Consider the following 72,089-nt stretch of genomic DNA (forward strand, 5'->3'; position numbering starts at 1 on the left):
TTGATCCGGGGATGATGGAGAGCAAGTCGTCTCTGCGAGCCTCCCCTCCTATTGCCACGGACGACGCCAAAGTGTTGTCTCGAAGGGCCTCTTCGGGTACCGGAGCGGTACGGGAGGCCGCCAAAACGGCACCAGAGGGTAACGCCTTGGCTGCTGAAAATACGGGGGAAGCAATCCCCGTGGAGACTGACGGTGGGGACCTTGACCAATCCGGCCCCCTGCCGAACACCGTTCCGGAAACCCGAGTGGCTCCAGAACCGAATAAGCTATCCCATTCAATGGAGGGGGAGCGCCAACTCCAGCGGCGACCTCCACTAATTCGGAGGCGCTGAACACACTGATGGAGGCACTGCAACGTGCTTCCATCATGGAGGAGCATCGCACCCTGACGGGTGTGGTGATTGAAAAGGTTCAGTCCGCCCAGAGCGGGTTCAACGAGGCCTTCACTAGCCTGCTAATAGGCTTTGAGGTATGCGATGTAATATTCCTGACTGCTTTTCATATGAAAAATACTCCTGTATATATAGTAGCCCCTGAGACTATGTTCGTCTTTTGAAAAAGGGCGAACAGAGGATCGATAATATTCGCAGGAGATAATGTACTTTTCTATTTTGAAAAGCAGGCTTCACTGTTGCGGCAACCGCCCAGGCCGCCGAAGTATCCGAGCTTAAGCGTAAGCTCGGGCTGGCCGATGAGGATCTCGTCCGCATCAACAAGAGGTTTGATGAAGCGCAAGGTATATTTTAGAATATCTCGTTCATGCCTGTATTAATATGCAGATTCTGAGTCAAAGCTCATGCTCTGCTATGTGTATGATTGCAGGCAATCCTGCTGCGGTCGAGACCCTTAGGGGTGAACTTGCCCAGGCCAAGGAGCAGGCAAGAGTGAACAAAGTGGCCGCTGATAAAGAGGCCGGGGACTTGAAGTCCGAGGAGGTCATCCGGAGCCAATACGAGGAGCGGGTGACCAAAGTGGAGCAAGCGCTCAAGGAAGCCGCCAGCAAGTGTGAATCCCTAGAGGAAAAGAATAAAGCCCAGGCGACCAACCTTGCCAAGGCCCTTCAAGAGGCCGAGGTGGCGTGGGTCGAATCCCGAGCGGCGTGCGAGGAGATCAAGCAGGTCGGACAGATAGCAGCTGGTAAGCCCTTTCTCTTACAGAGTAAATTCGGCAATCAGAAGTATCTCTTGCTCACTCGACTGCGGAGTGCTTCGGATGCCTTTGCGGATCTTCCGAAGAGTGCCGCTGACGCCGTGCAGTTTTTTCGGGCCTAGGAGGGGCACACGACGGAGAAGTTGTTCTGGTCTCAGTTCGCGGCGCGGGAGCGCCCAGCGTTGTTGAATGACCAGATGGCACAGTGGGCCGAGCTGCATAGGATGTCCGGATTGGCCATGAGGTACGTCATAGTCCGGTTGTGGCCAGTCGAACCCGTCCCAAGCAGCTATTTTGGCCTGGTGCAGCGACTCGTTGACGCGCTGCCCCGAATTGACGCGGTCAAGTGGTCGTCATGTATAGAAGGTGCGCGGCTGGCCTTTGCCCGTGTCAAGATGCTCTGGGCGAAGATGAAGGCCGTCGTCGTGGTAGTTGACGGTCCGCCCGGAGGCAAGGACCACCGCAGACCGGAGCGCTATTTTGAGGACGTCCTAGAGGGTGCCCGCTTGATAGAGGGCCAATGCTCGAAGGACATAATGTTCGAGTGAATGTATCCAAACTGCCCAGACGTTGTTTAAACCAAGGCTTTGTAATATATTTTATGTTGTTTATCTTTACAGTGTTTTTCCTCCTGTGCGGCCGTTTTTATCCCTGAGAGTTTGCCAGACGTCGGCTTCAGCCCCCACGTAGATACTACGGGGGTGTTCGGGATAGCACATAACCACACTTGACCCAACGTCTTGGTCCATGAAGGAGGTGTTAGTGCGGCGAACCAGGCAATCGGACTATGTGGCTTTATTAATCTCACTTAGCCATAGGAGTTTGACAATGGGACTGTAAGATAGCCCCTGGTGCGTATGCGGCTATCCGAACTTGGATGCCTTGAGAGCATGACTGGAAAGAGCCAGTCCTTCGTGTAATACGGAAGAAATCGCTAGAGATTTAGTAGGTCGCCGAATTGCTGACCAGCTCTCACCGCATCATGATAGTCAGTTTTTGGCTTTCTCTACTGAGGTGCTTGACTGGACGAACCAGAAACACAATCGTAGTAGTTCTCCCTTTACTACCTTAGCCGAACAAGCGAAACGTAAGGTGGCAGAAGCTGGGCAACCCAACTATTGACCAAAGACATGATCGGAGCCGATGCATATAATGCCATATTCGGGACGCCGAAGCATACTATAGAAGTGTTCGGACTTCTTTTGTCTGAAAAATATACGTGACCGGATAAAGCCCCTGGCGATTTAAATCATGCCGAGGTGTACGTGCCCATCTGACGTAAAGGAAGAACACATATTAAGAAATAAGCCAATACTGAACAAGGTTAGGCGAAAGCTGCTTCCATTATAGTCTGATTGGTGCGTCAAAACGCATTTTTACAGAAGATGCCCTAAGTATCGAGGCTATTTTACATGCCGAGAACAAGGGAAAGCTTTATATAGGTCCTAAAAAGGAAAAGATGATCTTTAAGATCCTTTGGACATTCTACCACACGTCTGCGCCGCTTTTCACCTTGGTGTATGATCCTTTCAAAGGATCAATGATCGAGTATACATAAGGGGCCTGGAAAAGGGTCCTTGGTACCATCGAAAAGTGATGTGGATTGTAAAGAGCCTGAAAAATAAAAAGAAGAAGAAAAAGAAGAATATTAGGGTCCGGATAGGGTCAAACCGTATTGTGGACCTTATGTTTAGTAGGTCTCTGTCCTTGCCCATGGTACCTTCAGTGTGTAGTTATGTACGCGCGGTACGTATGCCGCTATCAGGTTGGGGCTTTGACGGAGGCTGAATTGCTAATCTAGCTCTCGACGAGCCGGACTGCCATTCTGCAGGGTAGACCAGACTCATTTGACAGTGTCCGGAGGCTTTACTGCCGATGTAGTATTCGGCTTAATGAGGCCACCCTGTACTTCGGCTGCGAGGGCCGCGGTATGCTCCTCGGTACGGAGGGAGCGCTCCATGTTTCCATTGACTGTTATAACGCCATGTGGTCCAGGCATCTTGAGCTTTAGGTAAGCGTAGTGCGGGACTGCATTGAAACGGGCGAAAGCGGTTCGTCCGAGAAGTGCATGATAGCCACTGCGGAAGGGGACGATGTCAAAGATCAAGTCTTCGCTTCGGAAGTTATCTGGTGAGCCGAAGACGACTTCCAGTGTTATGGATCCTGTGCAACAGGCCTCTACGCCAGGTATCACTCCTTTGAAGGTGGTTTTGGTGGGCTTGATTCTTGACGGATCGATGCCCATTTTGCGAACAGTGTCCTGATAAAGCAGATTAAGGCTGCTGCCGCCATCCATAAGGACTCGCGTGAGATGGAATCCGTCGATAATTGGATCGAAGACCAATGCTGCCGAACCTCCATGACGGATACTAGTCGGATGATCTCTGCGATCAAAAGTGATCGGACAAGATGACCATGGGTTAAATTTTGGGGCGACTGCCTCTATGGCATAGACGTCCCTTAATGTGCGCTTGCGCTCCCGCTTGCGCCCCCGCTTGGGGATATAAGTGGCATAGATCATGTTCACTGTTTTCACCTCGGGAGAAATTTCTTTTGCCCCCCTGTGTTTGTTGGGCGAGGCTCTTCATCATCGTCCTCACTGGGTGGCCCTTTCCCCTTGTGTTTGGTGTTTAGCTTACCGGCCTGTTTAAAGACCCAACAATTCCTGTTGGTATGATTGGCAGGCTTGTCAGGGGTGCCATGGATCTGGCAAGGCCGATCAAGTATTCTGTCCAAACTAGATGGACCATCTTTATTTGTTTTGAATGGCTTCTTCCGCTGACCGGGTTTAGAGCCACTGAATCCGGCATTGACCGTCGTGTCTTTGGTATCTTCATTGTTGTTTCAACACTTGTGTTTGTTGCGTCGTGGTTTGCCGTTGCCATCTCTGGCTTCGGAGGTGCCAGGTTCACTAGTGTTGTTGCTTCTATGAGTTAACCAGCTATCTTCTCCCGCGCAAAAGCGGGTCATGAGTGCGGTGAGGGCTACCATAGACTTCGGTTTTTCTTGGCCGAGGTGTCGGGCGAGCCACTTGTCACGGACGCTGTGTTTAAAGGCCGCAAGGGCTTCGGCGTCCGGACAATTGACAATTTGGTTCTTTTTAATTAAGAACCTGGTCCAGAGTTTCCGGGATGACTCTCTGGGTTGTTGGACTATGTGACTGAGGTCATTGGCATCTGGGGGCCAAACATAGGTACCTTGGAAGTTGTCTCTAAAAGCATCTTCCAAATCTTTCCGGCTACCAATGGAGTTTTCTAGGAGGCTATTTATCCAGTGCCGAGCTGGTCCATTTAATTTTATCTGGAGGTACTTGATGGGATGGAGATCATCACCGCGAGCCATGTGGATATGGAGAAGAAAATCTTCAATCCATACTGCGGGATCTGTCGTTCCATCATATGATTCAACGTTCACGGGTTTAAACCCTTCTGGAAACTGGTGCTCCATTACCTCATCAGTGAAGCATAAGGGGTGTGCGGCTTCTCAGTATCGGGCGATGTCATGACGCAGTTCGGATGAAGTCTGTATGCGGTTTTCGGCCCGGGTGAGGTTGTGCTTGTCACGCCAGGCCTGGTGACCATCTTCTCGCGTTGGGGCATGCCCCCTTGATCCATAGATTGATCTGGTCTGGCCGGCTCTATTGTCCAGGTCCTTATGTAGGTCATAGGTGTAGCCCATAGCTGCTACCTCCTTGCCTCTACAGCGGGGAGGTGCGGGCTGATGTTCGGCGTGAGTAGCCGCTCTGTCCCGCCCACGTGGTGCTCGGTCAGGTTCGTCAGTAGCTTTATACTTTGGCGGTATTGGCTCAAGAGCCTCGTCGTCACATTGTGGTACTAGCTTGCGCTTCGGGTAGCTCTTTGTTGGGCATTCGAGGTCGTATTCTTCGGCTTCCAAGACTTTAGTCCATCTGTCGTTGAGTGTGTCATGTTCGGCTTGGAGCTGTTGTTGCTTATTTTTTATGCTTCTCGCAGTGGCGATTAGCTGGCACTTAAAGCGCTCCTGCTCGAGGGGTTCCTCTGGCATGATGAAATCTTCGTCGCCGAGGCTCATGTCCTCCTCGAAGATCGGTAGATAGTTACTATCCTCCGAGTCCTCGTTCCCGACCGGATCGTCGGGGTTAACTTGCCCCTCCTCCCAATCATCATGTTCGGATGTTGGTTCGACGGGGGCTTCGGTGTCTTCGGCGTTCTCTAGAGTGTCATTGTCTCCGGTGCTGGTATTGATGTCTTTTCCGCGACGCAATTTTGAGCGGCGCCGCTGACGTCGACGCTTTGGAGGTGCCTCAACAGGCTTGTCCTCAACCGGATCCTTCTTGTCGTCACCGTCATCCTCTTTGGGTGTGTCCACCATATACACGTCATATGTGGAGGCGGCCGTCCATCGTCCGGTAAATAGCGGGTCTTGGCCTTGTTCGTCTCCGGCATCGTCGTCCATGCCGTCGATGTCTTCGGAGGCATAGTCCAGCATGTCGGTTAAATCTTCGACAGTGGCTATGAAGTGGGTGGTGGGTGGGACGTAAAATTCCCCTCTTTCAGCCCCTAGTCCGGGCTGAGCGAAGTTCGGAGGCAATTCCTCTATAATGGCGAGGGATCGCATTAGGTCCAGAGCCTCGTTTAAAAGCGAGGTTTGGACCGGGGAGCGAGAGTCCATGGAGCTAGGCGAGGCAGGGGCCTCCTGGCTATGCTTACTTGACGTGGACCTCAAGAGTTCAGAGCTAGAGTCCGGGGAGGGTCCGGCTTTTCAATGACAAGGGGAGCTCGGTTCGACTCCGAGTTCACCAACGACGCAATCCCCTCCAGATATCCGGTAGTGAGCTCGATAGTTGCAGATAGTCCGGCGGGCTCTAAACTCCCATCTTCGGACCTGGTAGTCTGCTCTGGATCTAGGGCCAGAGCGGTGGTTGGGGTCGCGAACCCTTCGAAGATCAAGTCTGCTCGATATCAGCGACATAGTTCAGATTTCCAAAACAGATCTGATGACCAGGGGCGTAGTTGTCGATCCGCTCAAGGTGGCCAATCGAGTTGGCGCGCAGTGCGAAGCCGCCGAATACGAAAATTTGGCCGGGGAGGAAAGTCTCCCCCGAAATGGCATCAATGTAGATGATCGATCGAGCCATCGAACCTTCTATCGACGGCACAGTGGAACTCTCAATGAAAGCACCAATGTCGGTGTCAAAACCGGCCGATCTCGGGTAGGGGGTCCCAAACTGTGCGTCTGAGGATCGAAGGTAACAGGAGGCAGGGGACACAATGTTTACCCAAGTTCGGGCCCTCTTAATGGAGGTAATACCATACTTCCTGCTTGATTGACTTTGATGAGTATAGGGGTTACAAGAGTTGCTCTACCTCGAGATCGTAATGGCTAAACCCTAGATGTCTAGCCTGTATGATTTGGCTTAGCGTCTACGTACTAAACCCTCCGGTTTATCTAGACACTTGAGGGGCCTAGGGTTGTACAGAGTCGGTTTACATAGAAAGGAAACTATGCATCCGAATGCCAAACTTGCCATCCACGCAAAGGAGAGTCCCATCCAGACATGGGGGAAGGCCTTCTATCTTGTATCTTCACGGCCCACCAGTCCGGCCCATGTCCCATAGCCCGGACGCCCGGGGACCCCCTAATCCAGGACTCCCTCAATGATAACTGGCCACAAACGGAAATGATTGAATAGCTGAGAAGAACGAAGAAATGCAAAACTCCACTTCAAAAGAATACGGAGAATTAGATGCACTTCGAGATGCAAGAAGAAAAGATACTTGCGCTCCTCCAACAAGAATCTTGATGAACACTTGGAGAATGGATTACATCCTGATGAACCACCATGACGAACTCCGGTGAGGAAAGGATGATGAGATGGAATTCAAGGATGAAAATAATAATATTAAAGCCTTGCGATGATTTAGATGGAGTTTCGGACGAGATGGTCGAGGAAACTTTGAACTCCAGAAAAGAGAAGATGAAAACACTTCGAACCAAGAATTTGATATGATGAATAAACTCTGAAAAGAAGAGATTACTCAACTTGATCAAAGAAGAATAAGAATTATGTTATGCTTATCCTTCACCAATTAAATTGATGAGAAGCAATGGATTTGCATACTACTTATTCGCATTGGAAAAGATTAAGGGAAGATATAGCGCAAAACTTGGGAAGGTTTTCAACGAACCACCGGTAGGATTTGGGAAAGAATGAATGAATTGATATGATAGCAAAGGAGGAGGAATCTCGAACGAACCACCGTGAGAATTTGAAAATGAATAAAGAAAGAGAATTCCTTGCCGGGAAGAATTGTGATGCCCCCGATTTGACCGTACACTAATCATGCACGCAAATGTGTACGATCAAGATCAGGGACTCACGGGAAGATATCACAACACAACTCTAAAACATAAATAAGTCATACAAGCATTATAATACAAGCCAGGGGCCTCGAGGGCTCGAATACAAGTGCTCGATCATAGACGAGTCAGCGGAAGCAGCAATATCTGAGTACAGACATAAGTTAAACAAGTTTGCCTTAAGAAGGCTAGCACAAACTGGGATACAGATCGAACGAGGCGCAGGCCTCCTGCCTGGGATCCTCCTAACTACTCCTCGAAGCCGAACTCCATGTAGAATCATCCTCGGGATCTCTAGCTCCTGGACTCCAGCATCTGGTTGCGACAATCAGGTATACAAAGGGGAAAAGAGGGAGAAAAGCAACCGTGAGTACTCATCCAAAGTACTCGCAAGCAAGGAGCTATACTACATATGCATGGGTATATGTGTAAAGGGGCATATCAGTGGACTGAACTGCAGAATGCCAGAATAAAAGGGGGATAGCTAGTCCTGTCGAAGACTACGCTTCTGGCCATCTCCATCTTGCAGCATGTAGAAGAGAGTAGATTGAAGTCCTCCAAGTAGTATCGTATAGCATAATCCTACCCGGCGATCCCCTCCTCGTCGCCCTGTTAGAGAGCGATCACCGGGTTGTATCTGGCACTTGGAAGGGTGTATTTTATTCAGTATCCAGTTCTAGTTGTCATAAGGTCAAGGTACAACTCCAGGTCGTCCTTTTACCGAGGGACACGGCTATTCGAATAGATAAACTTCCCTGCAGGGGTGCACCACATAACCCAACACGCTCGATCCCATTTGGCCGGACACACTTTTCTGGGTCATGCCCGGCCTCGTAAGATCAACACGTCGCAGCCCCACCTAGGCTCAACAGAGAGGTCAGCACGCCGGTCTAAACCTATGCGCGCAGGGGTCTGGGCCCATCGCCCTATGCACACCTGCACGTTGCGTACGCGGCCGGAAGCAGACCTAGCCCCCTTAATACAAGCGCGAGCTTACGGTCCAATGCGGCGCGCGCCACTCAGTTGCTGACGTCAAAAGAGCTTCGGCTGATACCATGACGTCGGGATACCCATAACTACTCCCACGTAGATGGTTAGTGCGTATAGACCAAATGGCCAGACTTAGATCAAGTACCAAGATCTCGTTAAGCGTGTTAAGTAACCGCGAACGCCGACCAGGGCCAGGCCCACCTCTCTCCTAGGTGGTCTCAACCTGCCCTGTCGCTCCGCCATAAAGTAACAGTCGGGGGCCGTCAGGAACCCAGGCCCACCTCTACTGGGGTGGAGCCACCTGTCCTTTCAGCCCCCTCATCAGAATCACTTGCGGGTACTCCTCGAGCCGACCCGACTTTAGTCACCACATGTGCCATGTATATAATGTATATAGTATATACCCGTGATCACCTCCCGAAGTGATCACGGCCCAGTAGTATAGCATGGCAGACGGACAAGAGTGTAGGGCCACTGATGGAACACTAGCATCCTATACTAAGCAGTAGGATAGCAGGTAAGGGAAACAGCTGTAGCAACAATGAAAGGCTATGCAACAGAATAGGATTAACGAAAAGCAGTAACATGCTACACTATTCTAATGCAAGCGGTAGAGAGTAGAGTAGGCGATATCTGGTGATCAAGGGGAGGGCTTGCCTGGTTGCTCTGGCAAGAAGGAGGGGTCGTCAACTCCGTAGTCGAACTGGGTACCAGCAGCGTCGGTCTCGTAGTCTACCGGAGAAGGAGAGGGGGAAGAAACAGTAAATACGGAGCAAACAAAGCATCACAAAACATAAGGAGGCAAAACGCGGTGCTAGGTATGCCCTAACGCGGTAGTAAGTGATACCGGCGAAGGGGGGAACATCCGGGGAAGTATTCCCGATGTTTCGCATTTTCGGACAGATGAAACGGAGGGGGAAAGTTGCGTGTTCGATAGGTTAGGGAGGTGTGGTGGACGAATGGGCTACGTATTCAGATTCGCCTCGTCGTTCTGAGCAACTTTCATGTACAAAGTTTTTCCATCCGAGCTACGGTTTATCTTATATTAAATTTTAAAGATTTTATTAATTTCTGGAATTTATTTAATTATTTAATATATACATTATCCGAAACAGTGTTGCGATGACATCAGCATGACATCATGCTGACGTCAGCAGTCATCTGACACGTGGGTCCCACCTGTCATAGACTGATTAGGGTAATTAGAGTTAACTAATTAATTAACTAATAATTAAACTAATTAATTAAATTAGATTAATCTAAACAGGGTTAATTAACTAATTAATTAATTAGTTTTATTTTTATTTTTATCTTCTTTATTTATTCATTTATTAATTTTTATTAATTAATTAATTATTTTTATTATTATTATTATTATTTTCTATATATTAATTATTATTTTATTTTTATTTATTTATTTTATTTTATTATTATTATTTTTTAATCATTTTTCGTTCTGAGAGGTGGGGCCCCCTAGTCAGTGGCACACAGGGCCACCGCGGGGCGGTTGCTAGCGTGCGCTGGGGCGCCGGGTGCGGGCGCACCCGAGCGGGCACTCGCCCAGGTCAGCCGCGGTGCGGGACTGGCGAGGCACTGGTGGGGCGCCGGCGACGCAGGGAGGCAGGGGCCGTGCGCTCACGGGGCCGGGCAAGGACGGCGACGTGCGGGCACGATGGAGGCGGGGCCGCGGTGAGCGCGGACGCGCGTGCGCGGGCGAGAGCGATAGGAGGCGAGGCCACAGCGGTGAGGCCACGGCGGGGGGGGCGCCAGGGCGCGGCGGAGGGGAACGGCGCCGGCGACAGTGGCGAACGAGCTAGGGGAGGGGAGGCCGGAGCACAGGGGAAAGAGGAGGGCGCGGGGCTCACAGTGAGCCAGGAGGGGATGGCAGCGGCTCGTGGTGGTGCTTGAGGCAGCGAGGTCGGGGGCGCGCGACGAGGTGGTGGTGACGACGGGCGACGACGCAGTCGTGGCGGCGCGGGGCTCCGGCGATGTGGTCCTCCAGGCGGCGTCAGGGGCGATGGGCGACGGCGTCAAGTCGCGGGGGGGGGAACGGGCGTGCGGGAGGAGTCGGAGAGGCGGGCGGTGGCTTCGGGCGGCGCGGCTGGGGCCGCGCAGGCGAGGAGGCGCCTGGCGCCGGCGCTGACGACGGGCGGCGTCGGGCTTGGCGAGGCGCCGGCGGGGGATTGGTGGAGCGAGGCGGCGGCGATGGCGTTCCGGCGACGGAGTGGTGGGGCGGGGCAGCCCGGCGACGGCGGGGCGGCGTCGGGCCCCGGCGTCGGGCTCTGGGGCAACGGGATCGGGGCGGCGATGCGTTGGGGCGCCCCTGATCCAGATCGCGCGGGGGGGGAAGGACAGTGGGGATCGTGGGGAATGGGGGTTAGGGTTTCGGGTGTGAGGCCATATAGGCCAGGGGGTTAGGTGGGCCAGTTGGCCTGGGTGCCAGATGGGCCGGTTGGCCCAGTGCGGGGGGGGTGTCCCCTTTATTTAGTTTTTCTTCTCTCTTTTTTTTATTTATTTTTCTTTTACTGTTTTACTTTTGGTTTTCTTTTATTTTAGTTTAATAAAAATTATCACTAGCACTTAAAATAATACTTTTAAATATACTATTGCCACATTAATTCTCAACCCAAATTAAAATAGTTTAAAATTTTATAAAATTTAAAAGGCATTTATTTTAGTATTTAAACCTCTAATTTTAATTATTTTGAACACTTAAACATTTTATTAAAGTTAGGTTTCTCCACCATTATTATCTATGCAATATTTGGTTCACTCCGGACATTTTAGTTTTAATATTTGAAAACTTTTATTGTTTGCTTGATTTTGAACTTTGAATTTTGGACCGGTTTTGATCTAACGATAGATTAGCAACAGTAACGGAGGTAACGTGGCACCATTAGCGTGGGATTACTGTAGCTTAATTACCCGGGCGTCACAATTCTCCTCCACTACAAGAAATCTCGTCCCGAGATTTAAGAGGGGAAGTGACGGGAAAGGGATTTGGTCACGAAATTCTAACGAGCGTTCTCGATCTTGGTTGCTCTTCTCGAAGCGGTTGATCCATTACGTTGATGTCTTTATTTCCTTGCTTCAGGTCATCATGATGAAGCTGGCATCCTTTCTTCGGAAACTCCATCATACTTACGAAGGACAAGGGGTAACTTCGGAATAACAGACCTCTGAACGGTTGACTATCTGGTTGATAACCTCGGGGAAGGTGGCGGAAAGTAACTCTCGAATGGAAATTTAAGACAATATCGAGAGCAAAGTAAGGAGGTATCGTGGGGAAGTTTCGAGCGGGCAAGCAATCGTTCGATGCCTGAAGGGTTCTGAGCAACGGGAATAAGTATTGTATCTGATACCAAAATAGATCACTAGGAAGGTGGCCCGCGACTTAAATACGGAGCCAAGTGTGAGGAATAACCATTAGAAACAAGGTTGTATAGAAGAGTCAGGTTTCGATCCTGTGGAACTGTGGGTTATGGGCCCACCATGTGGTTTTTTTTATAGGAGCAGTGACATCTTGCACGGTCATGATAGCAAGGCATGTCAGAGAGTACCCTGTCAGTTATGTCGGCAACACGTTGGTACCAAGGGCGAGGGACGAAGAGAACTATTTTCCTGCTCGTTGAAACGAGGCGGACCAATAGGCAAGTTCTCATCCATCGGTGGCTACCGAAATGTCCTCAACAAAAGTAACATGGTCTACTGAGAGAGTGGTACAACGAGGTGCTCAACTAAGCAGGGAATTATCTCTGCTCAGCTAAGTCAGATTACAAGAAAGGTTAAACAAAACAATGGAAAGGAAAATATGATTATCAGATTAAACAGAACAATGGAAAGGAAAATGTGTTTAAACACATATTTCAAGGGTATAACCTTCCCAAGGTCAAGCAGAGCATGATATCCATGACAGGATATAATGTAGAAAACTCTTTAGGTAGGGGAGAGAAATTTCATGACATTACCCATACAACGGTGTTTGGATAATTGAGCAGGAAACATTTAGCATTGGGCTTCAAATGTTCCTGTTGAAAATCGGAGTACCATAGACATGCTTCGAGATAGCATTGACATGGTCAACAGGTGAAGATCAGACTTTGGAAACAAAAAGGATCCATCAGGAACAACTTATAAAATAAGTCTTACAATTTTCTCATGGAAGAAAGGATAAACTTGCTAATAAGGAAACTATAACCATAGGTCCTCCGGCCAGGTGTGTTAGGCATGACATCACCTTACCGGGTCATATAGAGACCAATGTTATAACTCTTGGAATTAGGTTTCAACCATCATATCTGAACGAGATTCAGATCTGATTGGGGTCTAGATACTTCAGACTCGGAATGCCTAAGAAGAAAAAGGTGCAACACCAATTGACGAGATGACATTGTAAGATTCTCGGGAAACGAACTATGGAAGCAAGTTCTGAGACAAGGGTTCGTCATTAAATCAAGGAGAGGTGAGGAGGTGACTGATTGACTCAGCGACAATTCCATTGAGATTTCCAAAAGATGGATTTCCACAACTATGTGAACAAGGAGATAACATTAGCTAGATCGAATGACATAGTGAGGTATGCTCGAGGAAAACATACTCAATTAAACATTGGTTGAAAGGTGCACCCGAAATATGGGCTTAGGTAGAATGATCAATGTTAGAACGGTGATTCGATAACCAACGGTCTAAGAATGAAATATCGACCATTAACTTCAAAGCAATAGGGTTGCTAGAAGTTTTGAAGTCGCACATCATAGTTCAATTGTCGGTTTTCCGGTTAGGAACAACATGGGGATCCGAAAACAAATGGAGATGGCGAGAAGTATTACTATATCAAGAATTCTCAAGAGGTGGAGAAATTCTCACAATATCCTTGACATAAAGGATGGTAATACTCCAAGGTAGAACATATCATAAGCTAGATAGCAAGGAAATCAAGGTACAACACAAAACACGAACAAGTTTGTGTTGAATGGAAGGCAATAAAATGGTCGATGATAAAACAAATCATCGAGGGCAAGGATGGTATTTCTCATCCAGAATTCGATAGATATCTTGGAAGATCTCAGAATGTTGATGATGTTCACGACACATTTGTAGCGAGAATTTATGAAGAGGTAATCTATCGGCGATGACATCAAGTCAAAGGAATGATGAAGCGAAAAGTTATTGGAACCAGGGGTACGACACAAACTCGAAAACAAGCTTGCTGTTCAAGGCGAAATGATATGACGAGGAAAATCGACGTAAGCTTAGCTCAGCGTCGAAAGTGGTGCTCCAGGAATAAAGACCAGGTAGCACAGTTAAAATCGGCACGATAATAACATAGCCGAGCAGGCTAGGGATGACGTGATCGAGTACGAACTCGTTAACAAAGGAGATTATTAAGAGTTGTATAATCGTGATGCGGACTCGATTCAGTTATCAATGTCCTTGAGTGTTTAATAACTCGGAGCCCGTGAAAAATTGGAATCCATGAGAATATAATACTTGATGGAGAACTCATAAGAAGTTATGCAGTTCCGTGATAATCTCTAGATACCAGGGGGTAATACTCGACATCAAACCAAAGTAGAGGTTGGACTGGGGTATTGCTCTTACAGAAGACAAGTGCTTAAACTTGTACGAGAAATGGTATTTAAAGGAGAACATGGTCAGAACCACGTCCACGGATACCAGATGAACTTATTACAAGGGGACAATTATTTTAAGAGAAGCTTCCATGATAAGGTATACATCATGTCCATGGGCATGAACACAAAGTTCAAGGTCGACTCCCACTTCTTCAATGCATAACCTTTCATTCACTTCTCGCGTTTGATGAAGTTGCAGTGTGGAAAATTTTTATCTGGCAAAATACCAGAAGAGTATGACTCATGAAAACTTTCAAGTTCACACGTATTATGAAAGGCATAGGTTCAACCCATCAAGGCATCTTAGGAACATATACCACAAACTTCGGAGTAAATATTACAAGCTCGAAAGAAGAGCATTGTTCAAAATCAGATGATACAATTTACCAAAGGCATTATATACCCATGGAAAGGCTCACAAGGTTATTCAATATGAAGGGCACTGTCGGATAAAATCCAACAAAGGAACCGATGGTCCACAAGGGATCTGATGTGAGCATCGATACTCAACCAGAGGAAGAAGAATGCAAGGAGATCTGATTATAGAAACAACTGACTAACTCAAAGTTCAAATGCAAAAGAATTATGATTTCCAAATCATGGGGTCAGAAGCAACGCTCTGATCAAGGATGGATAAGTTGAGTAGGCTTAGGGGTACAATCGATGGCAATTTGATAGGTCGAGATCCAGCTCACGTTTAAAATGACGTCTGAGCCGGAAGAATGAATTCTAGGATATGATTGAGGATTACGAGCATTCGCAACAAATTGAATCAACGGACTCAAAATGATAATGACAAGAGATGCCAATAAGATTACGAGACTTATGGGATTAACCATAATGCAAGCAAACAAGAATTTCAAGAGCAATAGGCTCTTGAGGATTTTCGGAAGATCGAATAGTATTTTGAAGACTATTGTGAAATACTTGAATCAACTGGGGATGACCGGATACTCGGTAAGTGCGAGAATTATCCGTAGGGGTATTCAGGTGACAAAGAACGGCAAGGCAGTAAGCTCAAAGGATTCTCGGAACAACAGAGAGAATTTTGGGGTATCTTGTAATAACAAGATCAACTGGGAAACATTGTATGAGTGGCGAGTATACGTGGTTATCCATAGGAGTTTATCGATGAAAGGGAATTGCAAAAGCGATGAACACAAGTTCTCGGGTTATCAGCGGAGAGTATCTTCAGGGTCTTCACGGGCAGCAGACGATCATCAGTAATAAGGGGCTCTCCGGGTGAAAGTGATAACGAGATCCTAATGTTAGATTTAGCAAAATTCACTTAATCCGAATAGAAGAGAGATCAGAGTCCCAGAGTATAGACAAGGAGTATAAGATCCTAATACCACCCAATGGCGACGTAGGCCCGTAAGCCACACAGCCATGTTAGTAAAAGTTTTTAAACGACTAGACTCGACTTCGGCCAAGGAGTTGGAAAGGGGGATTCCTACAGGCAGTTGGCTCTGATACCAACTTGTGACGCCCCCGATTTGACCGTACACTAATCATGCACGCAAATGTGTACGATCAAGATCAGGGACTCACGGGAAGATATCACAACACAACTCTAAAACATAAATAAGTCATACAAACATTATAATACAAGCCAGGGGCCTCGAGGGCTCGAATACAAGTGCTCGATCATAGACGAGTCAGCGGAAGCAGCAATATCTGAGTACAGACATAAGTTAAACAAGTTTGCCTTAAGAAGGCTAGCACAAACTGGGATACAGATCGAACGAGGCGCAGGCCTCCTGCCTGGGATCCTCCTAACTACTCCTCGAAGTCGAACTCCATGTAGAATCATCCTCGGGATCTCTAGCTCCTGGACTCCAGCATCTGGTTGCGACAATCAGGTATACAAAGGGGAAAAGAGGGAGAAAAGCAACCGTGAGTACTCATCCAAAGTACTCGCAAGCAAGGAGCTATACTACATATGCATGGGTATATGTGTAAAGGGGCATATCAGTGGACTGAACTGCAGAATGCCAGAATAAAAGGGGGATAGCTAGTCCTGTCGAAGACTACGCTTCTGGCCATCTCCATCTTGCAGCATGTAGAAGAGAGTAGATTGAAGTCCTCCAAGTAGTATCGTATAGCATAATCCTACCCGGCGATCCCCTCCTCGTCGCCCTGTTAGAGAGCGATCACCGGGTTGTATCTGGCACTTGGAAGGGTGTATTTTATTCAGTATCCAATTCTAGTTGTCATAAGGTCAAGGTACAACTCCGGGTCGTCCTTTTACCGAGGGACACGGCTATTCGAATAGATAAACTTCCCTGCAGGGGTGCACCACATAACCCAACACGCTCGATCCCATTTGGCCGGACACACTTTTCTGGGTCATGCCCGGCCTCTTAAGATCAACACGTCGCAGCCCCACCTAGGCTCAACAGAGAGGTCAGCACGCCGGTCTAAACCTATGCGCGCAGGGGTCTGGGCCCATCGCCCTATGCACACCTGCACGTTGCGTACGCGGCCGGAAGCAGACCTAGCCCCCTTAATACAAGCGCGAGCTTACGGTCCAATGCGGCGCGCGCCACTCAGTTGCTGACGTCAAAAGAGCTTCGGCTGATACCACGACGTCGGGATACCCATAACTACTCCCACGTAGATGGTTAGTGCGTATAGACCAAATGGCCAGACTCAGATCAAGTACCAAGATCTCGTTAAGCGTGTTAAGTAACCGCGAACGCCGACCAGGGCCAGGCCCACCTCTCTCCTAGGTGGTCTCAACCTGCCCTGTCGCTCCGCCATAAAGTAACAGTCGGGGGCCGTCAGGAACCCAGGCCCACCTCTACCGGGGTGGAGTCACCTGTCCTTTCAGCCCCCTCATCAGAATCACTTGCGGGTACTCCTCGAGCCGACCCGACTTTAGTCACCACATGTGCCATGTATATAATGTATATAGTATATACCCGTGATCACCTCCCGAAGTGATCACGGCCCAGTAGTATAGCATGGCAGACGGACAAGAGTGTAGGGCCACTGATGGAACACTAGCATCCTATACTAAGCAGTAGGATAGCAGGTAAGGGAAACAGCTGTAGCAACAATGAAAGGCTATGCAACAGAATAGGATTAACGAAAAGCAGTAACATGCTACACTATTCTAATGCAAGCGGTAGAGAGTAGAGTAGGCGATATCTGGTGATCAAGGGGAGGGCTTGCCTGATTGCTCTGGCAAGAAGGAGGGGTCGTCAACTCCGTAGTCGAACTGGGTACCAGCAGCGTCGGTCTCGTAGTCTACCGGAGAAGGAGAGGGGGAAGAAACAGTAAATACGGAGCAAACAAAGCATCACAAAACATAAGGAGGCAAAATGCTGCTAGGTATGCCCTAACGCGGTAGTAAGCGATACCGGCGAAGGGGGGAACATCCGGGAAAGTATTCCCGATGTTTCGCATTTTTGGACAGATGAAACGGAGGGGGAAAGTTGCGTGTTCGATAGGTTAGGGAGGTGTGGTGGACGAACGGGCTACGTATTCGGATTCGCCTCGTCGTTCTGAGCAACTTTCATGTACAAAGTTTTTCCATCCGAGCTACGGTTTATCTTATATTAAATTTTAAAGATTTTATTAATTTCTGGAATTTATTTAATTATTTAATATATACATTATCCGAAACAGTGTCGCGATGACATCAGCATGACATCATGCTGACGTCAGCAGTCATCTAACACGTGGGTCCCACCTGTCATAGACTGATTAGGGTAATTAGAGTTAACTAATTAATTAACTAATTAATTAAATTAGATTAATCTAAACAGGGTTAATTAACTAATTAATTAATTAGTTTTATTTTTATTTTTATCTTCTTTATTTATTCATTTATTAATTTTTATTAATTAATTAATTATTTTTATTATTATTATTATTATTATTATTTTCTATATATTAATTATTATTTTATTTTTATTTATTTATTTTATTTTATTATTATTATTTTTTAATCATTTTTCGTTCTGAGAGGTGGGGCCCCCTAGTCAGTGGCACACAGGGCCACCGCGGGGCGGTTGCTAGCGGGCGCTGGGGCGCCGGGTGCGGGCGCACCCGAGCGGGCACTCGCCCAGGTCAGCCGCGGCGCGGGACTGGCGAGGCACTGGTGGGGCGCCGGCGACGCAGGGAGGCAGGGGCCGTGCGCTCACGGGGCCGGCCAAGGACGGCGACGTGCGGGCACGATGGAGGCGGGGCCGCGGTGAGCGCGGCCGAGGAGCGGACGCGCGTGCGCGGGCGAGAGCGATAGGAGGCGAGGCCACAGCGCTGAGGCCACGGCGGGGGGCGCCAGGGCGCGGCGGAGGGGAACAGTGCCGGCGACAGTGGCGAACGAGCTAGGGGAGGGGAGGCCGGAGCACAGGGGAAAGAGGAGGGCGCGGGGCTCACAGTGAGCCAGGAGGGGATGGCAGCGGTCGTGGTGGTGCTTGAGGCAGCGAGGTCGGGGGCGCGCGACGAGGTGGTGGTGACGACGGGCGACGACGCAGTCGTGGCGGCGCGGGGCTCCGGCGATGTGGTCCTCCAGGCGGCGTCAGGGGCGATGGGCGACGGCGTCAAGTCGCGGGGGGGAACGGGCGTGCGGGAGGAGTCGGAGAGGCGGGCGGTGGCTTCGGGCGGCGCGGCTGGGGCCGCGCAGGCGAGGAGGCGCCTGGCGCCGGCGCTGACGACGGGCGGCGTCGGGCTTGGTGAGGCGCCGGCGGGGGATTGGTGGAGCGAGGCGGCGGCGATGGCGTTCCGGCGACGGAGTGGTGGGGCGGGGCAGCCCGGCGACGGCGGGGCGGCGTCGGGCCCCGGCGTCAGGCTCGGGGGCAACGGGATCGGGGCGGCGATGCGTTGGGGCGCCCCTGATCCAGATCGCGCGGGGGGGGAAGGAGAGTGGGGATCGTGGGGAATGGGGGTTAGGGTTTCGGGTGTGAGGCCATATAGGCCAGGGGGTTAGGTGGGCCAGTTGGCCTGGGTGCCAGATGGGCCGGTTGGCCCAGTGCGGGGGGGGGGGTGTCCCCTTTATTTAGTTTTGCTTCTCTCTTTTCTTTTTATTTAGTTTTCTTTTACTGTTTTACTTTTGGTTTTCTTTTATTTTAGTTTAATAAAAATTATCACTAGCACTTAAATTAATACTTTTAAATATACTATTGCCACATTAATTCTCAACCCAAATTAAAATAGTTTAAAATTTTATAAAATTTAAAAGGCATTTATTTTAATATTTAAAACTCTAATTTTAATTATTTTGAACACTTAAACATTTTATTAAAGTTAGGTTTCTCCACCATTATTATCTATGCAATATTTGGTTCACTCCGAACATTTTAGTTTTAATATTTGAAAACTTTATTGTTTGCTTGATTTTGAACTTTGAATTTTGGACCGGTTTTGATCTAACGATATATTAGCAACAGTAACGGAGGTAACGTGGCACCATTAGCGTGGGATTACTGTAGCTTAATTACCCGGGCGTCACAAGAATTAAAAGAACAAATATACTTGAGGGGATTTAGATGCAAAAGAACGAAGAGATCACGACCTGGCTAAAGACTACTTGAACGAAGCACCGGAGAATATGGAGACGAACAAAGAGACGTCAATTCCCAATAATTGGAGACAAAGCTGGAAACATAGAACGAGTAAGTCTTCTTAAATGATGGCCTCCGTAAGAAACGAAATGGAAAACAACTCTTGACATACTCCGGATGTGTAAGAAAAGGAATGCTCACAATCGTTAAGAATTTTTGATAATATCTTGAAGTTGAACCATGAATCTTCAAAAGGACGGAGCAAGATTTAGAGGAAAATTCTTCTTCGGTCTTCAAATGACGACGAGGAACACGACCAAAACTGTTGAGACACTCCGGGAGAATGAAAAGCGAAGAGGTTGAGCCAACAATGAAAATAACTTGAAATCGATCTTGGAAAAGCATCTCACTGATGAAATTTATTCTTACGTCAAACTTCGAAAACAATTTAAGAATAACTCCGGAAAATTTGAAGAGTCGGGCAAGATCCTGGGAAAAGACCTGTGGGTTAGGGCCCACTGAAAAGAAACACCGTTGGAAAGGATTGTTTGAATGAGAAATGATGCACCGGAACGATTGAAAGACTCGAATGAGGTGACAACCTCGAATTAATTTTGAACACAAACACGAATCTTCTGAGATGTCTTCAACACTTCGGGACGATAGAATGGCGAGAGTAGAAACGAGCAAGGGGAAACACTTGAGCTAAGGAAAAGGAAAAGAATGTGATCAACCCAAAAATTGGAACTGAATCCACCGGAAAAGAAAACAAGATGAACCATGATGAAGTCGACGATAATTCACCGGTTGAGACAATTGAGAAAGACTGAAGAGGCTCCGCACGAATGAAATTGATGCTCGAATAGAGGCTCAGACTCCGGGAAGAAAAGGGGTGGGAGGGCGGGAAAAACAAAGGCAACTTGGAACGGGGAACCGACGAATAACTTGAAGAGGAAAGCACTGGTTGAAATAATTGAGGAAAGAATGCAAAGGCTTCGCACGAGTAGGATGGATACTCGATTACGGACTCCGGCTCCGAGAAGAAAAGGGCGGGCGGGTGGGAAAAAGAAAGACAATTTCATATGGGGGAACAACGTCATTGAGAATGAACTGAGGAGTGATCTTGCAAAAGAGGGTCGAATCACTTGAAGAGAAGTGCGCCGGATGAAAAGAGCTGACATCGCAATGAACAAAAACTAACTACGTGATCCTAAAAAATTAAGGGGGAGAGGAGTATATCAAAACACCTATGTCAAGAATTCTCACCAGAGCGACGAAGGGGCTGAGGAGTAAAAAGAAGTGCTACTCTCTGATATAACTAGACTCCGAAAAAAATTCTTCTAGACTGGACAACGGCCAACTACGAACAATCAAGGGGGCTCCTATGGTCGGTCGAGGCTCTGATACCAACTTGTCACGCCCAATATGCAACTCTATCGTAATGAAACTTGAAGGTCCCACCAAGGATAGAAGCGCATATTGGAGACGCTTTTGCAAGGTGGATATCATTACATTGTACCAGTACATAATAGCTGGGGATACATACAAAGGGCATACAAATGCCACATGAATACATCAAACGTCATACATGAGAACAACATCCAACTACGGATGAAACACAAACAGAAACTCAAACGACATCCACCCTGCTAGCCCAGGCTGCCGACCAGGAACCTAACCCAAGATCGACAAAGAAGAAGAAGAATTCCAAACAAGCAACAATCGCTCTCACATCATGATCATCGCATTACCTGTACCTGCAACTGTTGTTGTAGTAATCTATGAGCCACGAGGACTCAGCAATCCCATTACCATGGGTATCAAGACTAGCAAAGCTTAATGGGTATGGAAAGAGTAAGTGGTGAGGTTGTAGCAAGCATCTAAGCAATGTATGGTGGCTAACTTACGAGTACAAGAGTAAGATGAGAATCTACGCAAACGGTCGCAAACTAATAATGATCAATAAGTGATCCTGAACTACTTACATTCAAAGATAACCCAACCATGTTCTCCTCTCGAACTTCCCCGAAAAGAGACAGTCATGGTTACGCACGCGGTTGGTGTATTTTAAATGAGTTTACTTCAAGTTCACTACAACCGGATATTAACAAATACCCATCTGCCACATAACCGCGGGCACGGCTCTCGAAAGTTTTAACCCTGTAGGGGTGTCCCAACTTAGCCCATGACAAGCTCACGATCCGCGGAGACAATCCTCCATCTCGGGACCCTCCGATCAGACTCGGAATCCCGGTGCACAAGACATTTCGACAATGGTAAAACAAGTCCAGCAAGACCTCCCTGCGTGCCGACACCCTGATAGTAGCCGCGCGTATCTCGTCTCAGGCCACGTCCGGATGGGTCAAGCTACCAGTAAAACCAGCCTTCGAGTTTCCCCGAGGTGGCCCCGCAGGCTGCCCGTTTGGGACCAACACCATCGGCACTGGCCCCCCTGTTTATGTAGAAAGAATCCTCGGGTTCATGACGCCCTATGCCAATTAATTATTGAGTTCAATATTATTATGGCAAATGTTAAAACCAACGTTGGGCCTTGCTGGAAGTGTTTTATTCAAAGTGAACTGTCAAGAGGGGCCCATAAACCCTCACCGTGTTAGGGACGCAAAAATCAGGGAACATAACACCGGTATGACAGAAAGTAGGGCGGCAAGAGTGGAACAAAACACCATGCATAAGGCCGAGCCTTCCACCCTTTACCAAGTGTATAGATGCATTAATTAAATAAGAGATATTGTGATATCCCATGATATCCATGTCCCAACATGGAACAACCTACAACTGCACCAGCAACTAGCAACGCTATAAGAGGGACTGAGCAAAGCGGTAACATAGCCAAACAACGGTTTGCTAGGAAGGGTAAAAAGGTTAGAGGCTGTCATGGCAATTTGGAAGGCTTGATAAACAAGTGGAGGGTAGGGCGACATAGTGATAGCATCGAGACAACTAGCATAGCAAAGATAGTAGTGGGATCCAAGGTGATGGTCATCTTGCCTGAAATCCCTCTAGGAAGAAGATCGAGTCCATGAAGAAGACGAATGGGCGTAGTCGAACGAATCCTCACAATCGCAACGAAACAGGAACTATCGAGAAGGAGCGCAACTGGAAAGAAGCAAACAACATGGTAAACACACAACACTTAAACATGACATGATGCTCAACCAAGTATGATGCATCACAAGTCTAAATGATGCTACTCATGGCAAGAGATGATGCATACAAGAACAACACATCAAAGCAAGTTTAAATGAGGCCGGAAACAACATATAACAATTCCGGTAAGCCCTCATATGCAAATTTCGAAATTGGTTCAGATCTGAACAAAACATTAAGTTAAAGTTTTTAAACAGCAAGTTAAAGTGCACCAAGATGATGTACGTGTCTTTCTAGTCAAGTTACATATAAAGTTCATTTAATTCGGAGCTACGGCCTAGAAGATATGGGCAAAACAAGTTAAACATGGCATTGATGCAAATGCAAGCAAAACAACATCACAAACACTTCAAAACAAGGGTGCAACATGGCATAATGACTCTACATGCAAAACCAAGCAAGTTTCATATAGAGCATGCTCAAAACGGAGCAACGGTTACACACATACACTCAATACAAGTTTCAAACACAATCTGCCCAAAACAGCAACTAAGAACTTTGCAATCAAGGAAACAACGTGCTACAGGAAACATATGTTGGGCAATAAGCCGCGGCGAGCCCGGGGCGCGGTGTGCGCGTGCGTGCGTGCGGTGGCCGTGTCGGGCTCGGCCCGTGGGAGGGCTCGGGTGCGTGCGTGCGTGCCTGAGCGTAGGTGTGTGTGTGTGTGTGTGTGTGTGAGCTAGCGCGAGTGTGCATGGGGCCACGCGGGTTGTTAGCGAGGGACCAGGGGAGGCGACCGCGTCAGGCGCGCGGGCAGGCCGCGGCGATCGTGTACGTGCATGATGCGCGGGCGCGAGGCCGGAGCGCGCGGGGCGTGGGAAGTGGGGGGAGCGAGTGCGTGTGGGCGAGGCCTGGCATGTCAGTGCTCGCGGGTATAAAAACCCCTCACCTCTGTGTAGCTCGTTGACACGTCGAGTTCGTGCTCGAGGGAAAAAGAAAGGCGTACGTGCGCCGAAAAAAACCACCGTGTCCACCGTGTTCTTCCTCCTTCTTCTTCCTCCTGTTTCTGTCATTCGAGCGCAGAGGGCAAGCGAGGTGCAGCGAGAGAGAGAGGTAGAGCTAGGGTTTAGGGTGGTGGTTCCAACAATTGGCATCAGAGCTTCAGGTTCAGGAGATCGCCGGCGTCGATGGCTCTGGTTCCACACGGCGGAGGCAGCACGGGCGGATCGGTGTCCATGGGGATGCCGGTGCTCGCACCAGACGGCTAGACCATGTGGGCGATCAAGGCACAGGCGATCCTCGATGCCCACACGCTGTGGGAGGCGGTGGCGCTAGTGGGCGTCGCGGCGGTGAATGGCAAGAAGTGCAAGACCACGCGGGCGATGATCCTGTCGGGGCTGCCGGAGGACGTGCTGCTCTCGGTGGCGACGAAGCCCACCGCCAGGGAGTTATGGGACTACCTGAAGGTGAGATTCGTCGGCGTCGAGCGGGTACGCGCGGCGAGGAGGGCGACGCTGCGCGGCGAGCTGGACCGGCTGAAGATGGAGGACGGCGAGTCTCTGGACGCGTAGGCCGGAAGGCTTGCAGGCATGGCGGCACGGTTCGCGGGCCTAGGCGAGACGATGGGCGACACGGAGCTGGTGAAGAAGCTCCTACACACGGTGCTGGACCGGCTTTTCCCCGTCGTCGCCGGCATCGAGCAGTTCTGCGTCCTCGAGGAGCTGACGTACGACGAGGCGCTTGGCGGTTGCGTGCATTCGACGAGTGGGTGCGGCGCCGCGGGCAGAGCAGCGGCGAGCGGGCGGACGGGTAGCTTCTATACACGGCGGTGCAGTGGCGAGCGCGGGAGCGGCAGCAAGGCAGATCACGGGACGACAACGACGCACGAAATGTGGCATCGGGTAGCGGCGGCAACAAGCGTGGCCGCTGCTACAAATGCGGCGAGCGCGGCCACTTCAAGCGGGATTGCGCCCAGCTGCAGAGGGCACCGGCGGGGCCACGGGGGTTGTTAGCGAGGGACCAGGGGAGGCGACCGCGTCAGGCGCGCGGGCAGGCCGCGGCAATCGTGTACGTGCATGATGCGCGGGCGCGAGGCCGGAGCGCGCGGGGCGTGGGAAGTGGGGGGAGCGAGTGCGTGTGGGCGAGGCCTGGCATGTCAGTGCTCGCGGGTATAAAAACCCCTCACCTCTGTGTAGCTCGTTGACACGTCGAGTTCGTGCTTGAGGGAAAAAGAAAGGCGTACGTGCGCCGAAAAAAACCACCGTGTCCACCGTGTTCTTCCTCCTTCTTCTTCCTCCTGTTTCTGTCATTCGAGCGCAGAGGGCAAGCGAGGTGCAGCGAGAGAGAGAGGTAGAGCTAGGGTTTAGGGTGGTGGTTCCAATAACATATGGACACAAACTTGATATGCACTCAAAGTACAGGTTACATGCTTCAAACAACATCAAGGTTCAGGTTCATAGGCATCAGGATTAATGCAATGAGATCAATGCAAAAAACAACTTTATAACAAAGATTAAGACGGTGAAAAACAGGGTATACATGTGAGCAGGATTAACATGTTGACATGTTGGAGGCATGAAACAAACATGCTACAATGCAATATCATGGCAACCAAAAGCATGGCATTAAAGTACAGTTTATACATGGCAAAACGTGATTACTAAGCATCTCCATGTAACCTGTAGATCAATGGCATTCATCAAGACAAGTAAGCAAGTCATAACAGATTCTCAGACTTAGTGAAAAACAGAGTAAGGCTGAAAACAGATTCATAATGCATATTTGAGAAAACACAAGTATATGCTACAGGAAGATGTCATGGCATCAAAGGGCATGGCAAGCATGTACAGGTAGAGCACTACAAAACATGATCACTGAGTTACTGCTAGAAAGCAGTAGAACATGCTCAAAACATCATCGAAAGATTGCAAACGATAACAGATTCACAGACTTGGTGGAATTTAGTAAACATGGCAGAAATAGCGACATGTAGGCATTTTTGAGAGCTTGAGCAACTCACCACAAAGCATTTCATGGCATGTGAATGTAGCCAACAGTAAGAAGGCATATTTGTGCAACTACTCATGGCAAGAACATGGTCATAGGATGCATAGAACACTAGCTATTCACATGGCAAAACTGGACTTACTGATAACAGGCTGACAGCAACATTATTTAGCAACTCTAGATCATGCTAAGAACACGCTACAGTAGGCTATAAATGCAAACAAGGGCATTGATGCATAGAGCATAACAAGTTCTACAAAACATCCTTACTGAGCATTTCCAGATTTTGCATGGAATTGATGGTAGCATCATGTTAACATGGCAAGATAATGTAGCAGACGACTTAGCAGAAAAAAGTCATTGAAATCAGCAACAGCAACTACCCTATTTTGCAAGCTTGTGCTAGTCACCACATGGCACATAAAATGCATGGATTACACCAATGTAAATATGGAATGAATATGCTCCTAAAACATGTTGACATCATGCTCAAAAGGTAAACACGCAAAATGCTAGGAAAAAGACAAATCAACAAGTTATGACAACTTTCAGCAGATTATAACATTTAGCACTTCTGCGGCGAGGGTTAACCGGGCATCCGCAAAGTCCATTTGAGTGTCCAGCAAAAACCCCCTCAAAACCAGCCCAAAACCCACCAAACTCTCTTCCATGCTCTAGGTCGTTCGATCACGATCGTGTGGGCGAAAACCGCACCTCATTTGGACTCTCCTAGCTCCCTCTACCTATAAAACTCCTTCCCCTCCCGTAAACAAATCGCAGACGAACCCTAACCCTCGTCCCTCTCCGCCGCCGGACACGTCCGGGCGGAGCCGGACGCGTCCATCTCCTCCGCCGCCGCCACGTGGCACGCCTCCGGCCTCCCACCGCCGCCGGCCCGGCGAGCCCGAGGAGGGCCCGTCCGAGCCCATCCGCCGCCGCCCGAGCCCGCGCTCGCCCGCCGCCTCCCGCGCCGGCGCCGCCATCCGCCGCCGCGGCCACCCTCCGCCGCCGGCGCGCCGTGCCCCGCCGTCCGCCTCCTCCTCCCTCCGGCCTCTCCTCCCTCTCCTCCGGCCGTCGCCGGCGAGGCCGAGCCCGAGCCCCTCGAGCAGTCCCGATCCATATCCGTGCGGGTACTGTAGCAAGGTTGACCCGAGCCCTCTTTTTCCCCAAGTTTTTTCGATTTTGACGATAAGTGCTCATGTTCCTTAGTGCATAACTTCTTGCATGTAGCTCCGATTCACGCGTGTGATATGTCAAAGTGTTCGTCTCGTGATGCTCTACATTTGGTTCAATTGCACCATGTTCATTAGAGGTAATCTTGATATCCAAATCTCTGTTGGAAGAGGGCTAGTTGCTGTTATCCTCTGGTTCTTATCAGAACTTGGAGATTTGTCATTTTTGTATCTTTAATTCTGTGCATCTTATGGGCATGAGCTCTACATGTGTTTTGTTGTATGCCATGCCATCTTTCCAAGGGTGTATGCCACGTATTTTTGTGATCTCTGTGGTGACTAGCACAAGCATGCAAATTAGGCTCCGTAATGTTTCTGATTTCAGGGACTTAGCGATTTCTCTAAGTCCTTGTCTGCTGTAATTTTGTTGCCATGTAAACTTGATGCTACAGGGAGATCCATGCATATTTTGGAGATGTTCAGTAAGGATGTTTTGTAGCAATTGTTGTAATTGATCCATTCCTTCAATTGTTTGCAATTATGGAGTGCCATATCATGACTCAATCTTGCTCTACTTTTGCTATAAAATATTTCTGACAGATTCTTAACATGATATGCAATCTTGCCAAGCTTATTGTAGTTGATTCATTCATGCTATGCTTTTGTTCTTGCCGTGGATAGCTTCATAAACATGCCATCTTGCTGTAGGTGTGCTTGTTTTGTCATGCATTACTCTGTAGTGAGTGCATCAAGCTCACAAAGAGGCCTTCATATTGTTATTTCTGTCATGCTCTGTTTTCTGCTAAGTCTGAAACCTGATAACGAAACTTGCTATGTTTACATGCTTACCATCATATCTTCTGGTCCTTTTTGGCTTATGGTCAGTAAGGGACTTTTGTCATATGCATTTAGTATAATACTGCAATGCCTTATTTTGTTATGTTAAGTTCCTGTAGCATGTTGATTTCGTGCTCTGAACATTGCTACCTGATGATGTTTTCTGCCATGTCCAGTTTTTCACTAAGTCTGCGATCCTGTTATCTTTTGCACTTTTGCGTGATCTAGCCGTAGCTCAGTGTTCATCTTTTGTCAAGCATCCCCTGTAGATTACTGTCATATGCTTTGTTGCTATATTGGAGTGCTGTAGCATTGTTACTTATTGCATTTTAAGTGCTATCATGCTGTTAATCGCAGATTCGTGTCATTCTTGTTTTGCTTGCCATTTGCAAACCGTGCATCCGTTTCCGGTGAACTTTATATCGATTTCGACCAAAATCATCTCATCTTTCCAGTGGCATGCTTGGGTTGCCAAGTTACTGCCTTGTTCATCATTTTCCTTCCGGAGCACGCATAGGCATCGCATATCATATCTCGCATATCATACATGTTTTGCATCATGTTGCTTGTGCATTCCTCGTGATTGATTGTGGTTCCGTTGCTTGTGTTCTTGTCTTGGGTAGAGCCGGGAGACGAGTTCGTGAACGAGGAACCTGTTGAGTACGCTTACGAGGATCAAGCTTTCGACAACTCTGAGAACCTTGCAGGCAAGATGACCACCCCTCGAAATCACTTTTATCTTTGCTTTGCTAGTTGTTCGCTCTATTGCCATGCTGCGCTACCTATCACTTGCTATATCATGTCTCCCATTTTGCCATGTCAGCCCCTAACCACCCTTTCCTAGCAAACCGTTGTTTGGCTAAGTTACTGCTTTTGCTCAGCCCTTCTTATAGCGTTGCTATTTGCAGGTGAAGTTGAAGTTTGTTCCATGTCGGAACATGGATATGTTGGGATATCACAATATCTCTTATTTAATTAATGCATCTATATATTTTGGTAAAGGGTGGAAGGCTCGGCCTTATGCCTGGTGTTTTGTTCCACTCTTGCCGCCCTAGTTACTGAGATACCGGGATTATGTTCCTTGAGTTTGCGTTCCTTACGCGGTCGGGTGATTTATGGGACCCCCTTGACAGTTCGCCTTGAATAAAACTCCTCCAGCAAGGCCCAACTTTGGTTTTACCATTTGCCGCCTAAGCCTTTTCCCCCGGGTTTTCGCGAGCCCGAGGGTCATCTTTATTTAAACCCCCGGGCCAGTGTTCCTCTGAGTGCTGGTCCAAACTAGAGCCACTTGCAGCGCCACCTTGGGGAAACCCGAGGATTGGTTTTAGCTGTACGTAGTGTTCATCTGGTGTGCCCTGAGAACGAGATATGTGCAGCTCCTATCGGGATTTGTCGGCACATTCGGGCGGCTTTGCTGGTCTTGTTTTACCATTGTCAAAATGTCTTGTAAACCGGGATTCCGAGACTGATCGGGTCTTTCCGGGAGAAGGTTTATCCTTCGTTGACCGTGAGAGCTTATGATGGGCTAAGTTGGGACACCCCTGCAGGGTATTATCTTTCGAAAGCCGTGCCCGCGGTTATGAGGCAGATGGGAATTTGTTAATGTCCGGTTGTAGAGAACTTGTCACTTGACCCATTTAAAATACATCGACTACGTGTGTAGCCGTGATGGTCTCTTCTCGGCGGAGTCCGGGAAGTGAACACGGTCTGAGTTATGATTGACGTAAGTAGGAGTTCAGGATCACTTCTTGGTCATTGCTAGATGACGCCCGTTCCTTTGCTTCTCTCCTCGCTCTTATTTGCGTATGTTAGCCACCATATATGCTTATTGCCGCTGCAGCTCCACCTCATTACACCATCCTTTCCTATAAGCTTAAATAGTCTTGATCTCGCGGGTGTGAGATTGCTGAGTCCCCGTGACTCACGGATTCTACCAAAACAGTTGCAGGTGCCGACGATGCCAGTGCAGATGATGGGGTCGATCTCAAGTGGGAGTTCGACGAGGAACGTGGTCGTTACTATGTGTCTTTTCCTGATGATCAGTAGTGGAGCCCAGTTGGGACGATCGGGGATCTAGCATTTGGGGTTGTCTTATTTTCATTTGGATCTTGACCGTAGTCGGTCTATATGTTTGTATTTTGAATGATGTATGAATTATATTTATGTATTGTGTGAAGTGGCGATTGTAAGCCAACACTTTATCCCATTCTTGTTCATTACATGGGATTGTGTGAAGATGACCCTTCTTGCGACAAACCACTATGCGGTTATGCCTCTAAGTCGTGCCTCGACACGTGGGAGATATAGCCGCATCGTGGGCGTTACAACGCCCCGCGCCCTTTCTTTGCCCGCCAGCCGCCTAGGATCCCATGAACCAGGAGCGCCAGCACCGATTCCTCGATCTTCTTACTGGAGGCATGGTCATGGTTTCCGTTCATTTCAAAGGAAGTTTCATAGAGATAGGTGTGGGGAAACCTCTTCACTTTGGAAACATAAGTTGTTTTGTGTAGTGATATCAGGTCATGGAGATCTCGAGGCCCCTATACATGTAGGGTAGAGGGGGTAGAAGAGTGGGCATGTGGGTTTCTATCACATAGTCTCTTTTGAAAAGGGATGATGGGAAAGTGACAAGACTGGAATTCAACTCGGTTGGAAATGCTTAGATCATGGCGCTTTAGAAAAAGGGCTGGATTATGGAATACTCCCTCCGTCCAGGTTTATTGGGCCCGTCGTATTTAGTGTCAAACTTGGACTATAAAATTAACTAGTGAAATTTAAATTAGTTCATAAAAATTATATGATGGAAACTATCTTTTTCGAATACAAATCAAGTAGTCAAGGTAGTTTTACTTCAGGGGCGAGCGGCAGTATTCTTGGATCCATATCAAAAGCGTTGCACATGTCAAGTTTGGAATCCAATGAACGAATAATTTTTGGACTGCCGTTTTAGAAGCTGGCGATACATACCAATATATACTACTCCCTCAGTCCTTTAATATAAGAGTGTTTTTTACACTAATGTAGTGTCAAAAACGCTCTTATATTATGGGACGGAGTGAGTAGCATTTATGTGACTGGAAATCCAATCGTGTCAATTCAAGGCGCCAATGTCTCAGTAGGCTCAGCGACTAAGTAACATGTAATTCTTGAGCTTGACAAAACAACACCACCTAGGATGCGTTTGGTAGCCTGCATTAGGTCGGGCCAGGTCTGCGCGGGATGAAATTGGGCTGTTTGGATGCATGTGTTTACTGTTTGGCCCGCATAGCACGAACCTCAAAGCACCCCTCAGCCAGGCCCGCTAGGAACAGCCGAATCGTCGTTTCCAGCAAGCCAGGCTCGAACGATGCAGGGGAAGGGAACGACGCGCAGGGGAGGGAGATGGCGAGAGCGATGGTGCATCTCCGAAAAAGCGGCAGGACGAATTCGAGTCACCGCCCGCAGATTCGGTCGCCCTATATATCGAGGGTGACCGCCGCGGCAGAACTCCCGCCACCAGTTCCCCTCTCTCGACTTTCCCTCCGGCGCGGATCCACTTAGACGACGAGGTAAGCGGGGCAACTACTCCGGCAATCGGTTGACTGCGGCGGCGGGTCCGGCTCCTCCTCCTCTCCGGTGTGCCAGGCACCTCCTCCACGGCCGTTCCGATGGCGTCTGTAAGTTGAATCACCACCTCCTCTCTACTAGTTCTAGTTAGATCTGTCCATGTGCTAGGGTTAGGTCGTCCGATCTGTTTGACTGTGATGTTGTAGTAGCTAGTTGTGATGGATTTGGAGCATGCTAGGGGTTGTTTCCATCTGGGCAAGTGTTGGTAGCTAGTGGTCATGGATGGATTGATGGTATGCTAGTGTGCAAGCGTTGAACAAGATCATCCATATGTCCATGATGAGTACTCTGTTGTCCACGATTAGTGCTCTGTCATGCTGTGTTGAGTTGTGGTATGCTTGTGCTATCTTCAACTAGATTAGCCATGTGTGCTTGTCTTACTGCTAATTCGATCTGTCCATGCTCCTACTATCCATGTGTAGTGTCTTGTGGTGTTGATGACGCTTACGTTTGTAGGACATGACCACGCGAACGCAAGAGTTTAGTCAGTTCCCGCCGAGAGTCAGTTCCCGCCGTCGTACATCGAGGACTCCCAGCCTCCTATGGAGCAGATGCCTCTTGATTCAGAGGTTTTTGAGGTGCCGCCTATGGTTTCTCCATTTGTGTTGGCTCAGCCCAATGTCGTTGCTCATGCTGCTACTCAAAAAGTCATCCGCAAAGGAGAAGAAGGATGGCAGGGGGATAGCATGAAATGGCAGTCGTTCCTCTCCACTATTGTGCTTAACAAGATGTGTGAGATCATAACTAGTGGGGTGAGGACTGACAAGGGCTTCAAGGAGGTGCACTTGAACCTTATTGCAAAACAGGTGTTCGACTTCTGTGGACAGGAGGTCACCTCGACCCAGGTATACAACCACCTGAGGAAGTGGGAGAGAGGTGGATCACCGCGTCCAAGCTCAGAGACCTCAGCGATGCTTCATGGGATGAGGACACCTGCTCGATTCTTCTGGAGGCGGAGCACTACCAAGGCCACGTCGCGGTTAGCTCACAAACCATGCCATTCTAACAAACCAGCAGTTTAAGCCTATGAACCATTGCCATACTAGCTAACCTCTCTGCCCTGTTTCTTCTTAGGCTCACCCCAATGACGCAGAGTTCCTAAACACCCCTATCCAGAACTACCACATGTAGCAGATCTTCTCCTTCGAGCTGGCAACCGCAAGCATGCCATGGGCTCTGATCGGCCGCTGGGCTCGCCGATGCCGGAGTATCCAGACACCCAGGAGTCAAACACCATCAACATTGATGCTCCTGAGAAGGATGGTGAGCACGTTATTGTGCTTGATAGGAAGAGGAAGCGGGCGAGCTTCATGAAGGAGGAGCTGAGCGTCTTCAGCAGCATGGCTGAGGCAATGAAGGAGGTGGCCACCGCAATCAGGGAGAGCAAGAGTGTGGACGTCCACCTTGAGCTCTACGGCACCGTCATGGAGCAGAAAGGCTACAGTAGGCTCTCATGGTGGCTTTCAGCCACCTTCTGGACAACAAAGCCCAAGGTGTTGGGTTTGTTGCCATGGGAGCAGCCCACAGGTTGCTCTGCTGAGGACCTGGCTGGGCAAGCACTACTACTAGTGTTCTGCTCGTGGCGACGGCATGCATGACGACGTATATTTTGTGTAGTTAGGACTGAAAAAGAATTTTATGGTCGGTATATTTTGATGAGGTGGTATATACTAACCCCTCATGGTGATCCTCAGATGGTAGGATTACACTCTTTTTTGGATGTGGTGGTAGGATGACACTTGCTATGATCATGCATGCTTACTGATGCTCTTCTGCTCCATTGCTTGCTTCTAGAGTCCTTCATTGCTTGTTGTTTGTGTGTTTGAATGCTTGTGGCTTGAACTTCTCAGGGCAAGTGATATGGGCAAGTCGTATGTGGTGTTCGAAGGTAGGGTTCCAAGGGTAGCGACAGTAACCACGAAAGAGGGTTTGAGCATTAATGTAGCAAAGTTGAGGTTAGCATGGTGGATCGACCGTCAGGGCTATATTGGTAAGCTCACCAAGTAAGGTACAAGATGGTCACAACTCTATGCCCATATGTAACCAAAACAACATGCACTCACATACAATGCAAGCAACAAAACACGGTGCATAAAGGCATCACTACAATGCAGGGAGAGGACATGCAGGCAACCAATCACATGCAGATGTTGGTTTTTTGCTGCATATGCTCAATCAGACCCAACTAGGACAAGTATGCAAATGGACAAAAAAACGATGCAGGTAACAAAACACGCCCCTAGCTGTGCATCGATGTACTATGTTCAGCAGAATGGACATCGAATCAAAAGTAGAATGTTTTGGATAAAAAAACTGACAGGGAAGGCAACACGATGTCACCCATTTAAGCATCTCCATTGCTGATTGTAAGAAAAGGTGCTATTACATAGTAGACCATCCAGCTAAGTCAAGTTCTCTCACAAATTGAGCCGAAAAAAAGCTATGTTCTCTCCGGGGTACTAGGGAGGTCTCTCAACTGCAGCCTGAAACAAGATAGGAAATGAACATATAAGCATAAGCCTGAAGCACAAGACATTTCAAAACAACATAGAAGACGATATGCTGAGATTGCTCAAGAAAAAGCACACTGAATGAACAATGTATTAAGTTGCAGTTATTCACATTTGTCTACCAAGGAATATGAGCCTTACCTTGAGAAATTCACAGGCTTACATCTTGATGTTGAAATACTCAGGATCAAAATGGTGTAGCCTCACATACCCATCCTCACCACCACTCGAAAAGCTAAGAACATTATATGGAAAAATACGGGTCAATAAAACTGGAATTCGTAAGAGATGAGATAACAAGAACTGAAGCTCAAAGAAGAGCTGAAAACCCCTATTTCTCAAAAGAAACATGTATGAGAGATCACAAAAGAAATATAATAGAAGTATTAAAAAAAGGATTGGCAGCTCTCATAAGTTTATTTTACAACATATTCAGAATAGCATATATGACCAAAGTATTGGACTGAAATCACTGAGATGTCAAACCAGCTGGTAGAATAGAAAAGAATGCACAAGAAAGCATGATCAAGCAATTGCAGGTTTGATCTGCCAAAATAAATTATGGGGACCACATAGCTCTCATGTCCAACCTTGCATCAAAACAAGGCCAGCGTAGCGTATATTGCCAATGTAATTGGCTATAGTCACTGAGCAACATTATTACTAAACATGACAAAAGAGAGTGATTCAACAAGATAAAAGGTGTGAAGAAAAGGCACCAAAATACAAAGGAGACAACATGTGCTCAAACAGATGGAAATGACAAGTATAATGTCATATAGGATTACTTCATGTAGCTCATATAAACTTTTCATCAAAGTATGATCAGTATAGCATATATTGCCAATGTAATTGGCTCTAATCACTGAGCTACATGTTGAGTTAAAAACATAACAGAAAAAGGTAGGAAGGCAGGGCACTGGAACAAAGGAAACAAAATATGTCACAAACAGATAGCACAGACAAGCAATGTGTGACAAGCCAAAAGTCAATCCCCATGTAGAATTTACGATACAGAGGATGACTTAAGACTTAGGATGGAAAACAATAAAATGGTGATTGAGGATTACTTCACCATGATCTTCCCTCATTGAAGATAAATAAATATGAATAGAAAACAATAACAAGATCTGCTCTCATAACATGTGATGACATCGTAAAGACTCAGAATAGCGTATATCACCATGAATCTACATGGCTTAATCATTGAGCAGATTTTAGCATACTCAGGAACAGAGGCATATTGCAAACCCAACGTGAGAGGCACAATGTAAATATAAGGGATCAACAACAGGGTTACTGAACACATATAATATTCAAAATCAAGCTCTGATTTCATAACATTTGACGACATCCTAAAGACTCAGAATAGTGTATATCGCCATGAATCTAAATGGCATATCACAAACCCAAACGCAGAGGCAAAATACAAACATAAGAAATCAAAATACAAACAGAGTATGAACTAACCTCCTCCCATCAGGATTAAATGCTAATGCATTGATAGGTCCAAAATGTCCTTTAACACCACCAATCTCTTCTTCTAAAATCTGAGATTGACAACAAAATCCTGTTACAGAAGTTGACAATATATACACATACAGAAAGTAACCTCCCATAGGAAGTCAAGAGCCATCTGTGTAAATATATGCAAAGGAATCTAGCTCACCTTGTGGAAAAATTTGGCCTCAAATTTACCCGCACGGCGATCTGTCATAGTAACATTCATAGCATCTTGGCCACCTCCAATAACCACCTAAGGATAGCAAGAAGTATGATGTTCAAAAAATACAAACACACATAGAAATGAGTTTCCGTAGAATAAATAACAAATAGACCATTATAATGTACCAATTTAGTTCAGAATCATGAATGCATGGGATGAGCATTAAACACAGATGCAGAAAAACTAAGATAACAAATATGCAAAGGAATCCTGGTTTACACACTTTGAGAAACTTGGCCTTAATTAAAGAGAGCAAGAAATCAAAGTTAGGAAATAGATGGGCAGGACAAAAATATGTGACACTCAAGACCAGAGCATATACGCGGTAATCCTATCCAACTTCATTAATTACCCAAAGGGCTGACTGCAAGGAACACATTCTAGACCAAATTCATAGTCAATCCGAACTTCATAATTGCCCACAAAAATATACACTTTTAGCTTGTAAAAAGACCAAGAATTCAAGAGACAACCCCATGTGCTTTGAGAGAGCTTATATATTCAAATGCTTGCAGCAACTTAAGAACAATGGCATAGATAAGGTGACAGATACAGGAGCATACATGATCAAGAGTAGGAGATATGTCAACAGCATTAACCGGTCGCTCTGTGACATATGTCTTTATCAGGGTCAGTGTTCTTGCATCCCATAGCTGCGACATAGCAGATATGTCAGAAAAATCCATACGTTAAAAAATAAAGTATGAACAGGTTATCAGGGCAGCAATCCCAAAAGTATCACCTTGGCAGATTTATCCAAGGAACCTGTGAGGAAATGAGACCAATCTAAGGATTTTGACAGTGAGCTAATTGCCTTCTGATGTCCAACCTCCTTGTCTGACTCCTTCAGCAGCTTTCCGGTCTACAAGCCCAGAGAAAATAAAACATAATGCACAATATCATACAAAATGGGAAAGCAACATTGTACATACTGATTTAATTAAACACCTGGCATGTACAACATACATTGAATGACGAGAGAGTGGCATGTAAACTTTGCAGGAGATAACCTATTGGTTCCTTCATTCTTTCTAATGGAAGACCCACGGAAAGAAAATTGCATTCTAGTGCGGGAAAACTCTAGTAAGGTGGACTACGTACTAAGCAGCCACAAGATAGGGTAACACTTATAATCTATAGTCTGATCAGAAGCACCGCGTCAGACCAATGGACTACCGTCCATTCTAGCTGAATCCCACGGCCAATACATCTTATCTCTGGTCGTTTTCAAAACAAAAAAAGCACATCACCTCATTACTAACCACCCGCATAATCCTATCCCGTTAATCCATCCCAAGACCCCCTCGCATGAACCTCCCTAGCTCGCCATGGCACTACTCGCCTTCTCTACGATTGCGCCGCCCATCACCTGGTTAGATATGTTCCTCCATTTCTCTCCACCTCACTGCTCAGGTCCGTTCCACTGCTCCTCCCTCTTTCCTCTCCATCGATGCGCCCCCTGGCAACATTGCAGGTGTGCAGGTGCGCCTTCCTGGCATTAGATGGCCGAGCCCAACTTCCCCTCCGTGATTGCTGCTTTGACGGTTTACCTCCCAGGTCAGAGTAGCACCAGAAGGCCGAACAACAAGCAGTGCACTCCGGTGTTCCCCTCTTTGAAGAGCCCCTGATCGGAGTTGAAGGTTAGTGTGTCAATCCCCCATGCAAGGAATATTTTTTCATTGTTTGAAGCATTGTAGTTCTTGAGTTCTTTCTTCCCCATCTCTTGGATTTGTTCATCAGAGTTTGCTAACCCGTCACATGTTTGTGTACTCTGGTTGCAGGAAGCACATAAGAAGTTAGGAAGAAGCATCACATATGTCCGCATGGAAACAGTGCAAGGGACAAGGTCCTCGCACTTTTGATTGCAGTGCGTGTCACCGCAGTAGATGGTGTGGAGCTTACTGACCATCATAGAAGCAAATTCTGTATTTAATTGAGACACATGATCATCACCATGGAAGCACTACCCATGTTATTTGATATGATATAGTTTTTCTTTTTCTTTTTAATGGAAACAAATCTATGGCCTCCTTTGGTTCATAGGATAGAAAAATCATAGGAATAGGAAAGTCATAGGAAATGAGATGACATGTATCTCAAATCCTATGAGTAGGAATAGGAAAGGAGATGCCCTTTGATTCACATCATAGGATTTTTTTTCATTGAGTCTAGGCTAATGTTTATTTTCCTATGAAATTTGGAGGATAGGAAGAATTCCTCCATATGAATAGGATTCCATTCCTACAAACCAAAGGGCTCTAAAGGAATTTTTCCTATAAAAATCCTATCCTATGAAATTAAGATTCCTCTAAACCAAAGGAGGCCTATATTTGTATGGAAGCAATTCTTCTTGTCTGAAAATAGTATCATGTTGATTAAGAAGCAAAGTATATATCTCTCGAAGCAAGGCATCAGTTTTGTTGCAAAAAAAACAAATTATGAATTCTTTCGATTCAGATTCCAAATCCTATGGATGCAAATACTCATTTCTTTTGATGCAAATACTCATTTCTTTGGATGCAAATTCCAAATTCTTTGGAAGCAAATTCATATTTATTCAGATGCAGATACCATATTCTTTGGAGAACAAGTTCCAATTTAATTTCTTTGTAAGAGTCTGTAACAAAGGTTGAAAAGATGTTTCAGATTTCAAATTCTATGGATGCAAATTACAAATTATGTGGAAGCAAATTTCTATTTATTCGGATGCAGATACCAGATTGCAAGGCATTGAGCCTAGACGATGCAAAATATATTGTCACGTTGGACAAAAAATAATATACAGTTGATATGGAAGCAAATTTGCTAGCTGATAGAAGCAAAATAAATTGATATGCTTCCACTATTAAAAAAAATGAATGCATCAGATGCACCGGGTTTGTCACATGTACGGTTTCACATATTGCAGATTATGAAGAACGGAGAAAACAATCCGAAAAAGCATCGATTTATATGTAGGAAGCATCGATTTATATGGAAGCAAGCTACATACTATACTAGAGACGTACGTTAAAAGGACTAGTAATCAACCTGCTGAAATCCAGCAGCGGAATCACAGGTAATCAGCATTAACTAGTTTCAGTTTTGGGAAGACTCAACGGAAGGTGCCTTGCGTATCCAACGGCTGCATGGGATCCAATCCAACGCCTCTCTACTGGTCTGATAAAATGCTAGGCATCAGTACTCTGATGCCTAGCGGTTCCCCACAAGATATGGCCAGATTTACAGATACTAACTGTTTGCTGTGTCAATTCAAGGAGTTGTTGTCTATAAGAAACTCACAGAATCAGACCACATGACAGGGAAATTCAGGTCGCGTGTGAAATATAAAGCACTGAGCTCAAGTAACATTTTACATTACAACCACTACATCGACAATCATGCAACAATAGTTGCAAGTTCCTACCAAGAGCAAATTGCCACAGGTATATGGCACCAGACACCCTAATAGGCCACAGGACTAATCTCCAGCATGACTCGACAAGACTACGCGCAAGCTTGGGGTGCTAACCTCAGAGTCCCAGATGCGGATGGTGGCATCCTCACCGGCGGTGATGATGGTCCGGTTGCCGGGCCCCCACACGGCCCTGTTAATCCTCCCCGTGATGCCGGAGATCACAAGCGCTGACTCCTCCGTCTCTGCAAACCACAAACGCACACTATAAAATCCACATTCACGTCACAACTAGACATCTAGAAACTTCCAGGCGGAGAAGAGTAAACCGTACGTTCTTGCAGGTCCTCGGCGATGCGCTTGACCTGCGCGGTGGGCATATTCCCCATGAAACTGTCGGTGGTGATGACCGCCAGGTGGTCGCCGATGGCTAAGTCCACGGAGCGCGCGGGGGCGTCGAACCTGAAGGTGAAGAGCTCCTTCCCCGTCTTGACGTCCCAGAGCTTGGCAGTCTGGTCGGCGCTCCCCGTGATGAGACGCGTCGAGTGGCGGGAGACATCGCAGGACCATACCGCGCCGTTGTGGCCGCGGTAGGTGCCGAGGCGGTCGCCGTTGTCGGCGTACCAGACGGTGGGGGTGTGGTCCTTGGCGCATGAGAACAGCAGGTCGCCGTCCCGGTTGTACTTCAGGAACGTGAGCGGGCGCTCGTGCCCCTTCATGAGAATAGGCCTCATCTTGCCGCTGACTGCTGCTCGCCGCTGCCGCTGCCGCTGCTGCCGCCGCCGCCGGGAGGTGTAGGGTTGGGTAGGGTTAGGGAAGTGTGGGGATCTGGATCGTGCGTTGCGGCGGAGCAAAACCCTAGCTGCGCTTGGACAAGAGGCTTTGTGTGAGAAATCTACGCCGTTAGGCGGCTGTATTAAGCACGAAGGCTGCGCTGGGTTTCGGCCCAACAAGAACTACGGGCTGAAACACATGCGCCTAATGTACGGGCTGAAACACATGCACGTACATTTCCGCCAGCACGATCACGATGGGTCTTTTATATATATACGGAAAATCTCTACTCCTAATGGAGCAGTTGGTAGTCTCGCTTTCACGGTTTTTTCGTCCCACCAACACCGGTTTATTTTCTTCCTCACTCCCACATCCCACGTACGGTTTTTTCGCTGGTTTTTTTCGTCACCTCCCACACCCCACCCTGCAAAAAACCAGCCTGTCGATCCTATCCCCGATCTCCATCCTCTCGATAGTTCTTTCGTTGCCGCCGCCGTACGAGGGGAGACCCCGCCGCCGAGGGGAGGGGACGAAACCGCCAAGGGAAGACGCCGCCGCCTCCGTCCGAGGGAAGAAGCAGGGGAGAAGCCGCCGTCCGAGGGGAGACCCTGCCGCCGCGGATCCAGGGCAGGGCGGCTTGAATACCTGTCCCCGGGGTCGCCCCGCCGATCTCCGGGAGACGCCGTCACCGCCGCCGCGTCTCCAGGGCAGGGCGGTTTTGTTGGAAATATGCCCTAGAGGCAATAATAAATAGGTTATTATTATATTTCCTTGTTCATGATAATCGTTTATTATTCATGCTAGAATTGTATTGATAGGAAACTCAGATACATGTGTGGATACATAGACAACACCATGTCCCTAGTAAGCCTCTAGGAGACTAGCTCGTTGATCAATAGATGGTTACGGTTTCCTGACCATGGACATTGGATGTCGTTGATAACGGGATCACATCATTAGGAGAATGATGTGATGGACAAGACCCAATCCTAAGCCTAGCACAAGATCGTGTAGTTCGTTTGCTAGGAGCTTTTCTAATGTCAAGTATCATTTCCTTAGACCATGAGATTGTGCAACTCCCGGATACCGTAGGAATGCTTTGGGTGTACCAAACGTCACAACGTAACTGGGTGACTATAAAGGTGCACTACAGGTATCTCCAAAAGTGTCTGTTGGGTTGGCACGAATCGAGACTGGGATTTGTCACTCCGTGTAAACGGAGAGGTATCTCTGGGCCCACTCGGTAGGACATCATCGTAATGTGCACAGTGTGACCAAGGAGTTGATCACGGGATGATGTGAGTTATGGAACGAGTAAAGAGACTTGCCGGTAACGAGATTGAACAAGGTATAGGGATACCGACGATCGAATCTCGGGCAAGTAACATATCGATAGACAAAGGGAATTGAATACGGGATTGATTGAATCCCCGACATCGTGGTTCATCCGATGAGATCATCGTGGAACATGTGGGAGCCAACATGGGTATCCAGATCCCACTGTTGGTTATTGACCGGAGAACGTCTCGGTCATGTCTGCATGGTTCCCGAACCCGTAGGGTCTACACGCTTAAGGTTCAATGACGCTAGGGTTATAGGGAAAGTATGTACGTGGTTACCGAATGTTGTTCGGAGTCCCGGATGAGATCCCGGACGTCACGAGGAGTTCCGGAATGGTCCGGAGGTAAAGATTTATATATGGAAAGTTCTGTTTTGGTCACCGGAAAAGTTTCGGGTGAAATCGGTAATGTACCGGGACCACCGGGAGGGTCCCGGGGGTCCACCAAGTGGGGCCACCAGCCCCAGAAGGCTGCGTGGGCCAAGTGTGGGAGGGGACCAGCCCCAGGTGGGCTGGTGCGCCCCCCCACCAAGGCCCAAGGCGCATGGGAGAGTGGGAGGGGGCAAACCCTAGGTCCAGATGGGCCTTAAGGGCCCATCTAGTGGGGCGCCCCCCCTCTCCTCCCCTTGGCCGCCCCCCTTGATGGGATCTAGGGTTGGCCGCCTCCTCTTGGGGTGGGAACCCTAGAGGGGGGCGCAGCCCCCTCCCCCCTATATATAGTTGAGGTTTGGGCTGCCCAAGACACAGGATAACGTCTCTCTTTCGGTGCAGCCCTACCCCTCTCCCTCCTCCTCCTCTCCCGCGGTGCTTGGCGAAGCCCTGCGGGATTGCCACGCTCCTCCACCACCACCACGCCGTCGTGCTGCTGCTGGATGGAGTCTTCCCCAACCTCTCCCTCTCTCCTTGCTGGATCAAGGCATGGGAGACGTCATCGGGCTGCACGTGTGTTGAACGCGGAGGCACCGTTCTTCGGTGCTTAGATCGGAATCAACCGCGATCTGAATCGCTACGAGTACAACTCCCTCATCCGCGTTCTTGCAACGCTTCCGCATCGCGATCTACAAGGGTATGTAGATGCACTCCCCTTCCCCTCGTTGCTAGATTACTCCATAGATTGATCTTGGTGATGCGTAGAAAATTTTGAATTTCTGCTACGTTCCCCAACAGGTTTCAATTCACCTCACCCTCCAGAGGGGCTCCGAGACCAGGCCGGGATCCCCTGTAGCCTGGGAGGGGTTCAGTGACCCGTCCGAAGCGGAGCTCGTCTGCGACCACACGCTTTGGGCGGTCCTGCAGGAGGCCTTCAACTGCAGCAACATTGACATCTACGGGAGGCTGGCGATTGGGTACGTGAATATTTGCACATATATACTACTCCTGTTTTTTAGGTGTTCGTTGGAGTTTGGAGAAGGAGTGCAGTGTTATTGTGACATCCCATGTTTTGCTATCGTGCAGTATTCGAAAAACAAGTGCAGTGCTATTATGTTTGCCGCAGTAGATTATTGCTTGAATATGATGATCAACCAGCCTATGCTCGTGAAGTTACTAAATTCTTGTTCAATTCTCCTGTGTATCATTGATTTCATATGAACGCACATATGCATTTGGTGCTGGGTCCACTCATAAAATATTATTTTTTTTGTTTGCATCTCCATTAGGGAATTTACCGCATTATTCTGGTGGCATTGCTGACGTATCTGTGGTAGGTATGATTATCTCATAGATTATCTTTTGCCTGATACTCTTCTTAGTCTTTATTACTGCTCTCAACTGACCTCATATATTTTCATCTCTCCCCACCATTGAAGTACTAGCTATTTGTTCTGGGGTCAAAGGATTATGTAATGGTGCAAGGTGAGATACTTGAAGGTCTGGTTGCCTGTATTGTCAATCGTGAAAGTTTTGAGAAACCTCCCACAACCTTCATTAGAAATCCTAACAGATTTTCTGATGCATTTGAACATTTTCTGAGATTGTTTGATGCTTCTGATCCATGAAGTTGAAAACACTTTATATGCCTACTGATTCAGAAAGCTACCATTATATGCAGGCGACTCTGATTTAGGACCAAGTTTATGACAAATATATGCTGCTAATAGGTGAGATGAGAAGCAGGTATTATTTAATATTGTGAAGTGGTATCCTCCTCTCTGTCAAACTTTGTATTGGTTCTACCTTCTACCTTGCTGTAACTTCTACTTCTATATGACAGCAAATGAAAGCACTTCTTGAAAAATGTTGGATCTTCAATGTGTTCGGACCACTGTGATTGGTTTGGAAATAGTGGTCTTGAGGCTCTGTCTCGAAATGCTGATACATTACCTGTCATCCATTTTCTGCAAGTGCGTCCAACGAACTATGAAATTAAGAAATTACAGGTTAGCTCATTTTATTGGTTCTTGTCCAACAATAGATTGTTCTTGACTGTAATGGACATACTTCCGTTTTAAATGCATGATAACTGTAATATCAGAAAGCTAATAGCTTGTTAGATAGTAATTCAGTTCTTCCTGTTTTGAACTGTTACAAGAGATGTTTCATCTGGTGAAGCAGAAAAATTTCCCTGCAGCTTTCAGATGTTACTGGAATAATCAAAAATTTGATTCTCTTTCAAATGATTACTTGTATTACAAGATGCTTATCCATGGGCATAGTGATTCTGCTTTTGGACATTATCAGCAAGAGATGAGGTAAATTTGCGAAATCATCCTTGTATTACAAGATGCTTATCCATGGACGTTTAAATTTTCACCCCTCTTTAAAAATATAATGCCTTCATTCAGACGTTATGATTTTTCTCTCTCGCTTTTGCCATTGTTTATTTCTCACCTACCTTCATCACTTATGATTAAATCCGCATACTAAATCTTCTCTCCTTCCCTAGACAATGACTTCATGGCTACCATGACCATTTTCCTATACTATTAATGGCTTATTTATTTCCCATGTCTGAATAAGTTACGCTTTATAATATGAAATGGATAGAGTATCTCATTAGTATATGGAAATATCTCTTCTTTCTTCTTCTTTTTTTAGATTTATTAACTCTAATGGATCCCCCATTTTCCTTTCTAGGAAAAATCAAGAGTTATGGCTACTATACAGAGGTAAGATGAATCTTTTATTACATAAAACTCTCTCACCTCTCATGACAATCAACTTTCAGTTCTTGCAATTAATACCTGCGCTGATGTGCCTTTGACTGGCCTATGTTTCATGCTTAGGTTTCTTCGTTGAAGTAAACATGTTCAAGGGGAATAATAAGATGCCTACTGAACTTTCTGAAGATGTCCACACTTCACTGAAAAATATCGGTGGTGCTTTGGATTCAATTCGTCAGCTAAGGACGGTCTGGCTGATGAGGATTCAAATCTGATGGTTAAACTAAAATTCCTGACCTATAAGGTACTTTGCTATAGTTCTCTTCTTCATTTTGGACTTTGCTCGTTGGTACATTTTGATATATGAATACTATGCTGGTTACCTTAGATTGGTTACTTTCATGTTGAATTTGGTGCACTTCTAAAATTAAGTTTTCAATGACACTAATATTCTTATGGTTGTGCATTCCAGTTATGTCCATCTGATCTCCCTCTGATGTTTCTCTGTGGACTTCCTTTCCTTAAGTACATATTTTATTTCTTGTGCTTGGGAGAGGCCTACAACTGTATACGTTTAACTTTGCTGAATATGTATACTCTAAAAAAATTCATACGCTTGTCTCGGTAACTAAGAATTCAGCTCATTGGCGTTGTAGCGTGGAGTGGTTTCCTTCGCAGTTTAGGTTTGATCAGTTGCTGCACTGCAGTCATATGCATCTCTTCTGTATTTTTAGATACATCATTCATATAGGAGCAAGCTGGAATTGTTACATTGAATAGTAGCATGCAGATTTAATAGGCCATGAGGATTAGAACTAATAGTGAGCCTTCAAGTTTTAAAAGGTAAATAAAAGTAATATGTTGACAAAGCGCCACCATGCTATGATATTTAACAATAATCTGTTGATTAAATATGCCATGCTCATTAGTAAAAACATTGAGCAAAGCAGTCCTATTATAAACTATTTGTAATTACAATTCATATGTTGCCCTTTTTATATGGTTTCCTGGTCCATATTACATGTGTAGGTGCAGTTGAGTAATTTTGAGTCTAACAAACCTGGTCCAGCAACTGAAATTTCTGCAAATCAAAAGGAAGAACTAGAGAAAACACAACCAAAAATCCAGTTTTTGTACCAGTTTATTTAGCTCCTCCCATGATGAAGACGAGTCCCCGTGTGATCGTGGTGTCATTCAAACATTCCCAAAGAGTGCCAGATATCCATGTATAGAGTAGATGGACATCTACTTTCGCTTGTTCGTTGATTCCTTGATTCTTCTAGATATGATTCCTGATGCTCTGCTGCTGGTGGATTTTGAATAGTAAGATCTCCAGTTTATGTCTAATATTTTTTTTTATAACTGAATTATGTTGATTGTTTCTTGTACACAACAATTGTTAGTACTACTTGTTATATACATACAAATAGATGAAGCCGAAGGTTCTTTTTCTGAATGATTATAAATCTGAGAGAATGATGTATTAGGTTGTGCAGGTTTCTCACAGATTTGTGTCCTTGAGGGAGTCATTTTTTGCTTGTTTTTTACAATAACGAATTACACATTTCTTGCTTATGAACAGCTGATTTCATCTCTCCTTATTGCATGAACAATATATGTACTGGTAAAGCGGCGTCTCAACCACGAATGCTGACACCGACGTCCGCACACCCATGAGCCTCTTACCGTCGTGCCGCTTGGATCGGGGAGCATATGGGGCGGCACATGCAGGTGATGACAACGGATGTTTCCTCTCCCGCCGGCTGCCTCTGATTGTGGCACATGGTACTGAAATCAACACCAATCACCTCAGCATGCCCCTTCCCCGGTAAATACCCAAGATCCTCACCGCTCCACTCCATTGGATGCACATTCATGGCTTACGCTTCCATGTTTTTCAGGGCTGCACTTTTTCCATGGTGTAGCAAGCACGCATGATCGAAGATGAGGAATACGAGTTTTTGCACGTGACATATTTGATGAAATGCAGTGTAGGTATGATAACCCACAAGTATAGGGGATCGCAACAGTTTTTGAGGGTAGAGTATTCAACCCAAATTTATTGATTCGACACAAGGGGAGCCAAAGAATATTCTCAAGTATTAGCAGCTGAGTTGTCAATTCAACCACACCTGGATAACTTAGTATCTGTAGCAAAGTATTTAGTAGCATAGTAGTATGGAAGTAATGGTAACGATAGCAAAAGTAATATTTTTGGATTTTGTAATGATTGTAACAGTAGCAACGGAAAAGTAAATAAGTGAAGAACAATATGTGAAAAGCTCGTAGGCATTGGATCGGTGATGGAGAATTATGCCGGATGCGGTTCATCATGTAACAATCATAACATAGGGTGACACAAAACTAGCTCCAATTCATCAATGTAATGTAGGCATGTATTCCGAATATAGTCATACGTGCTTATGGAAAAGAACTTGCATGACATCTTTTGTCCTACCCTCCCGTGGCAGTGGGGTCCTAGCGGAAACTAAGGGATATTAAGGCCTCCTTTTAATAGATTACCGGACCAAAGCATTAACACATAGTGAATACATGAACTCCTCAAACTATGGTCATCACCGGGAGTGGTCCCGATTATTGTCACTTCGGGGTTGCCGGATCATAACACATAGTAGGTGACTATAGACTTGCAAGATAGGATCAAGAACTCACATATATTCATGAAAACATAATAGGTTTAGATCTGAAATCATGGCACTCAGGCCCTAGTGACAAGCATTAAGCATAGCAAAGTCATAGCAACATCAATCTCAGAACATAGTGGACACTAGGGATCAAACCCTAACAAAACTAACTCGATTACATGATAAATCTCATCCAACCCATCACCGTCCAGCAAGCCTACTATGGAATTACTCACGCACGGTGGTGAGCATCATGAAATTGGTGATGGAGGATGGTTGATGATGACAATGGCGACGGATTCCCCTCTCCAGAGCCCCGAACGGACTCCAGATCAGCCCTCCTGAGAGAGTTTAGGGCTTGGCGGCGGCTCCGTATCGTAAAACGCGATGAATCTTTCTCTCTGTTTTTTCTCCCCGAACACGAATATATGGAGTTGGAGTTGAGGTCGGTGGAGCTCCAGGGGGCCCACGAGGCAGGGGGCGCGCCCCCCACCCTCGTGGCAAGGGTGTGGGCCCTCTGGCCTTGATTCTTTCGCCAGTATTTTTTATTATTTCCAAAAATAATCTCCGTGGAGTTTCAGGTCATTCCGAGAACTTTTGTTTCTGCACATAAATAACACCATGGCAATTCTGCTGAAAACAGCGTCAGTCCGGGTTAGTTCCATTCAAATCATGCAAGTTAGAGTCCAAAACAAGGGCAAAAGTGTTTGGAAAAGTAGATACGACGGAGACGTATCAACTCCCCCAAGCTTAAACCTTTGCTTGTCCTCAAGCAATTCAATTGATAAACTGAAGGTGATAAAGAAAACTTTTACAAACTCTGTTTGCTCTTGTTGTTGTAAATATGTAAAGCCAGCATTCAAGTTGTCAGCAAAGATTATGACTAACCATATTCACAATAACTCTTATGTCTCATGTTTACTCATATCGATGGCATAATCAACTAGCGAGCAATAATAATAAATCTCGGATGACAACACTTTCTCAAAACAATCATGATATGATATAACAAGATGGTATCTCGCTAGCCCTTTCTGAGACCGCAAAACATAAATGCAGAGCACCTTTAAAGATCAAGGACTGACTAGACATTGTAATTCATGGTAAAAGAGATCCAATCATAGTCATACCCAATATAAATTAATAGTAATGGATGCAAATGACAGCGGTGCTCTCCAGCTGGTGCTTTTTAATAAGAGGGTGATGACCCAACATAAAAGTAAATAGATAGGCCCTTCGCAGAGGGAAGCAGGGATTTGTAGAGGCGCCAGAGCTCGATTTTGAAATAGAGATAAATAATATTTTGAGCGTCATACTTTCATTGTCAACATAACAACCAAGAGATGGCGATATCTTCCATGCTACACACATTATAGGCGGTTCCCAAACAGAATGGTAAAGTTTATACTCCCCCTCCACCAACAAGCATCAATCCATGGCTTGCTCGAAACAACGAGTGCCTCCAACTAACAACAGTCCCGGGGGAGTTTTGTTTGCAATTATTTTGATTTGATTTGCATAAAGCATGGGACTGGGCATCCCGATGACCAGCCATTTTCTCATGAGTGAGGAGCGAAGTCCACTCCTCTTGAGAATAACCCGCCTAGCATGGAAGATACGGACAACCCTAGTTGATACATGAGTTATTCGAGCATACAAAACAGAATTTCATTTGAAGGTTTAGAGTTTGGCACATACAAATTTACTTGGAACGGTAGGTAGATACCGCATATAGGAAGGTATAGTGGACTCATATGGCATAACTTTGGGGTTTAAGGGATTGGATGCACAAGCAGTATTCCCGCTTAGTACAAGTGAAGGCTAGAAAAAGACTGGGAAGCGACCAACTAGAGAGCGACAACAGTCATGAACATGCATTAAGATTAATGAACATTGAGTGCAAGCATGAGTAGGATATAATCCACCATGAACATAAATATCGTGAAGGCTATGTTGATTTGTTTCAACTATATGTGTGAACATGTGCCAAGTCAAGTCACTTGAATCATTCAAAGGAGGATACCACCCCATCATACCACATCACAACCATTTTAATAGCATGTTGGCACGCAAGGTAAACCATTATAAACTCCTAGCTAATTAAGCATGGCATAAGCAACTATAATCTCTAATTGTCATTGCAAACATGTTTATTCATAATAGGCTGAATTAGGAACGATGAACTAATCATATTTACAAAAACAAGAGAGGTCGAGTTCATACCAGCTTCTCTCATCTCAATCAGTCCATCATATATCGTCATAATTGCCTTTCACTTGCACGACCGAATGATGTGAATAATAATAATAGTGCACGTGCATTGGACTAAGCTGGAATCTGCGAGCATTCAATAAATAGGAGAAGACAAGGCAATATGGGCTCTTGGTTAAATCAACAATAATGCATATAAGATCCACTTCAACATTTTCATCATGGTCTTCTCCTATCGACCCCCAAAGAAAAGAAATAAAACTATTTACACGGGAAAGCTCCCAACAAGCAAAAGAAGAACAGAAATCTTTTTGGGTTTTCTTTTTAATTATTACTACTACAGCCAGAAAGGTAAACTAACTAAAAACTACAACTAATTTTTTGGTTTTCTTAAGATTTTTCAAACACACAAGAAGAAAGCATAAAAAAGAAAATAAACTAACATGGATAATACAGTGAAAAAGTATGAGCACCGACAACTAGTAATGAGTGTGTAAACATGAATGTAATGTCGGTGAGAAATACGTACTCCCCCAAGCTTAGGCTTTTGGCCTAAGTTGGTCTATTGCCACGGATGGCCTGGCGGATATCCAAAGTTATAGTTGGGGTTGTACTGAGATGCAGCAGTCATTGCATTGTGGGCTGCAGCTTGGAGGCGAGCTATCTCAGCCCTCCTCTCGTACTCGTTCGCCTCCTCCCTGGTTATGAAATATCTCCCCTTTGCCTGAAAGTCAAAGAAAGTAGGAGCAGGGAGAGCGACGTGATAGGTGCGTCGTCTGTCAAAGATTAGTCGGTACTGGAGGAACTGATCGTTCCTCTCAACAAAACGATGACGAACCATAGCCTCATAATCTAAATAAACAGGAGGCAACTCAATATCATCCTCACGTATGGTTACACCAAGAAAATTAGCTATACGGGTTGCATAAATTCCACCAAAGAAATCTCCATTAAATCTATTATGATGCAACCTATGTGCAACAATGGCTCCCAAATTATAATGTTTATCTCCTAACACAGCACTCCTGAGAACACTGAGGTCAGGGACACACATGTGACATGCTTCATCCTTACCATTTATGCACCTACCTATGAAGAGAGCAAAACAATGTATAGCAGGAAAATGAATGCTCCCTATGGTAGCTTGTGCTATGTCTCTAGATTCCCCCACAGTTATACTAGCAAGAAAATCTCTAAATTCAAATTTGCGAGGTTCACTAGTACTACCCCATTGTGGAAGTTTGCAAGCAGTGGTAAAATCCTCTAAGTCCATAGTATAAGAATTTTCATAAAGATCAAACAGGACAATTTGAGAATTGCGTGAAGATGAAAATTCAAACCTCCTCACAAAGGAACTAGTGAGATAGTGGTACTGGCGGCACTTATCTGCCTCGAAGCTCACAAGATCAGCGTTACCCAAATATGCGTTAAATTCTTCCTTAATTCCTGCTTGATCCATGAAGTCCTCTGAGGGCCATTCGCAAGGCCGCACGGGAGCGTCCCTTGGTGGTTCATCATCAACATCACGCATTGCAAGCTGGGTCCTTGCTTCCTTGAAGGACCACCTTGATACATTTTCCTAAACATATTTCTTCCTCTGAAAAATTTCTGAAATTTTTAGTAACTTCAAATAAAAGTGAACCAAGCTCAACAAAATTGATAGCAACTACTCCTACTAGTGCCTAGAGCCTATATAATGCATTAGAACTACTTGGAACCATAAAAATTTGGCATGCAAGCTCAAGAACATGGTCACCTAGGCAGCAGAAATTTGCAATGAATAAAGCACCAGAACAAAAACTAATTGGACCAATGGAGGAGTTACATACCAAGGAACAATCCCCCAAAGCAGTTTTGTGAGAGGTGCTTTGAGCAAGGAGATCGAAAATCACAGCAAAATGAGCTAGAACTCGTGCTTGAGCTGGATGGTGATTTTTTTGGGAGGAAGAAGAAGTGTGTGGGTGCAGGAATAAGCGGAGGGGAGCCACCATGGGCCCACGAGGCAGGGGGCGCGCCCAGGGGGTGGGCGCACCCTGGACCCTCGTGGCCAGGTGCCAGCTCCCCTGCTGTGTTCTCAGTGCCAGATATTCTCAAATATTCCAAAAAAATCATATTTCAATTTCGGGGCATTTGGAGAACTTTTATTTTCGGGGTATTTTTATATTGCACGGATAAATCAGAAAACAGACAGAAAATACTATTTTTACTTTATTTAAACTAAATAACAGAATGTAAAAGGAGGGTACAGAAGGTTGTGCTTTCTAACTTCATCCATCTCATGCTCATCAAAAGGAATCTACTAACAAGGTTGATCAGGTCTTGTTAACAAACTTATTTCGAATAACATGAAACCAGAGAAATTTCGAATAACACTAAGTTACCTCAACGGGGATATACACATCCCCAATAATAAGAATATCGTATTTCTTTTTGACAGTAGGAAGTGGAAATTCAAAACCTCCAAAAATAATCGATGGAATTTTTCCAATACAATTGATACTATGGACTTGAGGTTGTTTCCTTGGAAAGTGTACCATATGCTCATTGCCATTAACATGAAAAGTGGCATTGCCTTTGTTGCAATCAATAACAGCCCCTGCGGTATTCAAAAAAGGTCTTCCAAGAATAATAGACATACTATCGTCCTCGGGAATATCAAGAATAACAAAGTCCGTTAAAAAAGTAACGTTTGCAACCACAACAGGCACATCCTCACAAAAACCGACAGGTATAGCAGTTGATTTATCAGCCATTTGCAAAGATATTTCAGTAGGTATCAAATTATTCAAATCAAGTCTACGATATAAAGAGAGAGGCATAACACTAACACCGGCTCCAAGATCACATAAAGCATTTTTAACATAGTTTCTTTTAATGGAGCATGGTATAGTGGGTACTCCTGGATCTCCTAACTTCTTTGGTATTCCACCCTTAAAAGTATAATTAACAAGCATGGTGGAAATTTCAGCTTCCGGTATCTTTCTTTTATTAGTAATAATTTCTTTCATATACTTAGCATAAGGATTCATTTTGAGCATATCAGTTAATCGCATACGCAAAAATATAGGTCTAATCATTTCAGCAAAACGCTCAAAATCCTCATCATCCTTTTTCTTGGATGGTTTAGGAGGAAAAGGCATGGGTTTCTGAACCCATGGTTCTCTTTCTTTACCGTGCTTCCTAGCAACAAAGTCTCTCTTATCATAACGTTGATTCTTTGATTGTGGGTTATCAAGATCAACAACAGGTTCAATCTCTACATCATTATTATTGCTAGGTTGAGCATCAACATGAACATTATCATTAACATTATCACTAGTTTCATGTTCATTACCAGATTGTGTTTCGGCATCAGAAATAGAAATATCATTGGGATTCTCAGGTGTTTCAGCAATAGGTTCACTAGAAGCATGCAAAGTCCTATCATTTTTCTTTTTCTTCTTTTTAGAAGGACTAGGTGCATCAATATTATTTCTCTGAGAATCTTGCTCAATTCTCTTAGGATGGCCTTCAGGATACAAAGGTTCCTGAGTCATCTTACCAGTTCTAGTAGCCACTCTAACAGCATAGTCATTATTCTTACTATTTAATTCACTGAGCAAATCATTCTGAGCTTTAAGTACTTGTTCTACTTGAGTGGTAACCATAGAAGCATGTTTACTAATGAGTTTAAGTTCACCTTTAACTCTAGACATATAATCACCCAAGTGTTCAAGCATATCGGAATTGTATTTCAATTTTCTACCAATATAAGCATTGAAGTTTTCTTGTTTGACAATAAAATTATCAAACTCATCTAAGCATTGGCTAGCAGACTTATAACGAGGAATATCACCTTCATCAAATCTATAAAGAGAATTTACCTTTACTACCTGTGTCGGGTTATCAAGACCATGTGTTTCTTCAATAGGTGATGGATTAAAACCATGTATTTCTTCAACAGGCGGTAAATTAAGACCATGTATTTCTTCAATAGGAGGTAAATTCTTAAGATCTTCAGCTTTTATACCCTTTTCTTTCATAGATTTCTTTGCCTCTTGCATATCTTCAGGACTGAGAAATAGAACACCCCTTTTCTTCGGAGTTGGCTTAGGAGTTGGCTCAGGAAGTGTCCAATTATTTTCATTTGTCAACATATTATTCAATAGAATTTCAGCTTCATCTGGTGTTTTTTCCCTGAAAACAGAACCAGCACAACTATCCAGGTGGTCTTTGGAAGCATCGGTTAGTCTATTATAAAAGATATCAAGTATTTCATTTTTCTTGAGAGGGTGATCAGGCAAAGCATTAAGTAATTGGAGAAGCCTCCCCAAGCTTGTGGGAGACTCTCTTCTTCAATTTGCACAAAATTATATATTTCCCTTAAAGGAGCTTGTTTCTTATGAGCGGGAAAATATTTAGCAGAGAAGTAATAAATCATATCCTGGGGACTACGCACACAACCAGGATCAAGAGAATTAAACCATATCTTAGCATCACCCTTTAATGAGAACGGACATATTTTAAGGATATAAAAGTAGCGAGTTCTCTCATCATTAGTGAACAGGGTGGCTATATCATTTAATTTAGTAAGATGTGCCACAACAGTTTCAGATTCGTAGCCATAAAAAGGATCAGATTCAACCAAAGTAATTATATCAGGGTCGACAGAGAATTCATAATCCTTATCAGTAACAAAGATGGGTGAAGTAGCATAAGCAGGATCATATTTCATTTTAGCATTCAGAGTTTTTTGTTTCAGCTTAGCTAGTAATTTCTTAAGATCACTTCTATCATTGCAAGCAAGAAAGTCTCTAGCAGTTTCTTCATCCATAACATAGCCATCAGGCACAATAGGCAATTCATATTTATTGGGAGAGTCTTCATCATCACTTTCTTCAATATTATCAGTTTCAATAATTTCATTCTCTCTAGCCCTAGCAAGTTGTTCATCAAGAAATTCACCAAGTGGCACAGTAGTATCAAGCATAGAAGTAGTTTCATCATAAGTATCATGCATAGCAGAAGTGGCATCATCAATAACATGCGACATATCAGAATTAATAGCAGAAGCAGGTTTAGGTGTCGCAAGCTTACTCAAAACAGAAGGTGAATCAAGTGTAGAGCTAGATGGCAGTTCCTTACCTCCCCTCGTAGTTGAGGTATAAATTTTTGTTTTCTCGTCTTTCAAGTTCCTCGTAGTGACCAGCACATATAAATCCCAAGTAACTCAAAGAATAGAGCTATGCTCCCCGGCAACAGCGCCAGAAAATAGTCTTGATAACCCACAAGTATAGGGGATCGCAACAGTTTTCGAGGGTAGAGTATTCAACCCAAATTTATTGATTTGACACAAGGGGAGCCAAAGAATATTCTCAAGTATTAGCAGTTGAGTTGTCAATTCAACCACACCTGGATAACTTAGTATCTGCAGCAAAGTATTTAGTAGCAAAGTAGTATGGAAGTAACGGTAACGGTAGTGAAAGTAATATTTTTGGGTTTTGTAGTGATTGTAACAGTAGCAACGGTAAAGTAAATAAGCGAAGAACAATATGTGAAAAGCTCGTAGGCATTGGATCGGTGATGGAGAATTATGCCGGATGTGGTTCATCATGTAACAATCATAACATAGGGTGACACAGAACTAGCTCCAATTCATCAATGTAATGTAGGCATGTATTCCAAATATAGTCATACGTGCTTATGGAAAAGAACTTGCATGACATCTTTTGTCCTACCCTCCCGTGGCAGCGGGGTCCTAGCGGAAACTAAGGGATATTGAGGCCTACTTTTAATAGAGTACCGGACCAAAGCATTAACACATAGTGAATACATGAACTCCTCAAACTATGGTCATCACCGGGAGTGGTCCCGATTATTGTCACTTCGGGGTTGCTGGATCATAACACATAGTAGGTGACTATAGACTTGCAAGATAGGATCAAGAACTCACATATATTCATGAAAACATAATAGGTTCAGATCTGAAATCATGGCACTCGGGCCCTAGTGACAAGCATTAAGCATAGCAAAGTCATAGCAACATCAATCTCAGAACATAGTCGATACTATGGATCAAACCCTAACAAAACTAACTTGATTACATGATAAATCTCATCCAACCCATCACCGTCCAGCAAGCCTATGATGGAATTACTCACGCACGGCGGTGAGCATCATGAAATTGGTGATGGAGGATGGTTGATGATGACGATGGCGATGGCGATGGATTCCCCTCTCCGGAGCCCCGAACGGACTCCAGATCAGCCCTCCCGAGAGAGTTTAGGGCTTGGCGGCGGCTCCGTATCGTAAAACGCGATGAATCGTTCTCTCTGATTTTTTTTCTCCCCGAACACGAATATATGGAGTTGGAGTTGAGGCCGGTGGAGCTCTAGGGGGCCCACGAGGCAGGGGGCGCGCCCAGGGGGGTAGGCACGCCCCCCACCCTCGTGGCAAGGGTGTGGCCCCCCTGGCCTTGATTCTTTCGCCAGTATTTTTTATTATTTCCAAAAATAATCTCCGTGGAGTTTCAGGTCATTCCGAGAACTTTTGTTTCTGCACATAAATAACACCATGGCAATTCTGCTGAAAACAGCGTCAGTCCGGGTTAGTTCCATTCAATCATGCAAGTTAGAGTCCAAAACAAGGGCAAAAGTGTTTGGAAAAGTAGATACGACGAAGACGTATCAAGGTACTATGTTCTCGTGCGTTTGGTTCTTCATACCGTAGTCTGTTTGTACGAGCGCATTTGTAATGCTGCTCACTAACCTATATTGGAGTCATATTTATTTTATTTGTATGCTACCGGAAGTGAAGTAAGGTCCCAGTACATCATCGAACTGTTGCAGTGCTGGGGTGTGAAATTGGACCCAATAGTGACTACAACGATTTCTTCTCCAAAATAATTATCTAGATCACACTTTAGCCGCTCCAATCAACACCACCACATTCTGCATATTCATTCCAGTTAGAGGCCTCATTGAAAGTTTAAAAGGTACTCTCTTGTATTTAGTTGGGCTTCACTTTCATGTACCTTATAATGTAGGTTTTTGTGTCATGGGAGCGTATTATATAGGATGAGAAAATCTAGACCGTGGTTTTCATAGGGAGCCAGTACTCTAGCTAATTGTTAAGGTAAATTGATCACTTATTCTGCCTTGCAAAACTGACCATAGCTTCTTGTTGTAATCTGTCGATTGTACCATTATAGCTTCAGTAGTTGCCATCCAAAATAAGAAACATGATCAGTGTACACACGTCATTATCTTTCTAGTATAGCAAAATTTTGAATTGTGCCATTTATTTTTAGATGTCATAGTTTTCAGAGAGTCATTGCCCTGCTTCAGAGCTGGTATTTCAAGCAACCGAAATATGGATTTTTGGTGAGCTGCACATGCTCTTGTGGAGTTGGTTCTTTGGCAGGTATGTCGCTTTTTATGGTTTTTTCTCAGATTTTGTTGTGATTGTCATTTAGAGGTGTACGGTTCATATCGACAGCTAGCAAAGCAACATATTTGTTATTTTCTTGTCATTTGTGGGGTGACTCTTATGACTCCATAAAAAGGGTAATCGTACATAGGTGTCTTTAGTCTTTATGTTCCATGTATGCAACTGATGGTCTTCATCTCCTATTGCCACGGGAAAATAAATAAAAGGGTGGCTCCATTGTTGCTTTTGGTGTAAGTTATCCTCTGCATTTGAAAGTGCCTTCAAGACGGTGTTGGCTGCTAGGAAGGGCCTATATATGGAGAGTGTTTATCCAAGATAAGAGGGCATGATTTTGGTGAGGCTTAACTCGGCTCAAAATACATTTATGGTTTGGTCTAGCGTCTAAGGAGAATTTGCATGTGCACATTTTGGTGATTCATTTTCCTTAATTGTTATCCTTTGCTTATAATCCAGATATCTTCATGTTATGATAGGGCAGCAACACTGAAGGACTTTGTGTTTTTCACTATCTCCCTTTTACCAGCAAGACTTTGATGAATTGACACAGCTGTCTGATATTTTGGGATCTCTACTACAGGAGGAAACATTAGCCAGAAGGACCGGTTGTTGTTCTCACAGCGGTGGGCCGTTATTCTTCAACATCATATTACAAGTTCATGTTTGAAGGTTTAGCTACCTCGCCCCTTTTCAATAGAATTTGTTTTAGTAGAGGGTTATGGTTTAAGCGAATTGAGATTGCTTTTATTTGTCCGAGGGACTTTCCAAACGTGTATATGGATTATGAGCATGAAAATGTAGAATCAAATATTTTTAATGTCAATAGTGAAATTATTTTGGAGTTGGAAAGTCAGATTTGCTTATTTTTATTTGGTATAATTTATGTGTCAACTTGTCATCTGATGCAATTGCATAATTGACACGAAGAAGCTATTGTTTCAAACTTAAGAAACACCAACTATTAAGCGTTGTCTAGCTTCATGCACTTGGAAAGTCAGTGGCAGCAAAGTCGAGGTGGTGATCAAGCTGTTCGATAGCATCAATTGATCATTGGTGCTTGGCCTACTATCAGAAATCAACTTCTGAATTTTATCGCCTTCGATTTTCATTAGGGATAACCAAGACTGTTGTCAAGCTTTATCTTTGTCGCGGTCTAAGACAAGAAGAAACAAACATTGGCACTACAATACATGCATCTTTAACTTCATCATTATTTACGAAAACAATAATTTAGTGCACCATCACCTCGTGCGATAGCGGAGAACCATTTTACATGTCAATCATACATAGAATAGGATATCATCCGTCGCAATATGTGATTGCCTTTTGAGAGAGAGAGACTATTTTCAAGCTTTATCTTTGTCACGGTCTAAGACAAGAAGAAACAAACATTGGCACTACAATACATGCATCTTTAACTTCATCAAATTTAGTGCACTATCACCTCTTGCGATAGCTGAGAACCGTTTTACATGTCAATCATACATAGAACATGATATCATCCGTCGCGGTACGTGATTGCCTTTTCAAAGAGACAGAAGAGGGAGAGGAAGGGCAAGAGAGAGAGAGAGAGAGACAGAGAGGGAGAGAGGAAGAGAGGGAGGGGAGAAAGGGAGAGAGAATTGTGGATTTATGGTTTATCAGGCGAGAGCTTTATTCTTACAAATTACAATTACGTGAGGAAGAGAGGGAGGGGGAGAAAGGGAGAGAGAATTGTGGATTTATGGTTTATCAGGCAAGAGCTTTATTCTTACAAATTACAATTACATGATGAAGAGAGGGAGGGGGAGAAAGGGAGAGAGAATTGTGGATTTATGGTTTATCAGGCGAGAGCTTTATTCTTACAAATTACAATTACATGACTATCTCCCATTCTCTTATTGGAATAAATAGGGAGGTGGAGCCCCAATATCTTAATTGGAATTATTAGGGAGGGAAGTTGGAGATGATGGATCCGGGGAGATGCAGCAGCTGCTGGCAGGGGCACCGCTATTCACGTGTGTGTTTGTTGCCGCTTCTCACGTGTAGATGGGATGTATGATTTAGAGAGTATAGCATTATTATGGGACCTTCATTTCTTGTTCAAATATTTTTTTATATGTTAGTATCATGATAGTTAATATAGAAAAATTGTAGAGTAGTTTTTGTTATCTAGATGTTGTGTCAGGAAGGCAATAAATTAACAGGATTAATTATGTATGGACAAAGAAGGTGATTGATGACAAGTTAAATCAACGGGAAAGAGCGGCTAGAGGGATGTGTGGTGTTTGTAAGAATAGAGAGAAAAAAGATGTTTGTATTTGTGTTGTGATTAAATATTCCATGCAATGTGCTCGTTTGTGGAGAGGGAAATGGGCATTGTTTACAAACTCATTTGTTGGCCCGTGGCAACGCACGGGCATTCTACTAGTAAAATATAGAGCTTCATAACAGAGGTGCCTAAGAGCACATATCTTACATTCGAAGTTGATCCCCACAGATTCGTGAGAGAGTAGGCTTAGTCTGTTGAGGTGGGTTGTATCCTTGTGAGGATGTTAGCATCCTACACAAGTTCTTGTGAATGTCTTTCTACTTTCTATAAAAGTAAGGTATGTCTTTGGCATACTCTCGAAAAAATTGATCCTCACTACTATCAATTCTTTCAACATGCACATTGTCTGTTGGAATTATTGGCCTTAGCCCATATAATATTTCTTATACTATACCAATAATTCAAGGTAAATCCCAGAGGCCCATGTGGCCCATTCATGCATGACAAGATGGCGGGGAAAATTGACCTATGCCACGTGTATGCGTTGTTTTTATTTTGTCATGCAAGGAAGTGGAAAAAGTTGACACATAAATGGGAGAAGAAACTACACACCTTGTTTCTTCTCTCCTTAATGGTGTTTAGTGCGTCAGTTTAATGGTGTTTATTGTGCATGTTTCTCTTCTATTAGTGAGGGGTCGGTTTCAACTCTTCTCGTATATATAGAGGTCGCTCCTCTACAGGCAAAAGACATGACTCTTTGTCTCATTCCAAAGCATTGTGTCACCTATCTCTTTCCCAGCTCGCTTCCCGGCGTGCACCGGGGAGTGAGACAGCAGGCCTCCGGAACTCCGCCTCTTGTGATCCGGTACGGGAGAGGGGCGATTAGGTTTTTGGGGAGTGCTTCCGCACGACTGCTGGATTTCTATTCATCGTGGCTATGAACGAGATCCCCAACGACGAGTTCCCCAATGACGACTTCTTCCCCGACATCGACGACCTCTTCGACGACATGACGAACGACACGTCTACATCTTATACTGTTGTTTTATATGTCATCTTACCCTCTTTGCTAGGGCTAGCATTTGGTTTACTGCTACTAGTGATCGACATGGATATGTTGCTTGTTGCTTATGATCTCAATTGCATGACAAGCTTCCTCAATCTATTGCATGTCTCAATTGTTCTCTCTGTCATGTTGATCATGTTTTACTTATTGCTTTTATGGATTAAATTCAACCGAAAAAGGCCTAATTATTCAACAATCCAAAAACCTAATTTGTGTAGGCAATTTTCTCCAATTGCATTTGCTGCTACTCTTAAGCCTTCTATGTTTGAGGGAATTATAAGAGGTGGCATGCGAGGGGAGTTCTTTGGCTTACCACCATGAACTGTTTTCACGCCTCTAAGGGCAAGCCAGAGGGAGAGCTAACTGCTGAGCAGGAGCAAGCTTTCCAGGTTACAGACACCCTCTTTCGAGGTGTTGTTCTGAGTGTTCTTCGTGACAAGATTGTCGACCCCTTCATGACCATAATGGTCGGTAAGGATATATGTGATGCGCTTGAGGCCAAGTTTGGAGCCTCAGACGCATGAAGTGAGTTGTGCGTCATGGAGCAATATCATGACTACAAGATGACTGATGACCGCTCCATTGTAGAGCAAGCTCATGAGATTCAATCACTCATAAAGGAACCTGAGCACCTCAATTGTGTGTTACCGGGCAAATTTATTTCCGGAGGCATCATTGCCAAGCTTCCTCCTTCATGGAGAAATTTTGCTACCTCTCTAAAGCACAAGAGGCAAGAGTTTACTGTTGTCAATCTTATTGGCACTCTTGATGTGAAAGAGAAGGCGAGGGAAAAAGACACGCGTGCTCATTTCCATGAGGGCAATTCTAGTGCCAACTTGGTACAGAAGAAAAAATTTCAACCCCACAAACCCAAGAACAAGAACAACTTTGCGGGCAAAGGAAAATTTGATGGCAAGTACAAAGCCCCACAACCTGCCAACTTCAAGAAGAAGAAGGAGACTTATAAGAAGAAAGGAAAGTGCCATGTATGTGGCAGTGAAGAACATCAGGCTTCATCTTGCAAGGACCGCTAGGACATGCGTCAGAATAAGAACAACGGCAAGATCGCTAATGTTGTTATTGGCGATGTTGAGATGAAAGATGTTGGGTATGGTAAATCTCCTACCATTCTTTCAGTATGTCATTCTCCTGATTGGTGGATTGACACCGATGCCAATATACATGTGTGTTCTGACATAAACATGTTTTCTTCTTATCAGGTCGCAAGAACTACATTATGAGGTCACCTATTACAGGTAGGGTCAAGGACCCATCATTTGGGACCCACATGGGGCCCATCACCACCATGGCTAGGTCCCTGGACCATGCTAGCATTCAGATGCATACATTAGGAATGTTGAGTAACGTGATTGTATTAGGAAACATAGGTTAGACTAGGAAATATTCTGGATTGCCTTGTACTTCAAATAGATCATGTACTCCTATATATATATATGTTGGGGAACATAGTAATTTCAAAAAAAAATCCTACGCACACGCAAGATCATGGTGACGCATAGCAACAAGAGGGAAGAGTGTTGTCTACGTACCCTCGTAGACCGTAAGCGGAAGCGTTATGACAACGCGGTTGATATAGTCGAACGTCTTCACGATCGACCGATCCTAGCACCGAAGGTATGGCACCTCCGCGATCTGCACACGTTCATCTCGGTGACGTCCCACGAACTCATGATCCAGCAGAGTGTCGAGGGAGAGCTTCGTCAGCATGACGGCATGATGACGGTGATGATGAAGCTACCGGCGCAGGGCTTCGCCTAAGCACTGCTACGATATGCCCGAGGTGGATTATGGTGTAGGGGGGCACCGCACACGGCTAAGAGATCAAGGATCAACTTGCGTGTTCATGGGGTGTCCCCTGACCACGTATATAAAGGATGGAGGGAGGAGGAGGCCAGCCCTCATAGGGCGCGCCCAAAGTGTGGAGTCCTACTAGGACTCCTTAGTCCTAGTAGGATTCCACCTCCCACATGGAATAGGAAAAGGGGAAGGGAGAAGGAGAAGGAAGGAAGGGGGCGCCCCCTTTCCCTAGTCCAATTCGGACCAGTCCATGGGGAAGGGGAGCTGCCACCCTTGAGGCCTTTTTCTCCTTTCCCGTATGGCCCATTAAGGCCCAATACGAATTCCCGTAACACTCCGGTACTCCGAAAAATATCCGAATCACTCGGAACCTTTCCGATGTCCGAATATAGTCGTGCAATATATCGATCTTTACTTCTCGACCATTTTGAGACTCCTCGTCATGTCCCCGTTCTCATCCGGGACTCCGAACTACCTTCGGTACATCAAAACACATAAACTCATAACACCGATCGTCACCGAACGTTAAGCGTGCGGACCCTACGGGTTCGAGAACTATGTAGACATGACCGAGACTCATCTCCGGTCAATAACCAATAGCGGAACCTGGATGCTCATATTGGCTCCCACATATTCTACGAAGATCTTTATCGGTCAAACCGCATAACAACATACGTTGTTCCCTTTGTCATCGGTATGTTACTTGCCCGAGATTCGATCGTCGGTATCTCAATACCTAGTTCAATCTCGTTACCGGCAAGTCTCTTTACTTGTTCCGTAATGCATCATCCCGCAACTAACTCATTAGTCACATTGCTTGCAAGGCTTATAGTGATGTGCATTACCGAGAGGGCCCAAAGATACCTCTCCGACAATCGGAGTGACAAATCCTAATCTCAATCTATGCCAACTCAACAAACACCATCAGAGACACCTGTAGAGCATCTTTATAGTCACCCAGTTACGTTGTGACGTTTGATAGCACACAAAGTGTTCCTCCGGTATTCGGGAGTTGCATAATCTCATAGTCATAGGAACATGTGTAAGTCATGAAGAAAGCAATAGCAATAAACTAAACGATTAAGTGCTAAGCTAACGGAATGGGTCAAGTCAATCACATAATTCTCTAATGATGTGATCCCATTGATCAAATGACAACTCATGTCTATGGCTAGGAAACTTAACCATCTTTGATCCAACGAGCTAGTCAAGTAGAGGCATACTAGTGACAGTCTGTTTGTCTATGTACTCACACATGTACTAAGTTTCCGGTTAATACAATTCTAGCATGAATAATAAACATTTATCATGATATCAGGAAATATAAATAACAACTTTATTATTGCCTCTAGGGCATATTTCCTTCAGTCTCCCACTTGCACTAGAGTCAATAATCTAGTTCACATCGTCATGTGATTTAACACCAATAGTTCACATCGTCATGTGACCAACACCCAAAGGGTTTACTAGAGTCAATAATCTAGTTCACATCGCTATGTGATTAACACCCAAAGAGTACTAAGGTGTGATCATGTTTTGCTTGTGAGAGAGGTTTAGTCAATGGGTCTGCCACATTCAGAGCCGTATGTATTTTGCAAATTTCTATGTCTACAATGCTCTGCACGGATTTACTTTAGCTAATTGCTCCCACTTTCAATATGTATCCGGATTGTGACTTAGAGTTATCCAGATCGGTGTCAAAGCTTGCATCGACGTAACTCTTTATGACGAACTCTTTATCACCTCCATAACTGAGAAATATTTCCTTAGTCCTCTATGGATAATTTTGACCTTTGTCCAGTGATCTACTCCTAGATCAAAATTGTACTCCCTTGCCAAACTCAGGGCAGGGTATACAATAGGTCTGGTACACAGCATGTCATACTTTATAGAACCTATGGCTGAGGCATAGGGAATGACTTTCATTCTCTCTCTATCTTCTGTCGTGGTCGGGCTTTGAGTCTTACTCAATTCCACACCTTGCAATACAGGCAAGGACTCTTTCTTTGACTGTTCCATTTTGAACTACTTCAAAAATTTGTCAAGGTATGTACTCATTGAAAAAACTTATCAAGCGTCTTGATCTATCTCTATAGATCTTGATGCTCAATATGTAAGCAGTTTCACCGAGGTCTTTCTTTGAAAAACTCCTTTCAAACACTCCTTTATGCTTTCCATAAAATTCTACATCATTTCCGTTCGACGATATGTCATTCACATATACTTATCAGAAAGGCTGCAGTGTTCCCACTCACTTTCTTGTAAATACAGGCTTCACTGCAAGTCTGTATAAAACTATATGCTTTGATCAACTTATCAAAGCGTATATTCCAACTCCGAGATGCTTGCACCAGTCCATAGATGGATCGCTGGAGCTTGCATATTTTGTTAGCACCTTTAGGATTGACAAAACTTTTTGGTTGCATCATATACAACTCTTCTTTAATAAATCCATTAAGGAATGCAGTTTTGTTTATCCATTTGCCAGATTTCATAAAATGCGGCAATTGCTAACATGATTCAGACAGACTTAAGCATAGATACGAGTGAGAAACTCTCATCATAGTCAACACCTACAACTTGTCGAAAACCTTTTGCGACAATTCTAGCTTTGTAGATAGTAACACTACTATCAGCGTTCGTCTTCCTCTTGAAGATCCATTTAATCTCAATGGCTCGCCAATCATCGGGCAAGTCAATCAAATTCCACACTTTGTTCTCATACATGGATCCCATCTCAAATTTCATGGCCTCAAGCCATTTCGGAATCTGGGCTCATCATCGCTTCCTCATAGTTAGTAAGTTCGTCATGGTCAAGTAACATGACCTCCAGAACAGGATTACCGTACCACTCTGGCGCGGACCTTACTCTGGTTGACCTACGAGGTTCGGTAGTAACTTGATCGGAAGTTTTATGATCATCATCATTAGCTTCCTTACTTATTGGTGTAGGAATCACTCGAACTAATTTCTGTGATGAACTACTTTCCAATTCGGGAGCAGGTACATTTACCTCATCAAGTTATACTTTCCTCCTACTCACCTCTTTCGAGAGAAACTCCTTCTCTAGAAAGGATCCATTCTTAGCAACAAAGATCTTGCCTTTGGATCTGAGATAGAAGGTGTACCCAACATTTTCTTTTGGGTATCCTATGAAGACGCACTTCTCCAATTTGGGTTCGAGCTTATCAGGTTGAGACTTTGCACATAAGCATAGTAGCCCCAAACTTTAAGAAATGACAGCTTAGGTTTCTTGCCAAACCACAGTTCTTACGGTGTCATCTCAACAGATTTAGATGGTGCCCTATTTAATGTGAATGCAGCTGTCTCTAATGCATAACCCCAAAACGATAGTGGTAAATCGGTAAAAGACATCATAGATCACACCATATCAAATAAAGTACGATTACGATGTTCGGACACACCATTACGCTGTGGTGTTCCAGGTGGCATGAGTTTGTGAAACTATTCCACATTGTTTTAATTGAAGGCCAAACTCATAACTCAAATATTCGATTCCATGATCAGATCGTAGAAACTTTATTTTCTTGTTACGATGATTCTCCACTTCACTATGAAATTCTTTGAACTTTTTAAATGTTTCAGACTTGTGTTTCATTAAGTAGATATACCCATATCTGCTCAAATCATCTGTGAAGGTCAGAAAATAACGATACCTGCTGTCGGGGGATATACCACGCGGTATGACCCGGCCGGAAGTATGACCCGGCTGGACTTGGCGCTTCACCGTGACCCGCCGGAGGACTGGCGACTCACGGGTCTGGCGGCTCACTGTCAGACGACTCACGAGCCTGATGACTCACGGATGACCCCGACGGCGGGTCAGATAGAAGACTAGGCCCAAGGCCCAGAAGGCCGGCTCATGTGATGGTGGGCCGGCTTAAAAGGAAAGGGATGACGAATATTTCCTTTACGCGGAAGCAAGACCCGGACTTGTATTCAACTTGTAAGAAAAGATAGACTAGTCCTAGTCCTACTAGGACTCCGCATGTAACCCGCCCCTCTAACTTATATAAGGAGGGGCAGGGCACCTCAAAGAGGGACAAGTAACAAGAAACAATCTCTAGGGCTAGACACCGAGAGCCGGTTCCCGGCGACTCTCCCGTGATCATAATGAGACCTAGCCTCAAACAGCATGTAGGGTTGTTACCGGATGATGTTCCCCGGGGCCCGAAGCTGTCTAAATCTTGTCTTGTGTTGCGTCTCTCGATTCCGATCAACCCCTCTCAAGCTACCGCATAGATGCGTTGGCCTCACGACTAAGTCCTCACACTTGGACATCTGCCGTGACAATTCCACGACAGTTGGCGCCCACCGTGGGGCTAGCGCACGGTGGTGTTGAGTTCTTGGAGGGATTTCTTCGAGGGATTGAGAAGTTTGCAATTTACCGGATGAAGATGAGCCGGTTTGTAAGGATCTGCATCAAGTGCAAGTTTACCAGATTGAGATAAAAATAATTAGGGTTTGATGTTCTGTGCGCCGTCGACGACGCGACATGATCCGTCGACAGGAGATCCGTTTTCGTTTCTACACCGAGTCCTACAAGCTGTCAAATTGTACTTTCGATCGAATCCGACAAAAGAAATCTGCTGTCCGATCGGCCGAGTTCCGCAAGTTCCGGCTGCTGGATTACAGGGTCAAGCCCCGAGGAATCAGGCACTACTACTCGCTAAGTACTGGAGTACTAGTCTTATTTCTATACACTACGTCCGGTGCTTTTGACTCTACTTTTTCTATTCTACGTGAGATTTACTTAAGGCCGACCAGAATATCAGTACATACATGCTCACGGAGATTTGATGGATAAAATTGATTGCTATATCAAGAGCCACTACCACCCGGACGTGGAGACGACGACGACTCGGGAACGGATACAACCGTGGTCTGACCAGCGGGCCACCTGCTACTGCCGGACCACGAGCGCACAAGTCACCTTCAGTCGCCAACATAGTCGCAAGCCGCCCGGACGGCCCGCCTCTGTCGCAACGCCCGAGCTGACCCTGTTCCAAGTCTCTGTCTATGGTCAACGGCTGCAACTGTGCCAAATTGCCTTGGCGGCGCAGCTTTGCCGCCGTGGGCCGTCTCATGCAAGAGCTGCCCTTGCCTCACTACGAGTTGTCTACATCCGCCACTTCAAATCAAAGTCAAATGCGGAGCCGTCACCTGTCGCGGCTGTCTCTGTGGCTACAACTTGCCGTTTGTTTAAGCCGCCATAGCGCCCCTCCCTGCTGGTCCTCATCTGCCCTGCGCCGAACCGCCGCCAGAGAGCCGCCGTCTCATGTTGAGCCGCCGCCGCCGCTACGCGCTGAGCCGCCGCAGCTGAAACCTGCCGCGTCGCTTTCGTCTTCTGCTAGGGGCCGCTGAGTCGCCCTTGACCGAGCGGCTTCGCTTTCACCTCTCCGAGCCGCCTTTGCCAGGTCACTCGCCGCGCCTCGCCTCGCCCGGTCCATCGACCGCGGACTTGTCAGGACCCCGCGTCACCCGGCCCCGCTGGGTCGAACCGCCTGGCTGCCTCCGAGAGCCGCCTTTACCAACGCCATCAGACAGCTTCGGCGTCAGCCACCCGGCCTTGCGGCCCTCTCTGATGTGGCCCACCTCGTCCGGATCACCGCGCGCTCATGTCAACCTATGGGTGTCAGCTACCACTGCGCCTCGCCCCCGGCTGCGCTCCTGCATGCTCACCTGAAGATTGCTGGCTGCTAGCCTGAAGAAAGGAAAGTGGGAAGCTGACTGGGAGTTGAAAAGAAAGTTGCAGCCCCGTGAGTTCTCCAGATCGGCCTCCCACATTATCCGAAGTCAGAAGATAATTTTAGTATTACTTTACAAGGTACTACTAGTACAAGCACGAGGCAAACCTTCAGAAAAAGCAATGCTACTTATAGCAACCAACAGTTCGGATGCAACCAGAAGGGAACGCTGGAAATTTTCTGACTGACCCTGAATCGCCTCCGCCTTGCCGCCTGGCCTTCTGCACCGACCGTGCCAGAGATGAGAAGAGACCGGTTGAAAGAAAGGTCAAGTGGCCGGGTGCTAAAAAAAAATCAGGGGAGAGTGGCTAAGTTGCCATTGCAAGTACTGGAAGTTGATTCGTGGAACGGACCATCCATCCAAGTTTATATTTTATTAAACATATTGTTTTCATCAAAGAACAATTACTTTGGTCTGTATATTTTTATGTGCAGCAAAGGTGGTGCCATGTTGTGCCTGTGAAGTGTACGTCAGGGTCGTCAGCACCATCACGCACCGGCGTCTGCGCCCGCTTATTGATGGAACAGGTGTGCGCAAGTCGCCGCCCGTGCAGCTTAATCTACATCAACCCGCCGGAGCCGCGTTGAGCCGCCCTTGCCGCTTTGAGCCACCGGGGTTATATTAAGTCGCCGGTCTGCCTGAGCCGCCAGGACTATATTGAGTCACTGGTCTGCCTAAGCCACCTCTTTCGCGATAAACGGATCATCCGTCGTCCAAATAAATCAGGTGATATCCATCCAAGTTTGTTTTATTAGCACCTGTTGTTTTTGTCAAAGAACAAGTTTATCTTTGCCTTGGTCTGCAATATTGTTTATGCAGGGCAATTATTTATGACAAAAAGTAATGTTATACCGCGGAGATGGAGGCACGCCAACATCTTTTGGCATAGGTGGTTGTTGTTACTCAACGGACTCCCGCACCGGCTTACAACGCCGTGGTCATCTCTCGTGACCGCGTCGGCTTACAACGCCGTGGCCGTCTCTTGCGATCACGCCGGCTTACAACAAGGAGGACAACTCACACGTCTACGACCGGCTTACAATGTGACGGACAACTTACCCGTCCGCCCCCGCGGCCGACTCGGCGTCCGCGTCGCTTACCGCTCCTGCGATTGACTCGCCCGACCACACCGACTTACAACACCACGGCCGGCTCATCTGTCTGCTCCCGCGGCCGACTCGGCCGTGATTGGTTTCAGCTTCACCGTGATGATCATCAACTCCGCGGTGGATAATTTCTGGCCTGACATATCAGGTGAAATCAATCCAGTAAATTTTTATATATTATATATATTGTTTTCTTTAAAAAGAGCAATTACTCTGGCTTCCGAGGTTTTTGATACAGGACAATTGTTCACTACATCAACACAATGTGGTTGCCTCGCCCATCCGCGCGGCTTACCGTGCCGGCGATCGATTCGCCCGTCCGGACCGGCTTACAACACCGCGGCCGGCTCATCTGTCTGTGCTGCCTCTGATGCAACGGTCGTCTTTACCATCCATCTCTCGCGGGTTGGTCTATATAACCACACTGGGCCGCACCTGTATGCATGAGCTATTTATTGAATATGAGCGAGTCACTGCTTGGGAAGCCCGGTTTTCTTCCGACAAATTGGAGGCAAATTATCATGTGTTATCAGCCGCCGTCTGCACTGGACGGCTCAATGGGCAGGCGCACAAGTCGCCGCCACTACAGTTTGGTTAACTTCAAAAACATCCAGGTGGAAGGAACCATTGGCCGAGTTGCTGACACGGCTCATAGGGGATAATTTATAACCCACCGCAGTCACCTCAACATTCTGTGGATTCACATCGTGCTATGAACACTAATGTATACACCTTCTGCTATGGTCAAATATGGAGAATCTCAAGACCGCTCCTCGAGTCGTCTTAAGACTTGGGGGCTACAATGGTATGACTCAGCAAGTCTTGCCAATATCCGGTTTAAAATCCAGTTCAAGAGAAATCTGTCTCTCACAAAGTTTTGAAGATCTCCATATTCGGTTTAAAATCCGGTTCAAGGGAAATTTATCTGCCACAAAGTTTTGAAGCTCTCAAATCCGGTTCAAAATCCGGTTCAAGGTAAATTTGTCTATCACAAAGCTTTGAAGCTCTCAATATCCAGTTTTTCCGGTTCAAAGAGAATTTATCTCTCGCAAAGTTCGAGTTCTCAGGAAAAATTAAAGGGACCAAAAAGAGTCTGTTATAAAGTACAACCCAAACATAGGTACCCTGCTTTAATGACCATTGGGAGCTGATCATATTCGAATTTAGCTTAACCCTTTTGGTGTGACCCTGATCATATTCGAATCAGAGTCGTTAAATATTCTCATGATCACTAGGGGGCTTCCTGTTCAAATATAGGTCGTATTCGAACCAAAGAGAACATAGCTATCGGTACCCTCTTGATCGGCACACTACCGAGCTCACTAGGGGGCTTCTTGATCGTATTCGAATCATAGCTCAACCCCTTTTGGGAACCGACGTGGATCGTATTCGAATCAGCGTCATTAAACAACTCTCAAGGTCATTTGGGGGCTTCCTGTTCAAACATAGGTCGTATTCGAACCAAAGAGAACATAGCTGTCGGTACCCTCTTGATCGGCAACGCCAAAGCCACTGGGGGCTATATGATTGTATTCGAATCTTAGCTTAACCCCTTTGGGATGGTTTTCTGATCGTATTCGAATCAGAAGCCTCAAAATTTTTGAAGTCTCTTTTTGCAAACAGTTTTCGGATTTTATTTGAAGCTCTTTTGATCATATCTAAAGTGTATATGAGTGGTGGCTATTTAACCCGGTTTGACTTTGGATAATAAGTCGCCATCATATGACAATCTTAAACATTTGGAAGTTTTGATTTCTAAAGGTTGGGTTATCACCCTTACTGCACAGGTCATGTAAACCAGCAGTACAAATTCAATATCACAATGGTTATATGTGAGATATTATGACCCGCCCTGCGGTAAACCGTCAAGGTATTTTGTGATCTACTTGTGTGCATGATAAGACTACATTTGGGTGGTTACCCGTCCTGGCTTTTGATGTTAAGTCGCCAGGGCATATGTTGTTTAATCTCTGTGCAGGATTTACTGAGCTATGATTTACATAAATGATTAAGTTCAAGCCCATCATCAAAGATTGAAATTGGTGTCTCAAAAGGGTTATCAATTCTTGATTTTCTCAAAGGCTATAAGCCGCCGGGTTATAAAAGTCCCGGCTTACAATGGAGGCGTATTAAATTGCCATCGGCCAAGAGCCGCCGGGTATTTAAACTCTGAGTTTACTTATCAACAGATGAGGTATTCAAAGTCGCTTTGGCGCAATGGTTATTATTTTATCAATGGATATGATTTATTCTACAATGGAAGGAATAGTCCCGAGTCGCTGCAGGCTTACGACCCGGCACTTGGGGGCTACATTATTCAAAGTTGAGATTACATCAAATATGCAAGTCCCATGTCACTGCCAGCATGCACCATGGCACTTGGGGGCTAATGCAAAGTCATTTTTACTGGCCTTATTGAAGACCCGACTCATCATATTGTAATGAGCCGGCACTTGGGGGCTACCAATTGCTCCTGTCAACAATTCAAGGAAATATATATATAAAGTCCCAGCTCAATATTATCTTACTGAGCCGGCCCTTGGGGGCTACACGTTACTGCTCAAATTTACATCATCATATTTACAAAGTCCCTGCTCATTATTGCATAATGACCCGGCCCTTGGAGGCTACACCGGTTGAAGTTTTGTGAGCATAAGACAATTACAAGTCCCAGGTTGATGCAAACATGACAACCCATCACTTGGGGGCTACAGGTAACACAGATATAAGGAGAAATACTTTCGAATTCTCAGTTATGGCCTGGTGTCTGCAACAATCATAGCCCGGCGTCATCAACAATTATGACCCGGCGTCGACAACAATTATGACTCGGTGCCATCAATATTTACAAACCGACAATTTTGGTAATATTAAACCGGTAAGTTCTACATCGTTAAACCGGCTGAATATCAGATGAGTATTTCAAGACCAATATTTCTTAAGCCGGCGTTTTGAAAGCCGACTCAAGTGGATTATTCTTCACAATTTTCTCTACAAGAGACCAATGTCAGCAAATTGACTCTGAAGCTGGCCCATTGACCCGGACTTTTCAAAAGAAGTATCTGGATTTTTTGTATTGACAAAGTTGAAACATATCTGCTAAAAGAAGATTTACTATGAGATCATGGACATATACATATTAACAAGGAAATGACAAGGACTTAAAGATGATCAGGTGCCGGTTTAGGAAAATATTTAACCCGGAACACAACCTATCAAGTTTGTTCTTGTGTTTATTTTACAGGATCAGTTTAACATGAATAAATCCAAATTAAACTGGGGGCTAATGTCGGGGATATACCACGCGGTATGACCCGGTCGGAAGTATGACCCGGCCGGACTTGGCGCTTCACCGTGACCCGCCGGAGGACTGGCGACTCACGGGTCTGGCGGCTCACTATCAGACGACTCACGAGGCTGATGACTCACGGATGACCCCGATAGCGGGTCAGATAGAAGACTAGGCCCAAGGCCCAGAAGGCCGGCTCATGTGATGGTGGGCTGGCTTAAAAGGAAAGGGATGACGAATATTTCCTTTACGCGGAAGCAAGACCCGGACTTGTATTCAACTTGTAAGAAAAGATAGACTAGTCCTAGTCCTACT

At 45.6% G+C, this 72,089-nt stretch overlaps 1 protein-coding gene, 1 long non-coding RNA gene and 5 other non-coding genes across 7 annotated transcripts; 1 reads left to right on the plus strand and 6 right to left on the minus strand.

Moving 5' to 3' along the window:
• Positions 1-33,629: 33,629 nt before the first annotated feature.
• On the minus strand, positions 33,630-39,875 carry LOC109763972 (eukaryotic translation initiation factor 3 subunit I). Its single transcript, XM_020322846.4, has 8 exons — positions 39,315-39,875; positions 39,098-39,225; positions 36,329-36,448; positions 36,150-36,239; positions 35,530-35,616; positions 35,331-35,410; positions 34,002-34,095; positions 33,630-33,833 (listed from the first exon to the last, which is right to left on the minus strand). The coding sequence occupies exons 1-7, from the start codon at positions 39,712-39,714 to the stop codon at positions 34,020-34,022; spliced, it is 981 nt and encodes a 326-aa protein (XP_020178435.1). The 5' UTR covers positions 39,715-39,875; the 3' UTR covers positions 33,630-33,833; positions 34,002-34,019.
• On the minus strand, positions 34,264-34,339 carry LOC120963649 (small nucleolar RNA U54). Its single transcript, XR_005755400.1, has one exon. It is a non-coding gene; the product is annotated as a small nucleolar RNA U54 (small nucleolar RNA).
• On the minus strand, positions 34,435-34,514 carry LOC120963650 (small nucleolar RNA U54). The gene has a single exon (XR_005755401.1). It is a non-coding gene; the product is annotated as a small nucleolar RNA U54 (small nucleolar RNA).
• Positions 34,656-34,732, minus strand: LOC120963647 (small nucleolar RNA U54). Its single transcript, XR_005755398.1, has one exon. It is a non-coding gene; the product is annotated as a small nucleolar RNA U54 (small nucleolar RNA).
• On the minus strand, positions 34,992-35,073 carry LOC120963648 (small nucleolar RNA U54). The gene has a single exon (XR_005755399.1). It is a non-coding gene; the product is annotated as a small nucleolar RNA U54 (small nucleolar RNA).
• Positions 35,191-35,271, minus strand: LOC120963651 (small nucleolar RNA U54). Its single transcript, XR_005755402.1, has one exon. It is a non-coding gene; the product is annotated as a small nucleolar RNA U54 (small nucleolar RNA).
• Positions 39,876-42,274: 2,399 nt separating the features above from the next.
• LOC120962459 (uncharacterized) lies at positions 42,275-46,512 on the plus strand. The gene is made up of 3 exons (XR_012181708.1): positions 42,275-44,200; positions 44,318-46,022; positions 46,096-46,512. It is a non-coding gene; the product is annotated as an uncharacterized lncRNA (long non-coding RNA).
• The last annotated feature ends 25,577 nt before the right edge of the window (positions 46,513-72,089 follow it).

This window comes from Aegilops tauschii, chromosome 4, assembly GCF_002575655.3.
Source record: "Aegilops tauschii subsp. strangulata cultivar AL8/78 chromosome 4, Aet v6.0, whole genome shotgun sequence".
NCBI classification, from domain to species: domain Eukaryota; kingdom Viridiplantae; phylum Streptophyta; class Magnoliopsida; order Poales; family Poaceae; genus Aegilops; species Aegilops tauschii.

What these genes read in the sequence shown, in the direction of transcription:
- LOC109763972 (XM_020322846.4), bottom strand. Translation starts at nt 39,714, where the DNA reads ATGAGGCCTATTCTCATGAAGGGGCACGAGCGCCCGCTCACGTTCCTG. An exon ending in TCCGCATCTGGGACTCTGAG is followed by an intron (nt 36,449 to 39,097) that starts GTTAGCACCCCA and finishes CTGGGCTTGTAG; the next exon opens with ACCGGAAAGCTGCTGAAGGA. An exon ending in CCTTGGATAAATCTGCCAAG is followed by an intron (nt 36,240 to 36,328) that starts GTGATACTTTTG and finishes GCTATGTCGCAG; the next exon opens with CTATGGGATGCAAGAACACT.